Source organism: Gymnoscopelus braueri, assembly GCF_963280865.1.
Source record: "Gymnoscopelus braueri genome assembly, chromosome: 16".
Taxonomy (NCBI): Eukaryota; Metazoa; Chordata; class Actinopteri; order Myctophiformes; family Myctophidae; genus Gymnoscopelus; species Gymnoscopelus braueri.
Window position 1 is genome coordinate 48007993 of NC_137616.1, and position 51893 is coordinate 48059885.

A 51893-nucleotide genomic window follows, 5' to 3' on the forward strand; every position below is an offset into this window, starting at 1 on the left:
TTCCAAAGTTTGCAGGATTGGTCCGTTTTGAACAAAATGTCTGAAATCATGAACGCGGCGTGCGATTTCCGTGAAAATTTGCACGCACATTCCCACTAGGCCGAGGAAGAAATGCCACCCTTTTCACATTGGCCTATTATAGCGCCACCAGGAGGCCACAATAACTTACCTGACCTGGCGGAGACCTGTGCTCCGAGGAGCACTTTTTCTAGTTTTTTAATTATCTTTTTTTTTTAATTTAAAATTAAACTGAGTTCTGTTTACACAGTAGCTAGTGATCATTGTCCTTGTCCTTTGTTGGGCTTTACATAAAACATACACATGTCCAGTGTAAAATACACTTCAGATATGTATTGCACACGATCACAATAAAATACTAAATGTGAAAATGTACAAAAAACAAAAAAACATTAACAATACATGGTTAAAAGTTTGCAACGCTTTGGTTTTGCAGCCCTTTATAGAGAAAACTGAATGTCCAAATAGTTCTATGATGTGGTATTTTACAGCTGTCATTCACCATGCTGCTAGACACACTGTTGTCTTAATATCTTTCCATGTTTAGTATCTAAGCATCATGCATCAGTCATTCCTGGCCAATGTTGTACCTAAAGCCTCCAGCAGGTGTCAGTGTTGTTGTGACTCTAATCTAAACCCATCCAGTTCATCAGTCTCTGTGTATTGTTGTTGATTGTCCTCCCATGAGAGTTGTCCCCACAGCCAGCAGAATGCTCTGTGTCCCCAGCAGTGGTGGAAAGTAACTAAGTACATTTACTTAAGTACTGTAACTAAGTATAATTTTGAAGTATTTGTACTTTACTTGAGTATTTCCAATTTCCAATACTTTTACTTCTCCTCCACTACATCTCAGAGACAAATATTATACTTTTACTCCACTACAATTATATGAAAACATGAGTTACTTTGTAACTTTTGATTATGGCGATTATGGCGTTTGACTCCATCTTACGAGACAATAAACATTAAGCATTAGTCATCCTTGACAGACCAGTTTCTCTCACCAGCACTGTGTAAAAAAGTAAACAAAAACAGATTAGAAGAAAATGTGTGATATCTGGTAATCTGGGGGTGCTGTGGTAGTGTTGATGTGCAGGATATGTTTCATCTGGCTCATGTGTAACATTGTAGGATATTATTATCTGATGATTCTAAGGGGTTAATTATGGTTAACTAGAAGTACATCAAAAACGCCCTCGGTTCATCTTATCTTCTATTTGCAATATCATTTATTAATTTGCTGCTGCTATGTCTGTTTTATTTGGCATTCATGTACATCCGAGTTGTTTTCTAACAAATGTCATCCACCAAAAGCCCAATCAGATTGTTTGTCTATAGCTTACAACGATCAATGTGAAGATGTCAGTTGTTTTATTTATTTTACCTTTATTTATACAGGTAAAATCCCATTGAGATCAGAAATCTCAAGGGAGCCCTGTTGAGGACAAGCAGCAGGAGAAGTTGCAAACATACACAACATAAAACATAACTATCACATATAAACAAAAACAACGTAGAAAATGAAGTCACATGCAAACAGAGTCATAAGGCCGTTTTGGTGACAGAGTGGAGACGTCGATTTAGGGGTTTTCACAGTTTATAGTAAAACACATGGAGGTGTTTATTTACAACCACATGATACAGTGCAAAGGACTACATACTGTACATTCAATATTCTACAACTGACTAAAAAGGGATCAAATAAGCATACTTTGGAATGTAATCATTATATTATCATTATTAAATATTGCACATATTTTCGATGGCATTGGAGATGAAAGACAACAAGGCAACTTTTCAGAATACAAAACCAGTTCTCAAATATCATTAATTAAGACCCAAATATACAAAGAAACAGTGATGAAATTTACCATCTGCCAGCGACAGTGCCGACCAAATAAAATGTTATTATAATTAATCTATCTATTAACCACATGAGCCCTAACATCCCTATTCTGGGCATGTCATAATTGATGGACATTCAGCCAAAATAGCTGATCTACAAGCTCACAACACTTCGCAACAAGTTGTGAGCTTGTAATTCGGCTTTATTTCACTATTATTGACATAAAGCAAAGCATAAAGGGTTTCAGTTAATTGTCACATGCACTAGGGTCTATGTAGGATAAAGTAGGCTATTTCATCTCTATTCCGGATCCACTAGGGTCTATGTTGGATAAAGTATGTCATCTCTATTCTAGATACGGGTCTATGTAGGATAAAGACAAGTATGTCATCTCTATTCTAGATCCACTAGGGTCTATGTTGGATAAAGTATGTCATCTCTATTCCAGACAGCAGGGCCAGTAAAACCATCATAGAACCCATGATTTCAATTGGCTCACCGAGTGTCTTCAGCCTCTCTATGAATGTCACCCCTAAAGAAACCACTGCAGCCAACAAGACCCCTAACGTCCCTAACTTCCCCATCGCAGCAGTGGCCAGCGCGGCCCCTCCCAGCACGGCTGCCCCTACAGCTGTTACACCCAGCAGTAAGGCAGCTAGCGCTGCACCGTCCACAGATGTGTCCCGGTAGAAATCCAAAAGAAGCAGATCGGACGGAAGCGTCACAGCAACCTCCCAGTACGGGAATATGGTTGTTCCTCCCGCTACGGTCAGGACAGTTACAGTGTTCAACCCTGATTCAAAACCACCTGATCCCAAAATGGCCCCTAAACTGGAACATATGAGTGTGAGAAACGTGTGCGACGAAGAACGGCTCGCCATCGCCAGTGACATCCCCGCCACGACGGACGCCCCCAACAGACAGCCCACGCTACCCCCGGCCCCCGCCACCCGGCACGTCGGCAGGACGAGCCTCAGGGCGACCAGTGACATCATGGCGGCCCCTACGGCCACCCTCCCGGCGACCCCTTGCCCCACACCGACCACGGCCACCGCTCCCAACGCCGCTCCCAGCAGCCCTGCCGACAGAGCCCCCACCCACACCACCGACCCCAGCATCAAGACGGCCTCCGCCTCCGACTCCGGGTCGGCCTCTGAAACCCCGCCCATGCCCGCCAGGAAGCCAGGCAGCACGGCGAACACGGAAAACACAGAGGACAGGAAGTTGATGGCGGTGTAGTACGGCACGTGTCCCAGCGTCATCCACAGGCTTTTGTCCGTGGACACGCGGAGCGAGATGAAGAAAAACCACAGTATCGCGAGCATCATCCGGAGGCCTGTCGGCCACGCTTTTCCGTTCCACTTTTCGAGGTGGGCGCCCTGCGCCATCCCGAGGACCACGCCCGCAAAGTTGGCCGTGAACTCCGCGGCCAACATCGCCATGACTTGCCGAGCGTCGACGTACTTGACGCAGTCCGCCGCAGCCGGTCTGTTGCTCCGGGACGACGTCGTCACGTACCCCGACGCCAGCAACGCGGCGGCCGTCGCCAGCCGCCCGGACGTGCCCCACGACAGCGCCGCTTGCAGTCCCGTTCCCATCAGAGGGTTAGGCCGTCGATGAAGAGCCCGCCGCCAGGCCTGCGGACGTGGGTCAACGCGGCCAAACCCACGGCCGCACAGAGGAGGACCGCGCCGATGCCGGCCGTGCCGAGAACACCCGCCGCCCTGAGCACCGTCGGATGTAGATGACCGGTGGTCAGGAAGGTGGAGGCCTCGCGAGCGGTGAATAGGGTGGTACCAACGACAAAACCACTGAATGAAGATATCCACACTGCTCTCCATGTTGCTGTAACAGAGGGACGGAGAGTTAGGCGGTAGGAAGACATTTAGAGTCTCCTTGTTCAATTGAACGATTTACAAGGAGATTTACCGTTTCAGTCGGTTTTGGTCTTGTACCCACTGTTAACCACTTAAGCTCTATAGTCTATACAAACATTGTCAACAACAGCCAATCTACAAGCTCACCGCCTGTCACATCTTGACACATTGAGAACTATTTGAAGCTATATCAATTTTCGCCTACAGTATAATGAAATGCCCAAACTGGGAATGCCAGGTTAAAAGTGGTTAAACTGCTGCTGTTGTTGTACCAGTTAAATATTCTGTTTACAGAAAACAAAACATTATAACACGACTACACGAGCATGCACGCCTATATTCTTTAGATACAAAGATTACACAGAATTACAGACAGTGTTGGATTGGTTTTCGATTCCTGTCCGCAGTACATAAGTATAAGCTTAACAGTTGAAGAGGAACTGTTTCTCTTACCCTGATGTGTTGACGATTCCATGTCAATGCAGTTATTTCTTGTGATTCAGAGAGTAGCCTTAATATAAGTTGATGTGCAGTGTGGTGTGGTGTGAATGCATTGTTTTATAATAAACATACCACACCCAGGAGGAGGTTCTGTACATGGCACTGCCAGGAATTGGAATCTTGTCTGTCCAGTCTTTGCATCATGGCCTGACATACCTTTTATGCAAGTACACGGCAGTCAAATTCTTGTGTTTCAGCTCATACAGATTAATAAGATCAATACAACAAAAATGGCAAGACATTTTAAGAAAAGGACTTCACATAGAGGTGAGTTTTCAGAAGAGATTTAAAAGAGGACACTGATTTTGCAAGCCTTAGGGCATCAGGTAGGGCGTTCCAAAGCTTAGGGGCCCGGACAGCAAAAGCCCCGGCCACCCTGTGTGATGAGGCGGGCTATGGGAACGATCAAGAGGGACTTGTCTGAGGATCTAAGGCTGCGCACAGAAAATAGCTAAATAATAGCGATAAAATAACACTAGTAAACAATACTGAAATATAATACAATACTCCAGGAATAAAGGAAAATCTCTTCTTTAACGGGACGAAACCTCCAACAGAACTTGCATGGATCAAGGAGGGGGGCCATGACCATACAACACACGACAAGTGGCGAGGAAGTGAGGACAGGGGCGTAGCACCAAATTATGGGCCCTGGGGACAAAGTTCACTGTGGGCCCCCCTATAATTTTTTGGGGGGCCCTTACCTGGGGCCCTAGTAACTCAGTCCCACTCAGTCCCCCCCCCCTGTGACGCCCCTGAGTGAGGAGCTCAGTGAATCAGAGGATATCCCCTGGCAGTAGTAGATTCCTTCACCGAAAATAGTAGATCTACAAGCTCACACCATGTAGGCTATTACAATATACATTATAAATCAAAGCTTACTGTGACTACTCTTTGTGGAGTTTGCATGTTCTCCCCGTGTCTCTCAGGGTAATTAATACCCTCACAAAAACATGTAGTAATCCTGGTCGCTATATGGAGGGGCCTGATGGAGGCGAAGGGAACTGGTTGGAATAACGTGTTCCTTCCACGGAAAGAAGGTCAGTTGGCTCTCACGCATTGAAGGAGGCATGAGCTCGGCCCTGGCCTCCCTAGGCTGGTGAGGGGAGTGTAGTGCCCAGGATCACTTCGCAAATTGGCACCGGGTGAAAAATAAGGGTTACAAAATCGTGGGATAAAAATAAATAAAAAAAGATTACTGTGACTAAGGACCACTCCAAGGCAAGCCAAATGGAAGGTTAAGCCTATGAGCACACAGGGCTAGACCACTGACATAATGCTGAAAGCAGACACGATGAACACAAAGTCTGAAGATGTTCTTCCTTTTTTTCTGTCTGCTGATAATGGTCTGTCTGTGGTCCTCAAACATTTTCCTGTCAAAGACCCTCAAATCTTTTGGCTGGAGACTCCCAATATGGAATGAATGAATAAGTAAATAAATACATAAATAAACTGGAAGGTCTCCGCCAGGTCAGGTACAGTAGGTTATTGTGGGCCAGCAATGTTCGAAATTTACCAATCAAGATTGAATATGAAAAATCGGACAGATCTGTCCTGTTCATATGACTAATAGACATATTGTGTACCGATCTGATTCCGTGATGTTTGGACAAAATCTGTAGGAGTAATATAAAAAAATGTGGCCTCTTGGTGGCAGGACAATGTGAAAGGGGTGGCAATTCTTCCTAGTGTGGATGTGTGTGCAAAATGTCATGGTAATCGGACGCTGCGTTTATGATTTGAGGCATTTTGTTCAAAACAAGCCACTCCTGCAAACTTTACACACCTGACAGATCCGTGTTGATCACATGACTACAGAGATAATGTGTACCGATTTGCGTGATCTTTGGACAAAATCTGTAGGAGTAATATCAAGAAATGTGTTTTGCAAAAATCTGCCTCCTGGTGGCGCTATAAAATATGTGAAAAATGCAGGGCAGAATGTAAGTATGTAAGTAAGTAAATAAATAAAGAACAAAATAAATAAATAGTGCCAGGGAACTAACTCCATAACAGAAGTTATTCAAACTTTTTTTGAAAATAGCCTATACAGGCTCACAACGCATTGCGATGTAGATTATTGTATTTTCAAATAACCAAAGTATAAAACAGGGTTAAAGTGGTTAAAGTAAAACTTTGATGCTATATTAACTCATTTTGCTGGGGACCCCCTGGAACCCTCTCAAGGACCCCTGTGGGTCCCCAGACCCCACTTTGACAGCCACTGGTCTGTGTGTGTGAGCCGAGTGTGACATCACAGAGGAGGCAGAGCTTAGTAGGAGAGGACGTTGTGCCACTATGGCAGACACAACAAGTCTGGGTAAGAGAAGAGAATAATATTATGGCACATTTAAACCTAACCTTTGCACAACTGTTTAACATGTCTCTGCCATGCATCTGTTATTTGATACTTCAAGAGAACATAGTCTTAATCTCAAGACTCTACAAGTTTCAGCTACAATATTATGTATGGTCCATTTGCTGTAATGAACAGTATGCTTGTCCAGGATGAAGGGAAGCTGTCTCTTATATCTTAGAGAATTAATGAACATACTGAGTAATAGGTTTCAGTGTTTTGCAAACATTAACCGACATGCTCTGTTGAACATGTTTGTTGGTTCAGACACACTTCCTGGTGTTAAGTTTCAGCACATCTGGTGCTTTGACTGCTTTCACTTTGTGTTAAAGTGACAGCAGTGATTCAGGAGAGGCAGGTTCATACATGAATACTTCACTGTGTCCTGACCCTGACCAGTGGTGGAAAAAGTACTCAAATGTTTTACTTAAGTAAAAGTACCAATGCTGCAATGTTAGAAGTACTCTGTTACAAGTAAAAGTCCGGAATTCAAAATTGACTTGAGTAAAAGTACAAAAGTATTGGTATCATAATGTACTTAAAGTACCAAAAGTAAAAGTACTAAAATGTTTGAAAATAGCAGATCTACAAGCTCACGAGCTTGTAGATCTGCTATTTCCAAATATAATAGGGCGAAAGTGGTTATTGCATGTTTTATAATGTAATGATTTATATCTGCAAAGTAACTAGTAACTAAAGATTTCAAATAATTGTAGTGGAGTAAAAGTACAATATTTGCCTCTGGGATGTAGTGGAGTAGAAGTAAAATAATAGACAATTGGAAATACTCCAGTAAAGTAAAAGTACCTTAAAACTGTACTTAAGTACAGTACTTGAGTAAATTACTTAGTTACTTTACACCACTGTGTCCTGACAGGTATACATGCTGGGACCACTGTGTTCTTTGTGCTAAAAGACAAACAAACCGCAATGGCCCCTTTTTTTTCTAATTCCCAAAAAGATAATGAGCTCTTTTGACACTCGTTTTGTTTTTATGAATGGTTCCAACTGAGAGATTCTGAGTCTAATTGCTTGAAAATAGCCGATCTACAAGCTCACAATGCGTCGCGATACGACGCATTGTGAGCTTGTAGATCTTTTTTCAAAAGGTTTTATACACGTTGAACTTGTGAAATGTGACATTCTGCATAATGAGTACTTTTACTTTTGGTACTTTAAGTATATTTTGATGCCAATACTTTAGTACTTTTACTCAAGTAAATTTTGAAGAGTATTTCTACACTGCAGTTTTGATTCTTTTACTGAGTACTTTTTCTACCACAGCTTTTGGAGGCCCAATCCTTGCATGCATCTCTGTTGGTTGAGTGCCCCCCCCTCCTCTCTGGAAGTATAATCCCTTCCTCCGTCCTCTCTGGAAGTATAATGCTGATTTCCTCCGTCCTCTCTGGAAGTATAATCCTGATTTCCCCCTCATCTCTCTCCACCTCCCAGGGTCATGGAGTGCTGTGAAGACGGCCGTGGGGAGCGCAGCGGCGGGGTTCGCCTTCGGGGAAGCGGCGCTGGTCGCCTTCCAATCTCCGCTGACCGAGGACGGTCCGCTCCTGACCGCCGCGGCACGCTGCGCCGCGCGAGTGGGCCCCACGGGGGTCGGGGCGGTGGTGGCGTGCCTGGCGTTCGCCTCGGCACTCATTTCCCTCGGAACCGGCTTCCACCTCGCCGCCGCGGCGATGAGGCTGTCCTCCAGGGCGGAAGGAGGAGGAGGAGGCAGGAGGCCGTGGTTAACGCCGGAGGCCGTGGCGGGACCCTCCATCGCGGTGGGCGCCGTAGCGCCCGGAGTCCTGGGGGGCGTCGTCCCGCCGTGGGTCTACGTGGCGGCCCACTGCGCCGTGGTCGTGGCCGTTTACTCGTCCCTCGACGTCAACGAGATGACCGTGGCTCTGTCCATCGTCTTCACCAGCCTCTACCTGGGCGTGGCGTACGGGCGCTGTGGGCTCGTCACCGGGGCGTGTTGCATGGGCATGACCGTGGCGTTCTGCTGTGCCCTGCGGAAGGTAGGCCTGTCACAAGGATTACATAATCGTCTAATCGCAACTATTTGAGATTTGAGATTAGCGCAATTATTTGTGCATAATCGTCATAATAGTTTCCATGTTGAAAGATTTTCACACATTTTCAAATATTTAAAAAAGCAGAAATAGCAGATCTACAAGCTTACGACGCGTCACTTCGTGACACGTTGTAAGCTTGTAGATCAGCTATTTCTGCTTTTTTTACACATATAAAAATGTTCAAATATGTCAATATTTTCTTTGTATATTTCAGTTATTTGTCAAATCTGTCTTATGCAATTTTTTATTATGAAGCCTGAAAGGCTTCATATGTTCCAAACACACAATTAAATCGTCAACTTTAATTTTGTAATCGTGACAGGCGCTGACAGAGCGGCTGAAACACACACCTGGAGACAACAGCAACAACAACAGCTACAGGATGTTTGACAGGATGATGCTCTACTCGGTCGTCGTGGCCATTCTGGGGTTTCTGATCGGTTTGGGCACGGCGACGGCTGACGACAGGACGGAGGGCGGAGAAGAAGAGAAGCCGCGAGCCGAGGTGGCGTCGACGCTGGACTCGGTGGTCTGGGTGGGGCTTCTGGCCGCGGGGCTGGTGGGCTCGGCTCTGGGGACGGTGGTCGTGGTCGGCCTGGGGCCCGACGGGGCCGGATGGGTGTCGGCGGGGACGTCCGCGACGTCGTCGCTCGCCCTGAGGCTCGTTCTCCCGGCGCTAGTAGGCGCAGCACAGGGCAGGGTGGGCGTGGCGCTGGGCGTGGCCACCGCCGCGGGCGTGGCGCTGGGGTCTGCGGGCGTCGCGGCCAAAGCGGAGCTCAGATCGAGAAGTACCTATTTAGCGTTTTTAGCTTCGGTGGCCGTCGGCGTCATTCTGGCCACGAGGGTTCTTCTCGCGTCGAAAAACGTTCCACTGCCGCTAGCGGAACTCATAACGGTTTCCCTCGTTGCGGTAGGGGCGTTTATTCTGGGCGCGCCAAAGAGCCCTTTCCACATGAAGGTAAATATGCACGGGGGCCGGGTGGCGGGCCCCGATCTGTTTAGGGGAATCGCCGCGGAGGCGGTGAGCGGAGCCGCGGCCCCTCTCGGAGCGGGGGTCCTGGGGGCGGCGGCTCTGGGCATGGCGGCTCTGGGGAGGCTGGGGACCCTGGGCGTTCTGCTGGCTGGGTCTCTGGCTGTGGGGAGGACTCTCAACAACAAGTGAACACAGAGACTGATGATGAACTGGATGGGTTTAGATCAGGGGTCTTCAACAGGGGGGGTCCGGGATCCCCCCTCTCTTTTATGCCCATGTATGGACGAAAACGTTTGGAGAGGGGGACCGACAAAGCCTCATGTAGGCCCGACCCCCTGGGTCTGGCAAAAAAGAGCAGACTAAGTATTGATGGTTCAAGTGGTTAAATGTCTGAAAATACACATCTATTCACCTGTTTCCTAGGCTGTGTGTGTTTCACTTCCTGTCGATTTGATCCAATGAAATCCAATGAAACTGGTCAGATGACCAATGATATCCAATGAAATCGACAGGAAGTGAAACACACACAGCCTAGGAAACAGGTGAATACAGATGATAATGCTGTCAAAGTCTATGAAACTGTCTACGGAATCTATGAAAATGTGTGATCTGCAACACAATTTTATACAATATGTAGTGGGGGGGGGGGGGGGGGGGTCCCTGCTTCATCTCTTCTTCTCTCTCAGATAAGGGATCCTTGGCATAGACATATAAACGTAGACGCCTCCTCCGGCTCTGAGGCGTCTGTATCTCGGGCGCGCACCAGCTTCCGCCCTCAGTCGCGTGCGTCACAGAAGGGGACGTTCGGTAGGCCAATCAGAGGCCTACTGAACGCCCCCTTCTGTGACGCACGCGACTGAGGGCGGAAGCAATACAAGGGTATTGCGATACCAGTTGCTCCAACGAACTGCAGAGGCCAATGAGGTATCTAGGTTTCTATATCTATGATCCTTGGCCTGAAAACATTGAAGACCTCTGGTTTAGATTACAGTCACTGCACAACACTGACACCTGCTGGAGGCTTTAGGTACAACATAGGCCAGGAGCGCTGCATGATAGAGAATAAACATGGAAAGATAAGACAACAGTGTGACTAGCAGCATGGTAGGGATGCATTGGTCATGGGACGCGGTAACACGCCATCCCACCACCTTTTGAGCAGGAGCACGCACACGCATCGATTAATAACAACCCATAAGTTCACACCTCAACAAAGTTTACAAAGGCTGCCGACTGCCGGGTGTCACACCAGCGTGAAATAACATATGAATGAGCCTAGATGCATATCAATTGTCCATTGTGTGACCTCCCTGTAGTGTAGGTGTTAAGCGATGTGCGCGTGACGTCTTTAAAATAGCATCCCAACAGAGATAGATTCACCAATACAACACTGATGACCGATAACATATCATAGAACTACATTTGGACAATCACTTTTCTTTAGAAAGGGCTGCTAAACCAAAGCTGTGCCTATTTTAACCAAATGTATAATTTTGTATTTGATTTTATATTGTATATTTTGATTTATTGTGATGTGCAATACATATCTGAACTGTATTGTAGAACTATTGGATTTTATACCGGACAGGTGTAGTGAAGCCCAATCAAGGACAAGAGTTGAAACTGTATGATCAACTGCTACGTGTAAACAGTGCAGTCATGCAGTTTCATTCTCTGTTGAAGTGGATCATCCCTAACAAATAAAAATGTAATGAAATACATTTTAACAGAATGAGCGGATGTCTGATTGTGGCATAAAAGTAAAAAAAAATTACAATTCTTGAAAATGTCTGAAAATATTTTTTTTTTGGGAAACATTTCAATAGTTTCAATACAGCAATGCATTGGTATTAAAAAGAAAATGTACTTTATAAATTGTACTTTTCAATGCTTAAGTATGTTTAAAAGCATGTACTTTTGAATACCTAAAGGACCACTTTTCACACCCATTTTCAACCTATCTTCATATAACTGGTCTTCACTAACGCTCATAAGATGACACAGTTTCTGTCATGGGCCACAACCCACAAGCCTTGGCAACGGTGGTTCCCTAGGGAGGCTACTGAATTGAACTGAATTGAACTGAATTATATGATGTGCTGACCTGATGATGGGTGCCAAGGTGTTGTTAGTGGCAGTCAGTCAGATGTGACATTTAGGTCAGGTGACAGTGGGAGTCACATGACAGGTTGGTGCTGTCATGTGGTTTGTTTTAACCCATTAAGAACTGAGGCCGATTCTACAAATGTCTTCTTTAATCCAAACAGTTTTCTGAAAAAAAAACGTATGTTGCTATAATATCAGTGGTTTTCAAACTTTTTCATGTCAAGGACCAGCCAAAATGATATGTATTTGGCCACCGACCCCCATCTCAAAATATGTTGTTCCAGGGACCTTCAGAAGCAAAGATTTGAGTAAAAAAATATATGTTAAAAAATGTGCACAAATGTGCAAGTTTTTTCAAAAAATAGCAGATCTTTCGTGGCGTGCTATGAGCTTGTATATCTGCAATTATTGAATAGCCAACCAATGTGCGATACTGTATATAGCTCAAATCTAAAATGACACAGATGCTTTTAATGGTTAAGCATGTATGCCTGGCCTGCACAACAAAGGTCTTTCAGGTGGTTCCCTGCTAGCCTGGTAAACCCCCCTCCCTCTGGAAATCTGAAATCAAATACAAATTAGATTTAAAGCTGATGTGTTTATTATATGTAGGACTGGGTGATATGCATGGATAAAATCAAATATAACTATATGTTTGACCAAATAGGACTACAAACTGATGTTCTTATGTATTTATTAACTGGATATAGATGGATTAATACGTTTTTCCCCCAAATTTGAAGTGTTTCCTGTGGAACAGAGTAGGCCAAATATGTATTTGATCAATTTTGACATTTGCATATCTATGATATTAAAGTCAGACTTGATAAAATACATCTATGACAGTCTTGATCCAAGAGGCCAGCTTAATAATATATAGTGTGGCAAGTAAGTGGAAATTTTGATCATGACCATCATTATGAAAGAAAGAAAGAAAGAAGCCATGCTGTGGGTACAGATAAAGTGAATGCACACAAGCATGCATACAGGTAGCCATGGATCACACGACAGTAGTCTGTCACGATCGTCATGGATGAACTTCAACCTGGTGTTTGCACTTTCTCCCTTTACGCCCGTACATCTACATATACCTTCAGATTTCAAAAAGAAAGTGCTTACCCTATGGCCACGGATGTTACAATTATGTACGGTCCCTCAGAAATGCCTGTATCTTCCGTATTGTTCAATAAAAAGTATTTTAATCCGATTGGTGGCCATTTTCTCATAGAGTTATAATGTATCAGAGTGCAATACACCTCCCAACCGATAGGGTCACGGACTTGAAAATACGGAGAAAATGGCCACCAATTGGATTTAAATGCTTTTTATTGATACAATACGGAAGATACGGGTACTTCTGATGAGCCGTACACAATTGCAACATCCATGGCCATGGCGTAAGCACTTTATATTTGAAATCTGAACGTTTATGTAGATGTACGGACCGTAAATAGAGAAAGTGAAAACACCAGTTTGTAGTTCATCCATGACTGTCATGTTTCAGGTATAGCATAGACTACTATCTCCAAAGGGGAAATAGGCTATTAACGGTTATTATTACATAATGTCCCCTTGAGTTTCCTTCATTTTTAATAACCGTGACATGATGTCATTGATCGACACTGCCTGCAATTAATTTAAAACAAGAAACACTTTTTAATAATGTAATTAAACAATGCTGGACAAAAACGTAATGGTTTGGAAAGAACGCACGATGATAAAAAAAAAAGGACATGATTCACACTTGGTCTACAAGATCTACAAGCTCACAACGCTTTGTAGCGCGACGTGTTGTGAGCTTGTAGATCGTCTATTTTCGGTGCCGCTCGCTTCCTGCTATCAGCTGACAACATACACCGCTAGTCCGCTATGTCATGTGACCCACTCTTCCTTCTCCTAAACAGACACACCACAGTCAGCTAGAATAGGTCTTATGATCCTCACGGGTACATTGTGTGGGTTTATAGTTGGTTTATAGTTGTTTTATAGTCTTTGACAGTGGGATCAGATGAGAATAAGTTCTCTGTGTGGAGCAGCAGAGAGACCAGATCACTGATTATAACTGGACTGTAAGCAGATCATCTGGAAGTTCAGCAACACATCTGCACACAGCTGTAAAGGATCCACTGAGTGAGTATATGAGTGTAACGTTATTCATCCACTAGACTTTGAATATTTCATGGATTATATTTAAACTGCAACGCTGTTATGTTAGTACTGTAGATCCAGTAGCCCTGAAACATGACTGTCAATCTGTCATGGATGAACTTCTACCTGGTTTTGGCACTTTTTCCATTTACAAGCCGTACATCTACATATACGTTCAGATTTCAAATATAAAGTGCTTACCCCATGGCCATGGATGTTACAAGCTAAAACGCCATGGGTCTAAGTACCCGTATCTTCCGTATTGTTCAATAAAAAGCATTTTAATCCGATCGGTGGCCATTTCCTCAAAATGTCCTTCATATGCTTTCAACGACGCGCCCCTATCGGTTGGGATGTGTATTGCACCCTGATACATTATAACTCTATGAGAAAATGGCCACCGATCGGATTAAAATGTTTTTATTGTTGAACAATACGGAAGATACGGGTACTTAGACCCAATCGTTTCAACTTGTTACATCCATGGCCATGTGGTCAGCACTTTATATTTGAAATCTGAACGTTTCTGTAGATATACCGGTTGTAAATGGAGAAAGTACCAAAACCAGGTTGAAGTTGCTCCATGACGCTCGTGACAGACGAGCGTCATGTGAAAGACGGCTATAGATCCAGATGTCACGTCGTAGCCTATGGAGATATTGGTGTAGGTAGATTATATCAATATATCTTTAAAAGTCAATGAGCTACTACAAAGTAAAATAAAGATAACATACTAGAAAGGGTAACAGATTGCTGGGCACTATATGACATCTGGGCACCTCCATGTAAAATTTGATATTTTGTCAAAAATTAAAAAAAATAAAAATAAAGGAAAGGAAAGTAAAGTAGGCCTATAAATGATTGCTTAAACATTTGACAATTAAGGTCTAATATTTCTACAAATTGCTACAAAACCTGTATATCCAGTCATTTTGGGGCATAAAAGGAGTTGAAGGATAACATTAGTCTGATAATTATTTACCGTGAATCATGTATACTTAATTACTTATTATTATTATTATTATTATTATTATTATTATTATTATTATGTACCGTGCATGTTCACATCATGTATACTTTACATTACTTAAAACCATTTTTCAAATATTATTTTTTAACATTTTGGACAAAATAGCCAGTTTGACATGGAGGTGCCCAGATGTTCCTATAGTGCCCACATATCCTGTATGCCTAGAAAGTACTGTTCCTGAAGAAACAGTGTGGGCTCGCTAAGAATGTTGATAGTATTAAGTATTGATTGTGTTATACGGTAATAACATAACATAACATCAACATCAAAAATATAACTTTAGACTACTTAAATTCTGACACAATTGCGCTGTGTCTCTGAAGTGTTAATACAGTCTATCACCAGTGGATGTGAATAATACATCTATATTGACTTTATGTATGTAGTCCGTCTGTCCTAGAGCCAGTGGTGGAACTTGGAGGAAGTACAGATTTTTTACTTAAATAAAAGTATCAACACCACAATGCGGAAATACTCTGTTACAAGTAAAGGTCCAGTAAATTGACTTGAGTAAAAGTACAAAAGTATTGGCGTCAAAATACACTTAAAGTACCAAAAGTAAAAGTACTCATTATGCAGAATGTCCCATTTCACAAGTTCAATATGTATAAAAAAATCTTTTGAAAATAGCAGATCTACAAACTCACAACGCGCCGCGAAAGCGATGCGTTGTGAGCTTGTATATCTGCTATTTTCAAATAGCCAAAGTACAGTATAATATAGGGTTGAAGTGGTTAATGTACGTTTTATAATAATATTCAAAATCTTCAAGGTAACTAGTATACAAATAATAGTCGTGGGGTAAAAGTACAATATTTGCCTCTGAGATGTAGTGTAGTTAGTAGAAGTAAAAGTATTGACAATTGGAAATACTCAAGTAAAGTAAAAATACCTCAACAATTTTACCATTCAAGTACAGACACGGTACTTGAGTAAATGTATTTAGTTACTTTCCACCACTGCCAAGAATGGCTGATATTCCACAGCACATATTTGAGCCATAAATGTGTAAACTCAACCAAATGAGTTGCTTTGACTTATAGGGTCAACACGTCTTCTCCCACAACTTTTCAGATGGATATGAAGCTATAGATGATCTATAGCTTCATATCCATTTGAAAAGTTGTGGCAGGAAACGTGTATTAGTTAAATATGTCCACTGTTCCATGAGATTCAGGCAGACTTCATTGTCTGTAGGTGTCCTGACCGCATTGGCGGCGCCGATCAGGGTTGCCAGATCTGCTTGTTATAATTTCCCCGCAAGATTTTATTTGAAAATAGCAGATCTACAAGCTCACAACGCGTCGCATCGCAACACGTTGTGAGCTCGTAGATCTGCTATTTTCAAATAGCTGATGTACATGTTAAAGTGCTCATGTGGCCCATAGTCGCTTCTTCTGGGCTGGTTTTCCTAGACCTGGTTGCTTGTTTCTCTCACAGAATCTGGCAATACTGGCACTGATGTCAACTTCGACACACCTATGTGTGACTGGGACACACCAATTGACAGGTGTGATTAATTGTTACCCCACGCCATCATCCACAACGTATCCTGACAGGCATCCTGTAGTGTTGGCCTACTTCCATAGAGTACATCCTAGTTCATGTCCTAGACGTCAAGGCAGGAGCCACAATAATAATAATAAAAAGAACAGTTACATCTTGCCCACCCCTGTCCTAGAGCAGTGGTGTCCAAACTTTTTTCAAAGGGGGCCAAATTAGAAAATATGAAAACACCCCAAGGACCGCACGCGCGATTTTGGGCGTTTTATTGTTACTTTATTTCGGTTTTAGGGTTAAGCAAGAGCTAGAGAAGGTCCTGCCATCCTGAGGCAAAGGAGGAAAATGCAACTTTCACTTTTATAAATCTTTTTATTTTTTTGACGGTGCAGGCGGGGTCCCTCATAATACAATTTAGGAATCCCGCGGGCCGGACTTTGGACACCACACCACTGTCCTAGGGTCTCAGCAGAACACCCACCAAGTGTGGAGTTGATTGGAAGAACGGTTCTTGATGCAAAGTATAGTCATACAGACAGACAGACAGACAGACAGACAGACAGACAGACAGACAGACATTCATTCCTGGAGTCTACTGATAGAAGTGTCAGATGAGTGTGTGAGTCACTGGACAGGTTGGACGGTGCTGTCATGTGTTTTTTGTCATAAGCATGCCTTTATATATTGATTTACTGCTTTGAGGGGTTATAGTCACACCCACAGTCAGTCAGCTGAGACTCAGGTGTGTAAGCCATGCATACAGGTTGGTTTGCAGTGATGGTAAAAGTACTCAATTTTTTTACTTAAATAAAAGTATCAACACTGCAATGTAGAAACACTCTGATGCAAGTAAAAGTCCAGAATTCAAAATATACTTAAAGTACCAAAAGTAAAAGTACCCATTACGTAAAATGTCCCATTTCACAGGTTTAAAATGTATACACATATTTTGAAAATAGCCGATCTACAAGCTCACAATGCGTCGCGCGGCGACGCATTGTGAGCTTGTAGATCGGCTATTTTCAAATAGCTAAAGTTTAAATAGGGCTGAAGTGGTTAATGTATGTTTTGTAATAATAAGCCAAATCTACAAAGTAACTAGTAACTAAAGTTTTCAAATATTTGTATTGGAGTAAAAAGTACAATATTTGACTCTTGAGATGTAATGGAGTAGAAGTAAAAGTATAAAAAAATTGGACTTAAGTACAGTACTGGAGTAAATGTACTTAGTTACTTTACACCACTGTTGGTTTGTCTCCTTCTGTAAGTCACTGTGGGAAAACCCACAACTTCATTTAGAAAAGGTCTCTAAATAAAGTAGGTTTTCTACAGTACAGCATGGGTTGCTAAATATTATTTATACCTACCTAACTACAGTATTTTATGATGTATTGTGTCTCTTCTACTGTAGAAATGCGTGTGGCAGTAGTGTTTGTCACGCTGGCACTCTGTGCGGCTACCTTGGCCCTGGACAACGGGCTGATGAGGACCCCACCAATGGGATGGTTGGCATGGGAACGGTTCCGCTGTGACATAGACTGTGAGAATGACCCCAAGAACTGCATTAGGTAAGACAAACACACCGACATCATGACTTTAATAATAACTTTGTGATAGATAGACTTTATTTTCTTTAACCACTTGAGATCTGTTCAGAAGTTGTTGTTTTGACACGCCCCAAAATAGGTTAAAATCAGGTTGAAACTGGGTAAATCGGCTGCATATAATTGCTGATACTGATGTCGTCAATAAAGTCAAATGATATCTTGGCCAGACAGATATATCAGTCAGGCTCTATCATGCAGCTGTGATTCCGTCGACTAAAACTATGACGAAAAATGTTCGTCGACTACCACTGACGAAACTAAGCTATGATGACTAAAACTAAGACTAAATATATTGACAATTTCGTCAACAAATAAAAACTAGACTAAAATGTTAGTGAGGGATCTGGTGGAGAAGAGATCCAGTAGAACTAAAAGACAAGTCACTTTATGTTTGGTTGTGCTCGTGTGTTAAATGGAATTTTATTCTAAAGACTATGATGACTAAAACTGAATCAAAATTTGGTGTTAAAATAATCCATGTGTGTGATTGTGTCCTCTTTCTCTCTGTGTCCACAGTGAGAAGCTGTTCATGGACATGTTTGTGTGATTGTGTCCTCTTTCTCTCTGTGTCCACAGTGAGAAGCTGTTCATGGACATGTATGTGTGATTGTGTCCTCTTTCTCTCTGTGTCCACAGTGAGAAGCTGTTCATGGACATGGCAGACAGGCTGTCAGAGGACGGCTGGAGGGAGCTGGGCTACGTGTACGTCAACATAGATGACTGCTGGTCCTCCATGCAGAGAGACGCACAGGGAAGACTGCAGGCTGACCCCAAGAGGTATATACTGTACACACACACACACACACACACACACACACACACACACACACACACACACACACACACACACACACACACACACACACACACACACACACACACACACACACACACACACACACACACACACATTCTTGCTTCAGCACACACACAAGCTGCCAGCGTCTATAGTTCATATAAGTCAATAAAAGCATTATGAAAGGTGATCATCACATGACAGTCAGATGACCTGCAGAGCAAACTGATAAGATGGCCAGATTAAGCGGTTGTATACCGTCAATCTTTTTATATTGTGAATGTATCATTTAAACCACGTTGCCAACTGAATTGTAGCTCTTCTGAGTCAATTACAGTTTGGTGAGGCATTCATAACGCATAGCTGGACTTTGTACAGAACATATATACTGTATACTGTAATAAAAGTTATGGCTGATTTATACGTGGTTGAGTGCGGTGTCACAGATCGACAGAACAGGCACACGGTGCGATTTGTTGTGAGCTTGTAGATGTGCAAACTACATTTAACTTAGGCTTTTAACGCTCTGTGATTCCTCTGTGTCAGGTTCCCGGGTGGCATAGCCAAGCTGGCGCGCTACATGCACGACCGCGGTCTGAAGCTGGGCATCTACGGGGACATGGGCACGCACACGTGCGGGGGCTACCCTGGCACCACGCTGGACACCATCGAGCTGGACGCCCAGACCTTCGCCGACTGGGAGGTGGACATGCTGAAGTTCGACGGCTGCTATTCAAACGCCACAGAGCAGGCACAGGGTGAGGACAGGGGGGGAGGTTGGGAAGGTTGGAACAGAGATGGGGGGACAGAGGTGGTGTTTGGGGAGGTGTTTGGGGAGGCTTGGACAGGCGGGGTTGGGACCAGTGGTGGAAGAAGTACTCAGATATTTTACTTAAGTAAAAGTAGCAATAACACAATATAAACATACTCTGTCACAAGTAAAAGCCCTTTGTTCAAAATGTTATTTGAGTAAAAGTACAAAAGTATTGGCATCAAAATATACTTAAAGTACCAAAAGTAAAAGTACTAAAGTGTTTGAAAATAGCAGATCTACAAGCTCTCAACGTGTTGTGAGCTTGTAGATCTGCTATTTTCAAATAGCCTATGATTAAAATAGGGCTAAAGTGGTTAATGTCTGTTTTATAATATAATAATTTATATCTGCAATGTAACTAGTAACTAAAGTTTTCAAATAATTATAGTGGAATAAAAGTACAATATTTGCCTCTGAGATGTAGTGGAGTAGAATTACAAGTACTGAACATTGGAAATACTCCAGTAAAGTAAAAAATACCTCAACATTTTACTTAAGTACAGTACAAATGTGCTTAGTTACTTTACACCACTGGTTGGGACTGAGGGGTTGTTTAGAAACAGGAACAGGAGGCACAAAGCAGTCCAACAGGATATGGAATGGATATTTAATTTCAATATGTGCTGTATGCACTGCAGTGAGCTCATGTTTGGTCAATATTCTCTCTGATAGGTTACCCCAGCATGTCAAAGGCTCTCAACGCTACTGGCCGCCCCATTGGCTACTCCTGCAGCTGGCCCGCCTACCAGGGTGGACTGCCACCCAAGGTGAGCAGAATACTACTTTACATTTACTATATTAACTAACCTGCATGCGTCTCCTTTCTCACTGTATCATAAATGGCAGATTGGGACCAAAACCCTATTGGTTGTAGATCTGCTCTTTTTGCCAAATGAATAGGGATTCATGTGGTTAATTTCAAGGACCCCCGGTATGGTACCCATTAGGCCTCGGACCCCCATAACTCTGAGTGTGTACAAATGGTTCCATTTGTACACACTCAGAGTTACAGACCCATAAAGGTCCATTTGGTTCTTAACTATCAATCATATAGCTGCATGGGGACCTCCTGGAACCCCCCCTCGAGGATCCCAGGGGTCCCCGGACCCCACTTTGAGAACCACTGTTCTAGGCCAATACTTGGGCAGAGTCATGGATACTTATTATGCTTATTCAGCTTTCAGCATGATCACAGATGTTTAAAAAGACAGGTGCCATTCAAAACACTTTATTATTTTGCTGATTAAAATATATAACTTCAAACAAATTTAAAAAATGCAATTGCCTATCTAAAAATCTAATAACCTAAAACACAAATCTAAACTCCACTATCATTTAAAAGTCTACACATATATGGATGATCAGTCATTCATACAGTATGATGGTCTGTTCTATCAGTCATTCATACATACAGTATGATCGTCTGTTGTATCAGTCATTCATACAGTATGATGGTCTGTTCTATCAGTCATTCATACATACAGTATGATGGTCTGTTGTATCAGTCATTCATACAGTATGATGGTCTGTTGTATCAGTTATTCATACAGTATGATGGTCTGTTGTATCAGTCATTCATACAGTATGATGGTCTGTTGTATCAGTCATTCATACAGTATGATGGTCTGTTCTATCAGTTATTCATACAGTATGATGGTCTGTTGTATCAGTTATTCATACAGTATGATGGTCTGTTCTATCAGTTATTCATACAGTATGATGGTCTGTTCTATCAGTTATTCATACAGTATGATGGTCTGTTCTATCAGTTATTCATACAGTATGATGGTCTGTTGTTTCAGGTGAACTACACAGAGCTGGGACAGATCTGCAACCTGTGGCGTAACTATGGCGACATCGAGGACTCGTGGGGCAGCGTTCTGAGCATCGCCGATTGGTTCTTTGAAAACCAGGATATCCTGGCACCTGCCGCCGGACCTGGACGCTGGAATGACCCAGATATGGTACTGTACTGTAGGGCAGTTATACACTGCCCTACAATTATGTTGGGGGGGTCCCCAGGTAATTAGCTTAATTAGCCAAATGTTACGTAAGAAAAATGCAAACCTTCTGAAAATAGACGATCTACAAACTCACAACACATGCGAGGCGTTGTAAGCTTGTAGTTCGGCTATTTTCAAATTATTTGAATATTTCTAAATGCCTACAATTCCACGTGCCTGTCAGGGTGGGGGAGTCCCCAGTTCAAATATGATTATTTTGGGGGGTCTGAAAAGTTTGGGAGCCCTTGCTGTAGGTCACATTTACATCTGCCTACAGTACCTACTGTACTTAACTTTCTGCTCAACAACTGCTTATTAATGACCCCTGAGAGAGGTCACTTACCTAAGAGTAAGTAACAATTTCTAGACAATATGTGAACGTTGGACATTTGGAAACGCAGTCCAAGGTAGAGCACGCCACATCCAAACATTAGACAGGTACTGGGATGAAAACACTTACGTGAAAAGAAGAACAGACACAGTGCTGCTCCCAAGAATCAACTTTAATAGGACAGAGAAGGACAACGTTTCAGCCCGTCTTAACATTGATTCTTGGGAGCTTCGGCACAGTGTGTGTGGACTGTTCTTTTTTTCAGCTTTGGACATTTGGACGGAGGCCTTCTAACTGACATAGACTTTGTTAAATCAATTAGATATTGGAGATTAGATTATATCACATTTCTTCATCAGTCAGAGCAAATGATCTGAACCATTGTTAACAAGCATACAGGGTTCTGTAAATAGTCACATAAGTAAATAAAAAACAAAAACCAGTGTAGTGCTACAAAGTACTGATGTTGACACCAGGTCAACATCAAACCTGCCATCTCTCTAAACAACATGCTACCTAAACAATATTCTTAACATTTGTTGTCAATCAAGCAGAAGAATAGAATAGAACTTTATTGTCACATCACATGAATTACAAGTAAAACAGTGGGTGAAAAACATTGTAGTGCAGCTTAAAACAACAACAGCAGTTGAGAGTGCAAAAAAGTGGAAAAAAAACGTTAAGATCGTTTAATTTAAAAACCTAACGACACTCATATTAATAAATAGATAAAAAGATAAAACAACAATAATTAAGTCCAGTGTGTCCAGAGTGTACAGCCAGTCCTACACTACTGCTTCTTTAGCAGTCTCACTACCGTGGGGAAAAAGCCGTTTAGTGTCCTATTGGTGGTGCTTGGGATGCTAAGAAACCGTTTACCAGGGCGGGGGTTTCTGCAGGCCTTGAAGAGGAGTATATAACATGTCTATGTAAATAACATACATAACATCATGTTAACATTTTATGGGTCACAAGTAAATATGCCCTTTTCTTTGTTTCCTATGCATTTTCTTTATTGAAAATATTTTTTTTTAAAGTGTATTTTTTTTCCCGCCGCATTTCGCGCTTGTAGATCTGCTACTTTTGATGCTTTTGTGTGACGCTGTAATATATCATATATATCAAGTAGGGCATTCATTTAGAAAAAAAACACAAAAAGTTATATAGAATATGGAGATAGCAGGTTTCTGCCCGACAACAACGATATGTCATATTGACATTACACTAGATTCTAATCCGTTGACTTTCTCTGTGTGTGTGCGTGTGCGTGTGTGCGTGTGTGTGTGTGTGTGTGTGTGTGTGTGTGTGTGTGCGTGTGTGTGTGTGTGTGCGCGTGTGTGTGTGTGTGTGTGTGTGTGTTCTGTACCTGTACTGTGAACCAGCTGGTCATCGGGGACTTTGGCCTGAGCATGGACCAGTCCCGCTCTCAGATAGCGATGTGGGCCGTCATGGCCGCTCCGCTCTTCATGTCCAACGACCTGCGCACCATCAGCAGCGCAGCCCGCTCCATCCTGCAGAACAAGATGGTCATCGGCATCAACCAGGACCCCACGGGCGTCCAGGGGAGACGCATCGTAAAGGTGACACACATTTTGGAACATATTTCACGCCTTTTATTTTTTTAACCCATTAAAACCTGAGGCGATTCTTTAAAAAAATCTAAATCCTAACAGTTTTTTGAAAAAAATATAAAAAATATTTTTTCACGATTTTTCAAAAATAGCAGATCTACAAGCTCGTAGCGCGGCACTCGGTGCCGCGCTACGAGCTTGTATATCTGCTATTTTTGAATAGCCAAAGGCATCTAAAGTGACACAGAAGCGTTCCAGGTAGCAAGAACGTTAATCCGACGAGTTCACGAAACCTCACAATGGAAGCGTTTGTAAATGTCAAAGTGTGAATTTGAGATCTTTTTGAGCTCTAACGTCCACGGGGTGTACCGGAGATGGGGCGCGGTGGAGCGCCGATCCACTAGGTGTCCACTAGAAGGGCCTGAATGAGGGACACTATTGCGATCGACTGGTCTATTTATTCATTTATTTTCCCGATCGGCGCTGGTCCAGCACCGCACCGTTTCCCCATTGTGTTGCGCTGCGTCGTTGTGCATTGGCTGCATGCTTGCCTCTCTCCGTAATGGCAGTTCTGTTACTGGCTACGTGCATCAACTAGGTGTCAGACAAGCTAATGCACAACAAATAGTTGTTCTTGGTATGCTGGCTGTAAGTGTGGAAGAAGAATCAAGTGCTGCTATGATAGACTGACTGACCAGGTATCAGATTACTGCAGCCAATATATGGGGGAACAAAGTTGTTCCCCGTCAGTTAAAGTGAGAGCCGAGAGCGCAGCACAAACAAAGGTGCACCGTGGCATGTGTGATCATGTATTAAGCTACTTATTCATCAAGGTGAATGACTCTTATGGTAGAGCTGCTACAGCTGACATCTGGCCTATACAGCATGTTAGGTTTGTCGGGTCCATAACGCCGTCCGACGGTCCGGGTGCGTCTTTCTTTCTTTAATGTCGGATCCACTCGGATCTCTGGACCAATTTCAGGGTCCATTAGGGTTTGGGTCCGTCATTTTGAACCTGTGAAGAGCTCTATGTGTATAATATCTAATCTAATATGTTCACTATTTATTCTGACTTCCTCATTACCAAGTGATGTTTATTGAAATGCAATGTTTCATGTAGTTCTTCTAACTTTCACTATAGAGAATAAAGCTTGAATTTCCCTTAAATAGAAAGTCAGAAAAATATTTTAACATTTACAATCTGTTCTTTATCCAGAGCTACTTAGTGCTTATAGTTAGTTAATTAAATTCAGAGGAGTCCATTTGGTTACATTTGTATACTCGATCGGAGCTACACCAAAGAACACTGTCACCGTCAAACGATCTACAGGCTCACAACAAAACACATTTGTGACGTGAGGGCTAATTCAAGAAGGTTAGAACAGAAGGGCCCCAACAGTTTCATTGTGGGCATGAGATCTATTTAGCCACTGCCTTTTCATCTTATTATAGACCCCTAATTCAAATAATGCAAAGAGAAGAAGTCACTCGTTTAATATGTATAATTATGAAAAAAAGTGTATTGCACATCAAACAATAATAAAAACATGATTTATGATTAACATAGTGATGATTGCACTTGACTTTGATATTTTTATATGGTAAATGGTTGAAATCTCAGTTCCTTAGTTTATTTATTTTTCTCAGTTCTCTGTATGCTGAAATGTCTAGTCAAATGATTTGTGGGTTGTCTGCAAGTTCTCTTTCTTCACCATGACTGTGCTGTCCTTGTCTTGTCTTATTGTGAGTGAAAAATAGTAGTAGCTTAATTAACAGGTAACACACCTGTACCATTGATATGCTGCCAGGGTCAATCCTGTGTTAATTCACACTGCCCCACTCATTTGTTGGGGTTCACATTCAAAGCAGCAGACCGGTTTGACGGTGGACGATACGAGTGCATGTTTTCGTCTGGGTTTTCGAATTGCTCCGCAATGGACGAGCTAAACCCGTTTTCTGTAGTTTCAGGAGTTGTGGTTTCCGTTAAGGTGAACAAGTATTCGATGAGAAAGTCTTAGACCATGCGTAGATGCAGTGGTGGAAAAAGTACTCAAATGTTTTACTTAAGTAAAAGTATCAATATTGCAATGTAGAAGTACTCTGTTACAAGTAAAATAAAGAAGAAAAAATGTACTTAAAGTACCAAAAGTAAAAGTACTAAAATGTTTGAAAATAGCGATCTACAAGCTTGCGACGCGTTGTAAGCTTGTAGATCTGCTATTTTCAAATAGCCTAGGTATAAAATAGGGCTAAAGTGGATAATGTATGTTTCATTATATCCCAATGTATATCTGAAAAGTAACTAAAGTTTTCAAATAATTGTAGTGGAGTAAAAGTACAATATTTGCCTCTGAGATTACATTACATTACAGTCATTTAGCAGACGCTTTTATCCAACTTGGGGCGGTTGAACACCAGACGAGCCGCAGCTTTCTGAACGAGCTCCAGGGGTTTGATGGCAGATGCCGGAGCACCAGCAAGGAGGGAGTTGCAGTAGTCCAGGCGGGAGATGACGAGAGCCTGGATGAGCACCTGGGCTGCCTTCTCCGTGAGGAAGGGGCGAATCCTCCTGATGTTGTAGAGCAGGAATCTGCAGGACCTCGTCACTGATGCGATGTTTGCCGAGAACGTCAGTTGATCGTCCAGGGTCACACCCAGATTCTTCGCAGTCCGAGTTGAGGTCACCACAGCATTATCAATGGTGATGGCCATGTCTCGGTGCGGACAGCCCTTCCCCGGGAGGAACATCAGCTCGGTCTTGTCCAGGTTGAGCTTCAGGTGGTTTGTCGACATCCACTCCGAGATGTCAGCCAGACAAGCAGCAATGCGTGTCTCCACCTGGGTATCAGAGGGGGGGAATGAGAGGATTAGCTGGGTGTCATCGGCATAGCAGTGGTAGGAAAAGCCATGGGAGTGGATGACAGCACCCAGAGATGTAGTGTAGAGAGAGAAAAGAAGAGGACCCAGAACCGAGCCTTGGGGAACCCCAGTTGTGAGCCTGTGTGGTTCTGACACAGACCCTCTCAGCATCACCTGGTAGGAGCGACCCGTCAGGTAGGATGCAAACAGGGAGAGTGCAGAGCCTGAGACACCCATCCCCTCGAGGGTGGAGAGGAGGATCTGATGGTTCACCGTGTCGAACGCTGCAGACAGGTCCAGGAGTATCAGAACGGAGGAGAGAGAGTTCGCTCTAGCGGCATGGAGCGACTCCGTCACTGCCAGGAGGGCAGTCTCTGTCGAGTGACCCACTTTGAACCCAGACTGGTTGGAGTCCAGGAGGTCGTTCTGGTGGAGATAGGAGGACAGTTGTTTAAAAGACAGCACGTTCGAGAGTTTTAGATAGGAAGGATAGAAGGGAAACCGGTCTGTAGTTCTTGATCTCAGAGGGGTCAAGTGTCGGTTTCTTCAGGAGGGGGGTGACTCTGGCAGTCTTGAAAGTAGAGGGAAAGTAGCCAGATGTCAGAGAGGTGTTAATAAGGTGGGTTAAGAAGGGAAGAAGTTCAGGTGCAATAGACTGCAACAGAGTGGATGGGACCGGGTCCAGAGAGCATGAGGTGGGGCGACTAGAGGTAATAAGGAGAAGGACCTCGTTAGGGGAGAGGGGAGAGAAGTGGGATAGAGAGGGGATGGGGGGGGGGGAGAGGAGTAGATGAGGGTAGAGAGGGGGGGGTGGCAGGCAGACGGGTGTGGGTAGTGCGCAGGGCACCAGCCGGGGGAGGAGGGAAGGAGGATCGGATATCGTTCACCTTCTTGTCAAAGAAGTTGGCGAAATCGTCGGGGAGGAGGGACGAGGAGGGAGGAGGGGGTGGTGGTTGCAGGAGAGAGGAGAAAGTTTCAAAGAGTTTTTTAGGGTTGGAAGCAGAAGCCTGAATTTTAGTGCAGAAAAAAGCAGCTTTAGCAGCTGATAGAGAGGAGGAAAAAGTAGAAATGAGAGATTGGAAGGTGAGAAGGTCCTCCAGGAGGTTGCCATTTCTCCATTTGCGCTCAGCCGCTCTCAGGCTCCGTCTCTCAGTCCGCACTGAGTCCGACAACCAGGGGGCAGGTGGAGTTTGGCGTGCAGGCCTGGTGGTGAGGGGACAGAGATGGTCGAGAGAAGAGGATAGAGTAGAGAAAAGAAGATCAGTGGCGGTATCAGGGGATAGAAGAGCAAAGGATTCAGGGGCAGGGAGAGCAGAGAGAACAGAGGAGGAAAGAACAGTGGAGGAAAGTGAGCGAAGATTGTGACGTGAGGCAATCATGTGGGTAGGGAGGGGGTGTGAGGGGGGAGAGGAGAGAGAGAGAGAGTAGGACATGAAGTAGTGATCAGAGAGTTTCTTACCCTTTTCACTGGAAAGAGGAGTGACAGACAGGTTAGCAATAGAGCAGCCTCTGGTGAAAATCAGGTCCAGTTGGTTGCCCGCCTCATGGGTAGGAGGAGATGGGCAAATAACTAGGTCAAAGGCGGCGAGAAACGAAAGTAGTGGGTCTAGCTGCTTCTCAGTCGGGAGGTTGAAGTCACCCAGAAGGATGAATCCAGAGCCATCGACAGGGAAGTGGGAGACTAGATTGTCCAGCTCCTCCAGGAAGCCACCAGCAGGACCCGGTGGGCGATAAACAACTGCAATGGTGAGCTTGACTGGATGAGAGACAGTGACCACATGAAATTCAAATGAGGTAGGAGAGAATTGTGGCAGTGAAACAGGAGAGTATTTCCATTTTCTGGAAATTAGCAGACCAGCCCCACCACCTGTCCGCACGGCTCTGGGAGTGTGAGAGAAAGAGTACACATCTGACAGAGCCGCGGGCGTAGCAGTGTTTTCTGGTCTGATCCAGGTCTCAGTCAGAGCAAGGAAGTTAAGGGAGAGCAAGGATGCGTAGGCTGAGATGAAAGCAGATTTGCCTTCCACCACAGCCGAGTGGCAATTCCAAAGCCCTCCCGTTACCACTTGCTCGACGTGAGTGGAAAGAGTAGGATATATTAGATTAGTTGTATCGCGACATCTGGGTGTAACCCAGTGTTTTTGCGACCACCAGGAAGAGGAGAGGACAGGAATAGGAAGAAAACACATCGTAGATCACTAAACATATACACACTACTATAAGTACTACTACTATCACACTACTATATATCACTAAACACTGTTGCTGCTTATGAAGAGAAGAAGCGCTCAATGTGGAAGGCCGTAAATTGACTAAGTCGGATTTTGACAAAGTCGCCTGTCGCCTTTGGTCGCCTGGCCTTCGGTTGCTGGCCGCCGCTTAAAAGCTGACGCTTTCAGAGCAAGTATTTAAGAGATGTAGTGGAGTAGAAGTAAAAGTATTGGAAATTGGAAATACTCAAGTAAAGTACAAATACCTCAAAATTGTACTTACGTACAGTACTTAAGTAAATGTACTTAGTTACTTTCCACCACTTTGCGTAGGTGGTATGATGTAAGGTATGCCAGTCTGGTGAGGTCATCCTCACCTGATGCAATCATGTTGTATGGGTACCAACACAACAAATCTCCTGCAACATATTAATGATTATGTCATCCTGACACTTTACGAGTCACCAAAATCATTCAAATAAATTATTTAAAAAAAAAAAGATTTTGAATATTTAGGATAGATATGTAGCCTACACATTATAACCCAAATAATAACCACTTGCTCACTTTTTGGGTCCTATTAGGAGAAGAGTGGCATCGAAGTGTTCTGGCGCCCCTTGTCTGCCAAAACCAGTGCCTTGGTGTTCTTCAGCAGGCGTAGTGACATGCCTTATCGCTACCAGACCGACCTCAGGAAACTCAACTACACCTCTGGAAGCTACAAGGTTTGCTTTGTTTTGTCTCAACTGATTCAAAGAAAAAAAACGGGGGGGAAAAAAGCACATCCATGTTTTATCACTGGTGCAGGACAAGTCAGGTAAATTGTATCTATTCTGTATAGAGCACATTTAAAGACAACCGATATTGACCAAAGTGCTGCACAGCATACAAACAAAATACAAAAGTACTTCAGATAATAAGAGTATGTTAACACATTGTGTGCCAGAGGTTTATTAAAATAGGGTACGTTCAGTGCCTGAATATCTTCCATCCACTTACGTTGATATGTTTCGTGCTGTAGAAGCACCCACGCGGAAGTGCATGTAAACAAAGCGTGCGTGCGAGACGGGGGAGGGTCCCGACTAACGCCTGGAACAATAATATTTCTAACGCGATCCTCCATTGCAGAGTGATCGTCGATCGAAAACGGCTCACTTCCACCACGTTAAAAAGAAATGGAGATATTAAGCTTTTAGTCAAGGAGTTAACATTAGAGCGGCCGAGCGGAAGGATTTTTGACATGGATCCACATCCGGCCTCTCCATCTCAGAGACTCCTTGGATGATCCCAAAGTTTCGTTAGAGCGCCCCACGTGGGCCCCACGTATTAAAAAAAAAATGGTCCGGACCGTTTATGGCCCATGACGCATGGATTCTCAAAAACGGTCCGGACCGTTTATGGCACTCAATGTGTTAAAACACAAGTTAAAACCGCATGCTATTTAAAATGTAGGTGATGTTAGGTGATGATCACCTGAGGAAGACCAAATTGTCTGGGTGAAACATTGTGTTTTGCACAGATTTTTCTTTTTTTGTGCAGTGATAAATATCACCTTCCCCACCCGGCCTCATACAGGATAATACAGGATAAACAAGTGCAAGTGGAGTTGATTAAACAAAAAAATGGGCAGACAAAATTGGAACTGGAACACTATAACATTTAAGCTGATACATGATCTTTGTGGGGTTCTCTCCTCCTGATTGGATGAAATTGGCATCCATTATTATTTTTTCTTCTGTTTATTAAAAAGCTGGAGAGACGGGGAGACCCTATTATTGAACTAACACTCTGACTCAATATCAATGATTACTATCTGAATATTAGAACAAAAACATATCACTTACACACACCCCCTAAAATAACCTTTCATTCTTTAATCACTTGAACTGTAGCGCCCCTAGTCCTGAGAGAACATTCAGCGAAAAAATAGACGATCTACAAGCCGATCTATGAGCTTGTAGATCAGCCAATTTCAGCTAGAGACTTGGTTTAGCGGACAAAAGGAGGGGGCCTGGTTTTGACCCCTGGGGTACTGTGGTGATATGCTATGTGTAAATATGTAGATGCCTTTTAGTTTTTTGATAACACAAAAAGCACTGAGGGCTTGTTTCCATTGTGGCCCTGTGTATTCAATTCAACAAGACATATAAAGACACAATACTATACAAGAAATCATCAATACTAGGAGCAGTAAAAGTATATTTACAGAAAAACAGTGGGGGGTGATTTCTATTGGCAAGCTAGAAGACTTGTCTAGATCCAGTTGTAAATTACTCTTTTATGGTGGTTTTGAAGGCGGGTAGGGAGTCACACTCTTTGATGGCTGCTGGTAATAGTAAGATGAATTCATCCCCATGTTTGTGCCAAATCTGGGGGGAATGAGATCAGTGACTATAAAGATGATTCTGATGCTGATTCTGAGGTATGGGTTTTAAGTTGTTAAAATAAGTGTAGGATTTCAGCTTTAATAATGTTGACTTTCTCTTTTTCTGTCCTGTGGTCCACTTGCTGTGTGTGTGTGTGTGTGTGTGTGTGTGTGTGTGTGTGTGTGTGTGTGTGTGTGTGTGTGTGTGTGTGTGTGTGTGTGTGTGTGTGTGTGTGTGCGCGTGTGTGCGCGCGTGCATGCGTTCAGGTCTACGACGTGTTCAGTGGTAAGACCGACCAGCTGAAAGACTCCACCCCCTTCGTGGTGTCAGTCAACCCCTCGGGCGTGGTCATGTGGTACGTCTCCGCCCCCGCCGCCAAACCCCGCCTCCACCAGCTCGCCGCCGGCGGTAAGCTCCGCGGGCCCGCCTACTATCGCCACGACAACGACCTGCCTCCCACCTTCCTCTGACCGTCCGCAGGGCCACGCCGACCGTAATTATGACATCACTTCCTCGATATTGTTGAACCACTCGATACGAATCATGCCCCCCCCTGCCCCTCCCCCCCAGACTGCAGCGGAGAGGAAATGACAATTTTGCCAAGTCACTGGCTCATGAATGAAATGAACAGGGTGACCATGTGACTCTGTTGAAGAAGGGAATTAATGCCACTATACCAGCTGAATAGCACTGCTTCATCATGTACACAGTCTATCTAATAGTCATGGTTTCAACACAAACTCAGGGACAGACACTGTGGGAATTACCTCATCTCTCTCTCTCTAATTTTTTTTTTAATCTCTGGGGTCCCAATCTACACTGTAAAATCCTCAGTGTTTATTCAAACTCTGAGAGTGTACCAGTAGAACCAAATGGACCCGTAAGGGACCATAGTTCCATTGGTACACTCTCAGAGTTACAGACCCAAAAGGGTTCATTTTGACCCCCAAAAGGGTCCAGATGAGTCCTTTTGGACACCGTGGGACCTCTCTCTCCCTCTCTCTCTCTCTCTGGTAAAGTGGGCTTCGGTTTGTACCTTTTCACTTGGCCCACGTTCTCTTCAGCGAGTGGCATTGCGAATATGCCTTGTGAGTTTGTACATCTGCTACCCTCACTATTTTAGAAAGTTCTGGGACTTTTTGAGAGAAATTCTCCTTGACTATGACTATGACAACCCCAAATTAGGGACCCGGGTTCAAAGTGAATCAGAATAAGCAACAATGGCGATCGATATTTACTTCTTCAACAATCGACTATTTTATTGGTGATTATTCTATCGATTAGTTTTTCTATTCATCGAATAATCAAGATGCGTGTTTCTTTGATGCATATTTTGTTTTATTTTTTATACTGAGCACCTTCCTTGAGGCAGCAGGCTATCCTGTTCCTTAGACTGAAATGAAGCCAGATATGAATTAGCAGGGGTTAGCATGATGCTAACATGATCAATATGTTTACATTTCTGTTCAGATGTATTTTATTTGAAGGGCTTTTTACATGTTTAGTTTTTTCGTGGATCTGTTTTTGGTCCTGTGTTTTTAACTTTAATGTTTTCAAGGAATGAATGTCAAGGTTTTCTTTTCTCTTTTTATAACACATTTTATTGAATTAGTTTCTTGTAATTAAAGAACAGATTCCCAAGACACAGTGAATGGTTATTTCATCCCTCTCATCCCAGTGAGTGTTGAGTAGGACCTCAAGGAGGCCCAACAGATCAACTCAAAGGGTTTTATTAACAAGGTTTATCCAAAACTAGGCACGCAGACAATGAACTGCTACCAGGGCAGACAGGAACAGGGAACAAAACACTAAATACGGAACAAACTGAACACATTAGAGCTACTGAACTGTCTGCACATGCATGAGGCCATGCCTACACTACCACACCTCAGCCACTAGAGGGCAGCAGAGCTGTTTAGATGGTACATGCAGGGACGTTATAAACATAATGCCAGTATTCTGCTGCACCTGCTCACAAGTTACACACACACACACACACACACACACACACACACACACACACACACACACACACACACACACACACACACACACACACACACACACACACACACACACACACACACACACACACACACACACACACACACACACACACACACCTGCATGTCTGTCATTATCGGCAAATGTTTTGTGTTCTAAAATAAAATAGCAGATCTACAAGCTTGTAGATCTGCTATTTTTCGCCATGCAACGCCTTTGTAGGATGAAATATAAATCAGGCTGGATCCTCCCGGTCTGCGTCTCTCCTGACCTTGGATGTGAAGCACCCCGTCCCCCCCCCCACACACACACACACACACACACACACACACACACACTTTACAGATAAGGTAGAATAGCTAGTCTCATGAATTCTTTATGTGTGCAACAACTCTGCATGCAAGTTGTTCTAAGTCCACTCTTTGCATTATGTTTCTCTATACATAGAGTAAACCTGTACCTACTCTCACCACTAGGGGAGCTCCCTCCAAACACACATGTTGTACTTACAGTACACACACACACACACACACACACACACACACACACACACACACACACACACACACACACACACACACACACACACACACACACACACACACACACACACACACACACACACACACACACACACACACACACACACACACATAGGCATTGCTGTGTGAGCATGCTAATTCTGATTATTTTGTCTGAGGTTACTTGAGGCTGGTTTTGCCAGACAATACATACTACTGTGTGTGCACACGTGTGCACGCACTCATGCACGCGCACCCACACACACTGCGTGTCTGGCCTGAAATGACCTACAGTGTATTCACTGGAGAGTGTGTGTGTGCGTGTGCGCGTGTGTGTGTGTGTGTGTGTGTGTGTGTGTGTGTGTGTGTGTGTGTGTGTGTGTGTGTGTGTGTGTGTGTGTGTGTGTGTGAAAAGATCTGTGCTTTTCACCCGTCTCACATATCCTCCTCTGGCCTGAGCCAATGCGACACATCGCTCATTGTCAAGGTCCTCCGCCGTTTGGGAACGCCAGGAGAGAGAGAGAGAGAGAGAGAGAGAGAGAGAGAGAGAGAGAGAGAGAGAGAGAGAGAGAGAGAGAGAGAGAGAGAGAGAGAGAGAGAGAGACACACAGAGAGACAAGTGCAAGGATTGAGGAAAAGGAAAGGCATAGAGAAAGGGGTGGGTGGTGAGGGGGGGGGGGTGTAGAAGTGTATTAGGAGTTCCAAATGGACCGGGGGAGGAAGGGAGGGGGCGAGCGAGAGAGAGTGCGTTCCTGCCGATGCTCACGTACGCCCACAGCTGCAGAGACGCAGTTGCCACTCTCGTCCTTGTGCCCCCCCCCCCCCACCACCACCCCGAAATCTGTTTATCCCCCCCACACACACAGCATCAACACACACACACACACACACACACACACACACACACACACACACACACACACACACACACACACACACACACACACACACACACACACACACACACACACACAGAGGGCCGTCACGCTGCTAGTCACACTCTGTGCCATGCGCCTCCCACCCCAGAAGATCCAACACAAGGGCTTTTTAACACATGTGGTCATATAGGAGAGGAGGGGGTTCTGGATATATAGGTCACTCACAATATACATATATATATATATATATATATATATACACACTTTATATGTGGCCACACACACACACACACACACACACACACATGCATTTCACACCTCTTCGCTGTCGGGGGCAGAAACCTACTATCTCCATGTTTTAACTTTTTGTGTTCTTTTGTAAATTGAAGCCCTACTTGATCATTCTACAGCGTCACACAAAAGCATCAAAGGTAGCAGATCTACAAGCTCGAAACGCGGCACGAAGCGACGCGTTTTGAGCTTGTCGATCTGCTGCTTTTTGAATCCTGAAAAGTAACAGTTTTGGACAGAATGAGGTTTCCACCCGACAGAGACGACCTGAAACGCGATAAAGAAAAAGGACGTCAGACAGACTGAGATGTGGTAACTGTGTGAGTACAGGTCTGGGTGCAAATGTTTCCGTACCAAGTGTGTCTCAACCTTTTTTTTTTAAATGGTAAATGGTCCATTTATATATAGCGCCTTCATCCAAGGCGCTTAACAATGATTGTGCTTTACATTCACCCATTCAAACACACATTCATACACCGATGGCGGAGGAAACCATGCAAGGCATCAAACCTGCTCATCGGGAGCAATTAGAGGTTATGGTCTATACCAGTGGTTTTCAACCTTTTTCATACCAAGGTCCATTATTTATTCGGCATGAGAGCCACGGAACCAGCATTTGATGATTCCGACCAAGTGGAGCTTACTATGTAACCCTGCTCAGGTTGTGGGTCTGTCTGTCTGTGTGTCTGTCTGTCTGTGTGCATGCAGTACCTATGTAGAGGGTGCCAGAGTGCAGGAATTTAGACAATGCAATGCAACACACACACACACACACACACACACACACACACACACACACACACACACACACACACACACACACACACACACACACACACACACACACACACACACACACACACACACACACACACACACACACACACACACACACACACCATCCCCCATCACAGTGAAATAACACGGATTACAAGTCCGTAAATACACAATATTTTCGAGCTGCGTTCGCGCGTCTTACTTGTATTTAGCCTCTCAGACCCAAAACTTAAGAGTATTTTGTTGTCGTTGGATAAGATTTTGTCCCCAAAAAATCAACAGGGAAGGTGACAGCATGATTCCTTGGGGAGCTCCGGCGTTTCTCTCGTCTAGCACATCTGACAGTCTGCCCTGCAGTCTGATACTGAGGTCTATACTGCTGAGGTTCTAGTCTGTAATCCAGGCCACCAGAACCTGCATCACTGAGAGCTTCATGTCAGCTAATAGCCGGAGTGGCTGTAGGGTGCTTAGGGCGCTGGAGAAGTCAAAGAACATGACTCTCATGGTGCTGCACTACCTCTCCAGGTGTGAATGAATGAATGAATGAATGATTGAATTGATGTACTTTATTTAGTAAGACATGAGAACAACAGTACATGGAAGTACAAATTCACAATACAAGGTCTACTAAACTGGGAGACTCATTAAGCACTGAGCTTGTTTAAGATGAGATCCCCATGCACACAAATCATGATGACATATAAGAGACAGACAGATATACACACTACTATACAGAACGCCATACAATCAGCTTACAGGTTACTGGTATGAAGAGGGAAAAAAAATTTACAAGAGAAGAAAAAACGGGGAGGGGGGGTTGGGGGGCGTAGGTTAAGACTTAGACAGGGGCCATTTTAGAATTGCAGCCTCCTGAAGGTGTATCTTTAGGGCAGTTTTGAAAGTGAGTAGTTTTTTTCTTTTCTTTTTTCCTTAAATTTTTATCCCACGATTCTGTAACCCTATTTTTTACACCCAGTGCCAATATTTCTATGTAATCCTGGGCACTACCTTCCCTCTGCCAACCTAGGGAGGCCAGGGCCGAGCTCATGCCTCCTTCAATGCATGAGAGCCAACTGACCTTCTTGTCACCTGACAGGGGAGAGTTTCCCTGGTAGGACGTAGCGCGTGGAAGGAACACGTTATTCCAACCAGTTCCCTTCCCCTCCATCAGTAGCCCCGGCTGGCCAGGGGGAGGCAGTATAGAGACCAGGATTACTGCATGTTTTTGTGAGGTACCAACCCTAGGAGACACAGGGAGAACATGCAAACTCCACACAGAAAGGCCCTTTCGCCAACCCCACCTAGGGTATGGGCACTGATGACGCGGAGGAGAGGACACGCCCCCAGTGCCCACAGCGTCCCCTGCGGGAATCGAACCCAGGACCTTCTAGCTGTGAGGCGACAGCACTACCGACTGCCCCACCGTGCCCCCAGTGAGTAGGGTTTTACACTCCTTTACTCCTTTCGGTAGGGCAGTCCACATTTTTGTTGAATAGCATGAGAACGAGTTCATTCCCTTTGTTGAGCCAAATCTGGGTTGCACATGATTCGTGGAGCTGCCTCTGGTGTTATGATCGTGGACTTCGGGTAGGTAGCAGGTAGGTAGATGATGGCAGCATCCGCACCAACGGTTTGCACGGTGCGCAAACTGCAAGGGCTGCAGGGGCTCACTCAACAGGGGCTGGATGACAACTGGCCTGTGAGCGTGCGGGGGGGGGGGTGGGGGGGGCAGCCTTCAGCCTGAAGGAGAAGGCTGAGGTGTTGAAGAGGTGCTGGAAAGCTGACGCCAAGCTGCCCAAGTGCTCTCCCTGAGCATCGTGGGACTGGTGGTGGTGTTGTTGTTGTTGTCGGGTCCACTGGCCTTGTTCTTTACAGCTGCATTCTCAACTAACCCATTAAGACTGGGAACGCATCTGTGTCATTTTTAGATTTCTTTGGCTGCTCAAAAATAACAGATATACAAGCTCATAGCTTTAAAAAAAATAGCAGATCTACAAGCTCATAGCTTTCCAAAAATAGCAGATATACAAGCTCATAGCTTTCAAAAAATAGCAGATCTACAAGCTCATAGCGTGGCACTCGTTGCCGCACTATGAGCTTGTATTAGATCTGCTATTTCTTTTTAAATCGTGGACTATTTGTGCAAATATTTGTTAAAGCCAACATTTTTAACTCCAATCTGTGCTTCTGGGGGGGTCCCTGGAACAACATATTTTCAGATGGGGGGTCCGCGGCCAAATACATATCATTTTGGGGGTCTTTGACATGGAAAAGTTGGAGCAACATACTACTGTTAGGATTTAGAAAACGATTAAAAATGTATTTGGCCGTGGACCCTCCCATCTCAAAATGTTTTGTTCCAGGGACCCCCCAGAAGCAAAGATTTGAGTTTAAATTTTTTTCAAATATTTCCTCAAATCTTCAAGATTTTTCAAAAAATAGCAGATATACAAGCTCATATATCTGCTATTTTTTAATAGCCCAACACTAAAATCTCAAATGACAGTAGATGCTTTCCCGGTTTTAATGGGCTAATATAACAAGCTCTACTCTAAAACAGATGACAGTATATATGGGAGTGCCGTGCATGCCTGTATATCTAATGTCACACACGGGGGGGCCCTTACACACAGAGGCACCGCGGCCTCGGCCCCTGCATGGGGTTTATTTGCTGGCACGTGCTGCCCACATGTTAAAGCATGCCGTGGAAGACATACGATACCCACCAGTGACATCATCAACCGTCAGCCCTCTCTGGCCAGGCGCCGGGTGGCATCATGGAGAGAACATTACCACTTGATGACACACATTTGATGCACAGAGGCAGGGGGGCTGGGCTGTTTTAGTTTGACGACTGTGATTGCTCACAATATAATAAGCCTCGTTTTTAATTCCAACCGTCCTCTCAAACCCTGACGATCGTGTGCAAATACAGCAGCTCACAAATAACGTAGTAATAGATCTTGATGCTTTTGTGTGACGCTGAAGTATGATCAAGTAGGGCGTTAAAGGAGGAGTTCACCCAAAAAATGGCTTATTTTCTATCAATTGCACACCCCATGAAGCCTTGAATTCATGGATTAATTTTTGTTTTTGTGGCATTCCTAAGCCAAGAATTTGATGACCGTGTGTCTCCGGTAGGAGACACAAATAATCTACTTTGTGTCTCCTACCGGATACATTAGCCGGTAGGAGACGGGAATCAAATTATTAGCTTAGGAATGCGACAAAAACAAAAAAGAATCCATGGATTCAAGGCTTCATGGGGTGTGCAATTGATGGAAAATAAGTAATTTTTTGGGTGAGCTACTCCTTTAATTTACGAAAAAAAATATAAAATATAGAAACAGCAACAATACTTAGTTGGCCGTGGTCCCCTAAGACTTTTTTTTCCCCTCTACACCAAATATCTTCGCCGATCTACAAGGTCACAGCACAAGCTTGTAGATTGGCTATTTCCGTCTAATGTTCGCCTCCCAGAATAGTTCATCTGATACACAAGACCTGGACCAGAAATAGTGTGTTGCAGACTAGCCTATACGTACACTCTCTACTCTGGTTTTACTACACCTGAGAATACATCAAATAAAATGACAGAGATGCTGGTTTGGATTCTGACTGACAGTGTCTCTGACATGACCTATGACCTTGTGGGTCGTTTGCCAAGGACCTGTCATGTTCTGTGTAGTGGTGGGAAAAAAAAGTTCATTTCAGTGAACGAACGATTTCGTTCATGTTTACGTTCAGTAGCGCTATTTTCTAGTGTTCAAAATTTACTTGAGTAAAAGTACAAAAGTATTGGCATCAAAATATACTTAAAGAACCAGAAGTAAGAGTACTAACATATTTGAAAATAGCCGATCTACAAGCTCACAACGCGTTGCGATGTGACGCGTTGTGAGCTTGTAGATCTGCTATTTTCAAATAGCCTTGGTATAAAATAGGGCTAAAGTGGTTAATGTATGTTTTATAATGTGTGTAAAACACCATCGTGGGAGCGGGGTTTTTTTTACGTCGCGCGTGAACATAACAGTTTCAGAAAGTGAACGAGCTTGTTCGCGTTCACGGCAAATGAACTAGTTCTTTTGAACGAATCGATCATGAACGACACATCACTAGTTCTGTGCTCTCTCTGGTTCTGGTTCTGTACAGGAGAGAACATGTGAAAACACTGTTATTTCAGCTGGAGTGAGAATGTGTGAATATGTTATTCAATCAGCATGATGTGTACTGTATGGGTGTTATGATGTATGTACTGTACGTGTGTGTGTGTGTGTGTGTGTGTGTGTGTGTGTGTGTGTGTGTGTGTGTGTGTGTGTACAAGCTTAAAAAGTAGTAAATCTGCTATTTTAGCTATTTCTTGTAAATAAATAAATTATAAAAAAAATATGTTTCACAAATATTTCTTCCGGTTTTTGTCCTAAATATGTTTCATAAAATCAATTTTTATGTGACAATTTGCCTAAAACAGGGATGAGTTGATGTGGTTATGAGTGACTTGTGAAGGTGAGCATATATATAATTATCTGTGCCCATAGCTGATTCATATCCTTGATTCTCATACAAAACTGATGCTTAACTATACAGTTTCTTTAGACAAAGTAGACTTTTTGAGTGATAGATTGACTGGATATTTTATGAACAGTTTGCAAAAAGTACAGTGGTACGATTATACACCCAAAAAGCCCTAAGCGCTGCATTTTACTATAGTCTACAGCAGTGGTTCTCAACCGTTTCAGGCTGCGACCCCCCAAAATAATCCTATTTGAACTGGGGACCCCCCAAAATAATCCTATTTGAACTGGGTACCCCCCAAAATAATCCTATTTGAACTGAGTAACCCCCAAAATAATCATATTTGAACTGAGTACCCCCCAAAATAATCATATTTGAACTGAATACCCCCCAAAATAATCATATTTGAACTGAGTACCCCCCAAAATAATCATATTTGAACTGAGTACCCCCAAAATAATCATATTTGAACTGGGGACCCCCCAAAATAATCATATTTGAACTGAGTACCCCCCAAAATAATCATATTTGAACTGAGTACCCCCCAAAATAATCCTATTCGAACTGGGTACCCCCCAAAATAATCCTATTGAACTGAGTAACCCCCAAAATAATCCTATTTGAACTGAGTACCACCCAAAATAATCCTATTTGAACTGAGTAACCCCCAAAATAATCCTATTTGAACTGAGTAACCCCCAAAATAATCCTATTTGAACTGAGTAACCCCCAAAATAATCATATTTGAACTGAGTACCACCCAAAATAATCATATTTGAACTGAGTACCCCCCAAAATAATCATATTTGAACTGGGGACCCCCCAAAATAATCATATTTGAACTGGGGACCCCCCAAAATAATCATATTTAAACTGGGGACCCTCCCCCCACCCTGACAAGCACTTGGAAGTTTGACTCTGTTCCCACAGAAATATTGTGAAAATAGCCGATCAGCTATTTTCTACGTTTTTGCCTCTTTCTTATATTATTTGACAATTTGGCCAATGTTTGACCAGTTCACCAGTTTTTATAGTATCGTTTGTTGATTACTTTTGATGCAGTAATGCTCTTTTTTCATTTAATTTCTTTTTTCTTTCTTTAGGTATTAAAAAACTCTTCAAAAAAGACTACATTTTCAGTTTACTGTCATCATGCAGGGGTCCCCAGGGCCGGACTGGGACCAAAATTCAGCCCGCGTTTCACTGTTTTAGCCCAGCCCTGCACATGAACTCTGCAGCCGCACTGAGGCCCCTGCTGGAAAGCATCCCAGCCCAAACATTAAGGTAACTAATAATTGGGCCGCGCAACCCGGAAATGACCGTAATAATCCTAAAACGGGAGCGAAAATATTTTATTTAAAAAAATAATTGGGGTGGCCCAGCGGCATTTACCCGGTACGCCAAATGGCCAGTCCGCCCCTGGGGGTCCCGACCCACAGGTTGAGAACCACTGGTCTACAGTGACATAAGGCCGTCTCCTCTGTGTTTCACATTCCAGTGTGAGGTAGTTAGTTTTTATGAATGAGTGTGAGCCACGCTGTTTGTCCACCAGTGGATGCTGTTGAGGCGTGAATGCAGCGCTTGCCCCGGGCAACGCTTTCCGTGGCGCTGGCTGTGTCGCCGGGGCCTGTGGTGTGTTAGTGTGTACGAGGAGAGCTGCACGTTGGCCTGAGGAGGAAGAGGAGGAAGAGGAGGAGGAGGAGGAGGCGGCGTTGGGTTCGCATGGCCACCGGCCAGCCTGTCAGCTGCCTACTGGCAGCTCTGTGTGGGTCAAAGTCACACACGTCAGCCAATGTCTGTCTGTTTCTCTCTCTCTCTCTCCCTCTCTCTCACACACACACACTCCAACTCTCTCTCTCTCTCACACACACACACACACACTCTTCCTCTCGCTCTCTCTCTCTCTCTCTCAAACACACAAACGCGCGAGCGCGCTCTCTCTTCACACACACACTCTCTCACATAGAAATGCACTCTCTCTCTCACACAGACACATATACTCCCTCTCTTACTTTCTCTCACACACACACACACACACACACACACACACACACACACACACACACACACACACACACACACACACACACACACACACACACACACACACACACACACACACACACACACACACACACACACATATATATACTCTCTCTCTTACTTACTTTCTCTCTCTCTCTCACACACGATATCATTCTCTCCATTTCTCTCTCTCTCTCGTCCCCTACTTAAAGCCCAATATCTATCTATCTAACATGTCTTGCTGAAAATAACAGACTTTCAAAATGAAAGCAGTCGGACTCTCCACACAAATGTATAAACAAAATCCTGTTCCTTGTCCAGTTCTCAGCCTCCCTTTCTCTCTATAAACATGTCCCATCATCCAGACAAATCCACTGTGTCATGTCTGCAAACTGTGTGTGTGTGTGTGTGTGTGTGTGTGTGTGTGTGTGTGTGTGTGTGTGTGTGTGTGTGTGTGTGTGGGCCTACTTTTAATACTATGAGGGCCATATGTCCCCACAACAAGTATATTATTTAGGAGTTAGGGTTAGGATTGGGCATTTAGAGGTCAGCTTCAGGGGTTATAGGGTTATACCTATACTAATTTATACTATGCAAAGTGTTGCACACACACATCTACAAGGTCGCTGCGCGATACATTGTGAGCTTGTAGATCTAGGCTATGTTTGGCGTTAGGGTTTTAAAGAATGGCGTGACACATTCGTGACACATTCGTGACACATTGTGAGCTTGTAGATCTGCTATTTACTGAGCACTGCACCGACACCAGCGTGCAACCAGGTATAAATCAGGCTTAACACAAACGAGCATGAGTGAGTGAGTGAGTGCGTGCATGTGAGTGCACGTGAGCGTGAGTGAGTAATTGAGTAATTGAGTAATTGAGTGAGTGAGTGTGAGTGTGAGTGAGAGTGTGTGTGTGTGTGTGTGTGTGTGTGTGTGTGTGTGTGTGTGTGTGTGTGTGTGTGTGTGTGTGTGTGTGTGTGTGTGTGTGTGTGTGTGTGTGTGAGAGAGAGTGTGTGTGGTCAGATGGCTGGCCTGGCCCGGTCCTGTACTTTGTGAGTCAGATTCTTAAGCCTTTCTGGGCAGCAGAGCCACATGCCATCTCCTCTTTCACTGGCTGGAGCAGCAGCCAGCCCAGCTCTCTGCCTCACAGCCAGGCCTGCAGCCAGCAGCCAGCAGCCAGCCCACTGACACACAATGACTGCAAGGAAGAACAAGACACAGCAGGTGGAGCACCGTGTGTGTGTGTGTACGTGTTTGTGCGCACGTGTGTGTGCGCGAGTGCGCACGTGTAATTGTATTACTATACTTGTGAGGGGCCAAACACGTACAGTAGAATTTGAGAAATAAGACAAATGTGAGGAATATTTACTTAGTTGTTTTATGGCGGAGAAAGAAAAAAATGTTTAGTTAGGCTTACAATCAGGAAAAGATTCAGGTTAGGATTAGGATTAGACATTTAGAGGCTAGGTTTAGGGGTTGGGGTTAGGATTAGACATTTAGAGGCTAGGTTTAGGGGTTGGGGTTAGGATTAGACATTTAGAGGCTAGGTTTAGGGGTTGGGGTTAGGATTAGACATTTAGAGGCTAGGTTTAGGGGTTGGGGTTAGGATTAGACATTTAGAGGCTACTACAGGTTAGGGGTTGGGGTTAGGATTAGACATTTAGAGGCTACTACAGGTTAGGGGTTGGGGTTAGGATTAGACATTTAGAGGCTACTACAGGTTAGGGGTTGGGGTCAGGATTAGACATTTAGAGGCTAGGTTTAGGGGTTGGGGTTAGGATTAGACATTTAGAGGCTAGGTTTAGGGGTTGGGGTTAGGATTAGACATTTAGAGGCTAGGTTTAGGGGTTGGGGTTAGGATTAGACATTTAGAGGCTACTACAGGTTAGGGGTTGGGGTTAGGATTAGACATTTAGAGGCTACTACAGGTTAGGGGTTGGGGTTAGGATTAGACATTTAGAGGCTACTACAGTTTAGGGGTTGGGATTAGACATCTGGAGGTTACTATACAGGTTAGGTAAGGGGTTGGGGTTAGACATTTAGAGGTTAGTATGACCCAGCTTTTAGGGTTAACAATGGCATTTATAAACGGCGACGGCATTTTTACTATTGCCATCCTAAAAATGTCCTCACAAGTGATACAAACTTGTGCGTGCGTGCGTGTGCACGCATACATGTGCACACGTGTTGTGTGTGTGAATGCAAACGTGTGTTTGTGCATGCCTGCATGCATGCGTGCATGTGCATATGCATGCATGCATGCGTGTGTGTGTGTGTGCAGAGACTAAACAGGCTACTGTTAGTTGTTGCATCATCATCATCCATCCAGGGAACATTATAAATATCACAACCGCTGGATAAGACCACGTGATGATGTCATCTGAGCTCCACGGCAATAATGCAACTATTTTGGTCTCATAATGACACCGTATGACTACAGTACAGATTGGACTCTGCAGATTGTTTTTCCAGAATGGCCGAGTCATGTGTATCTGAAGCCTGGAAATAGCCGCTTCTGTGACGCATTGTGAGCTTGTAGGTCGGCTATTTACGGCTAGCGTGCGACACCCGGGCGTACGGCGGAGCATAACTGAGGCGTAAAAGAGTGGGCGGTAAAAATAGCGGTGTGCTCGCTCAACAATGCTTCTCATGAGTCTTGAACCGTCAGCATTTTAAGGCCCAGTCCACCAATGCAACTCCTTGCAACAAAAATGTTTTAAAGACTGTGTGCCATTTGGAGATGATGGTTGCAAGTAGTGGCAAGGAAGTGCATTGGCAGTGGTGGAAAAAGTACTAACATTTTTTACTCAAGCAAAAGTATCAATACTGCAATGTAGAAATACTCTGTTACAAGTAAAAGTCCGGTAATCAAAATTGACTTAAGTAAAAGTACAAGTGTATTGGTATCAAAATTTACTTAAGTAAAAGTAGAAAGTAGCCTACTCATTTTTCAGAATGTCCCATTTCCCAGTTTTCAAATGTATAAAATGTATAAAAATCCTTTGAAAATAGCAGATCTACAAACTGTGAGCTTGTCGATCTGCAATTTTCAAATGGCCGAAATGTATTTAGGGCTGAAGGGGTTAAAGTATGTTTTGTAATAATAATCAAAATATACAAAGTAAGTGGTAACTAGGCCCCCTTATGTACCCATATATGGAGCTGACTGATTTGTTTGAGCCTGATGCCATGGCGACACATTGAGGTTAGACAACCGATCCATATTTGGGGCGTAGCTGTATTGGGAACTCCTTATATGGTTATGGCTGAGTCATGGTGACATGAGCGTGATGTCAGAGGTGGTGGGCGGGCGGGCAGACCTCCCTTAAGCCAATTATTTAATATATAATGCAGAAAACCCCTCGGTGTTTAACCACTTATTAAACCCCTGTAGTCTTAGAAAACTGGACTGGAGTTACAACTGCTCTTTGACCACTTTTTCCATCTACACCAAATCTCTTCGGCCCCAAAAATTGCCGATCTACAAGCTCACAATGCGTCGCAGTGCGACGCATTGTGAGCTTGTAGATCTGCTATTTTTGGCTTATGTTCCCCCCCAGAATATGGATGCTTGGGGGTGGGTTCAAGTGGTTCATTGAAAGGACCACTTCACCCATTGTCAACCTTAATATCTTCATATAATTGGTTATTATGCGATGGCACCGTCTCTGTCTACTCGCTGTGTCTCACGCCATCATGTCTGATGTCATTAGAGTCAGGTCTCTGGACCACAGCCTTCCTCTGAGACACAGAGCGAGTAGACAGAAATGGTGCCGTCTCATAATGAGCATTAGTGAGGAACAATTATGGTTGGAAAATAGTAGAAGAGATCCTTTAATCCAGGGGTAGGCAACCTTAGGCACGGGTGCCAACATTGGCACAGGGGAGGGTGAGCACTGGCACACTGGCATAAGTGTGAGAGAGAGGTTTTTTTCTTTTTAAAGTTAATTATTCAAAGAGGTTTAGTCAGTTAAATGAAGTCCCCTCACATCTATATACAAATGACATCCTGCACATATTTCTACATTCATTCAAACTCTGAACTCTGACTGGGGAGGGATTCTGGGAGATGGGTCGGTTATTGAGTAATGATCATTACATCCTGAAAATATTACAAAAGAAGAAAAAATAAAGGTTATGTATAGCCTATGGACAATCAAAATCAGTTGGAAATATCATAATTTCATAAATAAACGTAATATTGATATGAAACACTATGACCGTCAAGAAAATGAAAACATGGCACTTCATGTCAAAAAGGTTGCCGACAGCCTGCTTTAATCTAAGCTATAACCTGATATTGGTGTAATGAGGAGGGCTGATTAATTGATCCCGATGCCTCCATTATAATTCCAAGTTGTTCCACAACAAAGCAATCATTTAATCGCTGAATAAAGTTGCGCGACATTTTAGTTAATGGCCTGCAATTAATTGTTAATTGGACCCCATAAACCAAGCGTTGTTGCCGTTCCTGACTATCGCTCATGAATGTGCCACCATTATTATGACTCATTATCTCTCTCGATATCAAATAATCCTGAACAGAACATTCAGGATTATCACGCCTCTCTATCTCTCCTCTCCCTGACCTATGGTACACCTGACCTGCGGTACACCTGACCTGTTGTACACCTGACCTACGGTACATGTGACCTGCGGTACACCTGACCTATGGTACACCTGACCTATGGTACACCTGACCTATGGTACACCTGACCTGCGGTACACCTGACCTGAGGTACACCTGACCTGTTGTACACCTGACCTACGGTACATGTGACCTGCGGTACACCTGACCTGTGGTACACCTGACCTACGGTATATGTGACCTGCGGTACACCTGACCTGTGGTACACCTGACCTGAGGTACACCTGACCTTTGGTACACCTGACCTGTGGTACACCTGACCTGAGGTACACCTGACCTTTGGTACACCTGACCTGAGGTACACCTGACCTGAGGTACACCTGACCTTTGGTACACCTGACCTGTGGTACACCTGACCTGAGGTACACCTGACCTGTGGTACACCTGACCTGAGGTACACCTGACCTTTGGTACACCTGACCTGTGGTACACCTGACCTGAGGTACACCTGACCTGTTGTACACCTGACCTGAGGTACACCTGACCTGTGGTACACCTGACCTGAGGTACACCTGACCTGCGGTACACCTGACCTGAGGTACACCTGACCTGTGGTACACCTGACCTGTGGTACACCTGACCTGAGGTACACCTGACCTTTGGTACACCTGACCTGAGGTACACCTGACCTGAGGTACACCTGACCTGAGGTACACCTGACCTGCGGTACACCTGACCTGAGGTACACCTGACCTGAGGTACACCTGACCTGTGGTACACCTGACCTGAGGTACACCTGACCTACGGTACACCTGACCTACGGTACACGTGACCTGCGGTACATCTGACCCACGGTACATCATGCAGCAGTCATGATCATGACATTCCTCCCGTGCACCGTCTTCAGATGCAGAGCAATCTGGGAACCCATCGCCAAATAAAAAGGAAAAACAGCACCCTCTGCTGTTTTTTACTCTTTCACTTGGCTCTGGGGGGGGCTCAATGGAGCACCTGTGCGCAAGGAAACCGGGGTTTTAGTCTGCCCTCAGCGCTCCACTTCCGGTGGTACGCTTATGTTTTCATTCCCACTAACAATATTTCTACACGGAACACTAACACCACTTCTCCCAGAGAACATGGATCTTTGATCAGACAGGTTGATATGAGCAGGTGCTCTGAGTCTTTGATCAGACAGGTTGATATGAGCAGGTGCTCTGAGTCTTTGATCAGACAGAGGGCTGTTATAGAGCTCATCGGTCATTATCCAGAAATAACACACCGCTCAATTCAACGACTGACCAATCAGAATCAAGCATTCAACCAAGCTGTGTAATAATACATTATACTATTGGGGTGGTTGTATTTGGTCTCCCTGCTCTTCTATTGAGACATTTAGATCGTGTCAAAGGTCATGTCTTACCTAGACACAGGATCTGACATGAATTTTGACCTGATGGTCAAGCAGGCCGGCTCTATTAGCTCAATGGTAAAACATGTCAGCACTTGCGTAGGAAACCGGGTTCAAATTCGGGGTAGAAGAGGAAAGTTACATAGTGCCGCTTTAATAAATGTATACTTTAAAAAATGTAAGAAAATATATATAATAAAAAAAAAACATTAAGCTCCAAATAGGTTTGTGAAAGGTTTTGAAAATCGATGCATCCGAGAAAAGTTTAGAAAATGTATGAACATTAATTTAAAGTATTTTGAAACTTTTTGCCCTGAAAATAGGTTGACCAGGTTGAACATAATGGTTAAAAGAGCCTGCTGGGCAACGACCTGGATATAATGACGGGAATATGACATTTATCTGTTAATGTCTGTTGATTCAACCATTATGCAAAAATAATTGCGATTATGCTCAAATAACTGCGATCTCTCTCTCTCTCTCCGTGCTGTACTGGGGTGTGTGTGTGTGTGTGTGTGTGTGTGTGTGTGTGTGTGTGTGTGTGTGTGTGTGTGTGTGTGTGTGTGTGTGTGTGTGTGTGTGTGTGTGTGTGTGTCTGTGTGTGTGTGTCTGTGTGTGTGTGTGTGCTAAGGGGATCGGCGACCCCTTAGTTCTGAAGCTACTATGGGGGCTGGGGGCTGGGAACTCCACATGCACGCGCGAGCACACACCGTCAGCGGCGAGCCGTCTTTAACACCTTAAACAATGGCCTCAACCTGGCTGCTTTGCATAACATTAGGCTACTCGAGAAAAGCCATGGAGTGTGAAAGGGTTAATCGCTTAGCAGAGGACACAAGAGCTGTAGCCTACCAGACACTCACAAAGTTATCCCTGTCTAGCTCTGGTCCATAGCGTTAGAAGGAGTTCTCCTTAACGCTATGGTGCTTTCGATTCTTTCACCTCGCACCGCGGTAGCGCAGTCTCTCGTCTGTAGTAAAAAATAAAAAATACACTTTTGGTACTCACCAAAACAAAGACGGTTTAATGGAGTTGAAAGCCTATTCTACTAAGTGGGAACACTCTGAGCCCCCACCTCACGTCTAAAATACACTTTTTGGCCAGAAAAGAAAATATTTCACCGGAAGGAAGAATCTGGTCAATAGGAAAATTCCATTGACCAGATCTGTAGAGGGCACTGTGGAGTAACCAAAAACATGTTTTAATTCCGGTGAAATATAATTACATTAAAATCACATGTAGAATACAGTATTTCAGCTAGCACTGAGCTGATCGGCTATGTGCACATGCGTGTGCGTGCGCGTGCACGTGACGTCATAAAATATAGCCCCCCTAGTTCAAAAATCCACAGCTCACCACTGTGTGTGTGTGTGTGTGTGAGAAAGATCAAAGGGTTCATGTCGGCCTGACCTTCAGCCCAGGGCCTGCTGCTCGGTGTATCTCGGCAGCTGTAATGTGTCTAAACATTAACCTGTGGACAGGACACAGTTTAGTCTAATGGAGCTGTGTGTGTGTGTGTGTGTGTGTGTGTGTGTGTGAGTGTGAGTGTGAGTGTGAGTGTGAGTGTGTGTGTGTGTGTGGTTCCAATACGTTTTTGTATTACGTAAGTGTGTATGCAGAGCTTTGGTGGTGTATGTTACAGCACTGTTTCCCAAACAATGGGTCGGGGCCCATTTGTGGGTCGTGAACCCATTGTTATGGGTCGCGAGTAAATATTGCTCAATTTTGTTTTTTAATTCATTATTATTTCTACAGATTTGTTTTCAATTGGCAATTATTCTTTTTTTTTTTTTTCAAAAGAATGTCATAGATAAATTAAAAGAAATCTAAGAAATTCCATACATTCACAAAATGTTTTTGTGACAATAGCAGATCTTTTTTGGGGTCCCAGGGAGACATCACATTTCTCTTTTGTGTCTGGAGCTAAAAGGTTCGTGGACCACTGGACTTCTAAAGCCTGATTTATACTTGGCTGAGTGTCTGTGTCTTGCACCGAAAGTAGCAGATCTGCAAGCACACCACGCATTGAGCTTGTATATCTTCATGTGCAACACTGACACACAACTAAGTCTAAATCAGGCATATTTAGACTTACAATGCTCACAATGTGATGACCGGCAGAAAAAAAATATCCATGAATTCAAGTCTCCATGGGGTGACTAATCGATAGATTTTTTTTTTGCGTGAACTATCCCTTTAACCCCTCTTAAAACAATGAAGAGAGAGTAAGAGAGAGTGATCATGTGAGTGAGGGGTCTATTCCTTGACTTTGGAATCTTTTCACTCAGTCACACAGTTGGCCAGAAACAGGGTTCAGGGTGCAAAGAAGCACCTGTTGTTCTGGCAACCACACTCCACCCAATGCAGAGTGCCTGTGGCGCTGCTGCACACTGGGGCCTGCTGGCCAAGCACATTGATGTGCACCTGCACCAGGGGGACCACCTGCACCAGAGAGCCTATAACCAGCACCAGGCCACCACCACCTGCACCAGAGGGACCACCACAGGTGCACTGGAGCCAAGACCTACCAGGATGCGTGCCACCAGCACCACGGGGCCCTTTCTTTATCCGGAACGGAGTGGGTTCTCATCGGAACGTGAACAGCTGCTCTGTCAGCTCAACACAACCAGTACAGTTGAGGCTTTGTTTCCGGTGAAGAAAAGAGAGAGCTGCCTTTTTGTTTTCCTCTCTCCTCTGAAACACACTGACGCAAAGGTCCACGTTTCTCTGTCTCTCTCTGTCTCTGTGTCTCTGTGTTTCTCTGTCTCTCTGTCTCTCTGTGTCTCTGTCTCTCTGTGTCTCTGTGTCTCTGTGTCTCTGTGTTTCTCTGTCTCTCTGTCTCTCTGTGTCTCTGTGTCTCTCTGTCTCTCTCTCTCTGTGCTCCAGTTGTAGTGTAGGAGGAGATACTGGGTCACACACTAATTAATGCGTGAACACGGTCACGTATACAGTGACTCAGAAACAGTGGTGGAAAGTAACTAAGTACATTTACTTAAGTACTGTACTTAAGTACAATTTTGAGGTATTTGTACTTTACTTGAGTATTTCCAATTTCCAATACTTTTACTTCTACTCCACTACATCTCGGAGGCAAATATTGTACTTTTACTCCACTACGTTTACTTGAAAACTTTAGTTACTAGTTACTTTTCAGATATAAACTATGATATTATGAAACATATTAACCACTTTAGCCCTATTGTATACATAGGCTATTTGAAAATAGCAGATCTACAAGCTCACAACGCGTTGCAACGTGACACGTTGTGAGCTTGTAGATCTGCTATTTTCAAATATTTAGTCATTTTACTTTTGGTACTTTAAGTACATTTTGATGCCAATACTTTTGTACTTTTACTCAAGTACATTTTGAATTCTTGACTTTTACTTACAAGTAAAAGTCCGGAATTCTAAATTTACTTGAGTAAAATCACATAAGTATAGGTATCAAAATGTACTTAAAAGTTACCAAAAGTAGAAAGTACTCATTATCCAGAATGTCCCATTTCACAAGTTTTCAAATGTATAAAACGCTTTTGAAAATAGCAGATCTACACAAGCTCACAATGCGTGGCATCGCGAGCTTGTAGATCGGCTATTTTCAAACGGACAAAATGTAAATAGGGCTGAAGTGGGTAATGTATGTTTTGTAATAATAATAAAAATCTACAAAGTAGATTATATTTGCCTCTGAGATGCAGTGGAGTAGAAGTAAAAGTACTGAAAAAATGGAAGTACTCCAGTAAAGTAAAAATACCTAAAAATTGTACTTTAGTACATTACTTGAGTAAATGTACTTAGTTATTTTCCACCATTCATTCTGTTGTTGCTGCTCGCCCCGGTTCAGTTGAATCACAGTGTTAAATAAGTGTCATCCAGGCTGTAGCTACATGTTATCATTACTG

General features: G+C 43.8%; 3 protein-coding genes across 3 annotated transcripts; 2 read left to right on the forward strand and 1 right to left on the reverse strand.

The window, feature by feature from the left end:
* Positions 1–2271: 2271 nt before the first annotated feature.
* On the reverse strand, positions 2272–4288 carry LOC308103045 (uncharacterized protein; the record flags this gene model as incomplete). The annotated part of the gene is made up of 2 exons (XM_080452895.1): positions 4195–4288; positions 2272–3709 (listed from the first exon to the last, which is right to left on the reverse strand). The coding sequence occupies exon 2, from the start codon at positions 3703–3705 to the stop codon at positions 2272–2274; it is 1434 nt and encodes a 477-aa protein (XP_080309021.1). The 5' UTR covers positions 3706–3709; positions 4195–4288.
* Positions 4289–6512: 2224 nt separating this feature from the next.
* LOC308103167 (uncharacterized protein) lies at positions 6513–10102 on the forward strand. Its single transcript, XM_080453052.1, has 3 exons — positions 6513–6562; positions 8051–8610; positions 8990–10102. Exons 1-3 carry the CDS (start codon positions 6541–6543, stop codon positions 9827–9829), a joined length of 1422 nt encoding a protein of 473 aa, XP_080309178.1. The 5' UTR covers positions 6513–6540; the 3' UTR covers positions 9830–10102.
* Positions 10103–13646: 3544 nt separating this feature from the next.
* Positions 13647–32624, forward strand: naga (N-acetylgalactosaminidase, alpha). The gene is made up of 9 exons (XM_080452525.1): positions 13647–13876; positions 17836–17992; positions 18668–18808; positions 19374–19585; positions 20314–20408; positions 21444–21605; positions 23358–23555; positions 29200–29340; positions 31248–32624. The coding sequence occupies exons 2-9, from the start codon at positions 17838–17840 to the stop codon at positions 31449–31451; spliced, it is 1308 nt and encodes a 435-aa protein (XP_080308651.1). The 5' UTR covers positions 13647–13876; positions 17836–17837; the 3' UTR covers positions 31452–32624.
* The last annotated feature ends 19269 nt before the right edge of the window (positions 32625–51893 follow it).

Coding starts and splice junctions, on each gene's coding strand:
- LOC308103167 (XM_080453052.1), top strand. CDS start 6,541: ATGGCAGACACAACAAGTCTGG. Junction 6,563..8,050: donor GGCAGACACAACAAGTCTGG/GTAAGAGAAGAG, acceptor TCCACCTCCCAG/GGTCATGGAGTGCTGTGAAG. Junction 8,611..8,989: donor TCTGCTGTGCCCTGCGGAAG/GTAGGCCTGTCA, acceptor TAATCGTGACAG/GCGCTGACAGAGCGGCTGAA.
- naga (XM_080452525.1), top strand. CDS start 17,838: ATGCGTGTGGCAGTAGTGTTTGTCACGCTGGCACTCTGTGCGGCTACC. Junction 18,809..19,373: donor CTGCAGGCTGACCCCAAGAG/GTATATACTGTA, acceptor CCTCTGTGTCAG/GTTCCCGGGTGGCATAGCCA. Junction 29,341..31,247: donor ACACCTCTGGAAGCTACAAG/GTTTGCTTTGTT, acceptor GCATGCGTTCAG/GTCTACGACGTGTTCAGTGG.